Raw genomic sequence first — 72,089 nt, forward strand, 5'->3', positions numbered from 1 at the left:
CCAAGCTTTCCCTAGAAAATGAATCTCAGTATTTAAATCTATTTTCTTTCAATTTATATGTATTTCTTTAATTTTAATTGACACATGTGTATCACTGCAGAATGCAATTTTAATACACATTTCCACTACACAATTATCAGATTATGGTATTGTGTATTTATTGCCAACGACTGATACAATTCTTTGTGTGTGTGTGTGTGTGTGTGTGTGTGTGTGTGTGTGTGTGTGTGGTCTAACAGCAAACATTCTATTATTTTGAAATAATTAACATAGTCACCATAGTACTAGAATGTATTTCTCCTATACAATCAAACTCTTGGCTTATTAACCACCTGCTCTCTATCATCCAGCAAATCCAAGTAACAGAAAATGACAGATTTCTTTCATTTACCTAGTTGGAAACATTCTACGATGCATGCGTCAAACATTATAAGATTGCATAAACACGAGCCCAAATGGCTTGGACATTTTCTATTCATTTCCTTGGGAGGTGTTATTACTAATTCTGGTGGCAGTTTTGTTCACCATTTTGAAAGCTTTTTTTCCCATATTGTTTGCACTAATTTGTTCTCCCACCAACAGCATGCACAGATTGCCTCTTCTCCACTTGCTTACCAACTGGTATTTATCATCATTTGTTTGAAATTTAGTCATAGTTTGTTTGCATCCTCTCTGGATACTACTGTGCTGTGGTAGGGAGTCTACATCGTGTCTTAATGATTCTCGCTTGTTATGCAGACCTGTGCAGTCTCCTTCCCCACATTGAATCAGGGTGATATGGGTGATATCTTATGTCAAATATCTTAACCAAGAAATCACAGAATCAATATGTAAATTTTGAGGCTAGATGAAGACTCCTCTTCACCCTGAACCTAGACTTAGGAATCCCCTTACCTAAGATTTCTGGAAAGATCTCTTTGGAAACTCTATCTTCCCGGTTATTGGCTTTGCGATTGGATCTTTGTAATTGGATCTGTGAATTTTAGTTATGTGTTCATGTCCCTGAAACTTCTTAAATCAAGTCAGATTCTCTAACTGATTTTCCAAAATTCTAAAACGATCAGGTGTGGGGAGAGGACTGGAAGTGAGAATGGAAATTGGTGGCAGGAGACATGTGGAGTCACGATAGTGGGCATTTATCTCTCTCTGGTGACTAGCTGAGAGTTCCTAGCTGATATTTCTTTCCACCAGCGGGAGATGTAGAAACTGAACTGGGCACCTCCTGTAGACAGACAAGACTTCCAGAGAAGGAGGAGGACAGCAATCCACAGACAAAACCTTTAACCAAGATGTGCAGGGATAAAGATGGACCAGAGGCTGAAGGACAACCAATGACTGCCCCATTTCATGTGAGAGATGCAATCACTAATGCTATTAATGATTTTCTACTATGCTTACAGCAAGAAACTGGCATAACTGTCTCCTGAAAGGCTTCATCCAACAGTGGATGAGCAGATGCAGAGACCCACAGTCAAACATCAGGCGGAGCCCAGGGACTCTTGTGGAAGAATTGGGAATAGAAGTGAGTGCGCTGGAGGGGTCAGGGACACCACAAGAAGACACACAGAGTCAACTAACGTGGGAACATAGGGGCTCACAGAGCCTGGGACACCATCTGGGAGCATGCAGGAGCTGGACCCAGACCCTCTACACATCTGTAGCAAATGTGCAGCTTGGTCTTCATGTGACTCCCCTAACAAGCATGGGGGAGGAGGCTGTCTCCGTCTCTCGGCACCCTGCCTTTGGCTCCCTTTGCCCCTTCCTGGACTGCCTTGCCTGGTTGGGCCTCAGTGGGAGAGGATGTGCCTACTACTGCTGGGAGTAGAGTCCCAGGGTGAGGTAATACCCAAGAGGGGCTCCTCTAGGAGAGGAGGAGCAATCGGGGGAGGGGTGCGTTTAAGGGTGGGATGGAGAAGAGGGGAAGGAGAGGCTGTGGTCAGGATGTAAAGCTACTAAGAAAAAATGTGTGAGAGGGGCTATGGTAATGACTCTGCAGTTAGGATTCCTGCTACTCATGCAAAAGACTGTGGCTTAGTTCAAAGCTACCACAAGGCAGCTCAGAGCTACCTACAGCTGCAGTCGCTATGGACCCTCTGCCTTCATGTGGGCTCTGGGTGCACCAGGTGTTTACACGGTGTGTATCTGTGCATACATGAAGATTTTGACACGTCAAGTGAAGATATATAAATTATCCTTAAACCTCAGTAGAAAGTATTCAATTCACTTGAACTATAATACTTTTGTTTGCTAATTTTAATTTTGTATAGCGGTATTTTCAAATAAAATTAGTGATAATATTCCGTGTATATATTCTCAGGCTAATTTTTTTTTTTGGTCTTAGGTCATCTTTGTTTTCTTCTTTTTAAAGATACCAACACTGGACAATGAATTTGAGTTTAATTTTTTTGTTTGTTTGTGTCTGAATTTAGGGAAACTCTGAAGACGAAATGCAGCAGGATTTCTGGAAAATTCATGTAGGTCAGAGAGAAAGCTTTTCTGAGGGTAAAAAAATGAAATTAAATTGCATGTATGGAAGTCATATTTCAAATGGCCAAATTTAGGTAGATGATAAGGCAGGTCTGTATTATTCAGGGTTTTCTAGAGAAATACACACACACACACACACACACACACACATACATTCTATTATTTTCATATATACACCTCCCCACATCAAGTTGCTGCAGGACTAGACTCAACCTCTCCCACTGAGGCTAGACAAGGCAGACCATTTAGGGGAATGGGATCCACCACAGGCAGGTAGGCAACAAACTCAGGAATAGCCTCTGCTCTACATGTTGGGAGACCTACATGAAGACCAAGCTGCTTATATGCTACAGATGTGAAGAGGTCCCAGGTCTAGCCCATACTCACTCTTTGGTTGGTGATTCAGGCTCTGGGAACCATCAAGGGTCCAGGTTAGTTGACTCTGTTGGTCTTTCTGTGTAGAACCTGTCCTCTTCAGATTCCTCAGTCTTCTCCAAACTCTTCAGTAAGACTCCCTGAACTCTATCTAATGTTTGGCTATGGGTCTCTTTATCTGTTGTGGTTAACTATTGTCTCAGAAGACAGTTATGCCAGGATTCTGTCTGCAAGCATAACAGAATATCACTAATAGGGTCAGGGATTGGTTCTTGCCCTTGGGATCGGCCTCAGTTTGGGGTAGTCATTGGTTGGTCATTCCCTCTGTCTCTGCTCTTTGTCCTAGCCACTGGGTTGGACTTGGTATAATTTGAATTGGCACATTTTTCTTCTTCTTTTGCCTGACTGTCTTCCTTCCTTCCTTCCTTCCTTCCTTCCTTCCTTCCTTCCTTCCTTCCTTCCTCCCTTCCTTCCTCTCTCTCTCTCTCTCTCTCTCTCTCTCTCTCTCTTTCTTTCTTTCTTTCTTTCTTTCTTTCTGACCTAGGCAGACTGGGAAGTAAATGTGATCAGGATGCATTATGTGAAAACCCCAAATAATTAGCAACAATATTATGTTGGAAAAATAAATGAATAAATAAATAAATAAATAAATAAATAAAATGAAAACATTTCTTTTCCAAAGTAAAATTTTGATTTATTTTTGTACATTGTTTCACATGTGTATCAAATAGGCCAAAATTAAAGTAAAATAAGTATCAAGAGGAGCTTCCTAGAGAAAACAAGCAAACATACAAAGAAACAACTCTTATCTCTGGTCCTTTAATCCCTCTCACATGAACTAACTACTTATAGTGTAGCTAGGTACATACACAATAAAGCTATTCGAATGCTTGGAATAAGACCCTTAATTTTGGAAGTCTTGTTTTCCCTTTAGGCTCTGAGCTCATGAACAATGCCATACCACAAGTAAATTCAGAAGGGAGGGCAGAGAACACCTCAAAGGCTGGTTTGGTCACCTAACGATATGTACAAACACATAAAATGTAAATAAAACCCACAAGCAAATTGTCCTTTTAAGTACTTTTACAAATGAAAACCCAGTATCTCGGAAGTTTTTTGTGGTTGTTTTGCTTGTTGCCAGTTCACTCGTGGTCTCGGTGCAGTGGTGGGAAGCACAAGTTGGCTGAGTGAACCACTGCCCTCTGTCAGCAGAAGGCCCCCTTCTCTATTCAAAGTGACCATCGTGATTAAACTCCGAGACCTTGGGAGTGGTCTCAGGTTGGGTCAGTTATTGGCTGGCCACTTCATCAGTCTCTGCTCCATTCCTCATGCCTGTATCTTGTAGACAGGATAATTTTGGGTTGAAAGTTGTGTGGTTGGTGTCTATTGCTCCACTGAGATTCCTGCCTCGCTACAGGACATGGCCTCTTCTGGTTCCATAACCCCAAAGTTGTGAGTCACAGTTAAGTTCAACTCACCATTCAGAGGAGAAGGGGAGGGGTTGAGGGAAGGATGGATGGGTGACCTGGAGGGTGGCATGAGTTAGATGTAAAGTGAATAAGTTAAAAAAAAAGTTTGAGACCAGAAATGGGGGATGAACAACTCACTACGGCCTTCAACTGAACTTTTCCGTGTTTGTGTTTTTTTCTGTGTAGTCATCTCATTGCTCTTCCTGGCGTCAGCATCCTCATCGTCATCGTCTCAGCTGCTCACCGTAGCTGTCTGTTTCCTCTTCTTCAGTTTTCTCATGGTCAGCCTCTTTCTCCCCATTTTCCCCATTAGCGCTTCCATCGACAGGTGGGTTTTCCTCCATTTCATGTTTCCCCCACAGTTAATTTCTTCTCTTTCAAGTCCTTGGTGGTGACTCCAGAGCTCGTGTCTACGGCACTGTGGGACGTGATGGAGCAGGGCTGTGAGCCCATGCAGCAGGTGAGAAAGAAATGAATTGGAAGCATCTGACAAGAGAGCCATCAGTTGGGGCTTAAGAGGAGGGGGTGGGTCAGGTGGCTACAGTGACCAATGAGAGGGACACCGGAAGAATTCTTATGTCATTTAGATTAGCTCTGTTCTTGCCAGTTATGCTCTGGTTTTGTGATGTGATTTATCCATCTGCTGACTGAAGACTGAATTTGTGTATTCGGCTGTTGAAAACTATGAGTGAGACTTAAATAACTCGCGTGCGTTTCAGCACGGACCTCAGTTTTAGGATTTGTTCTTAAGTACCTGGTAATTTCAGTCCTGAGAATTCTGCGTCTGATTGTAAGATTCAGCTTTGCTTCACAGGAAACTTCTCAAGCGTGATCCGAAGCATAACTTCCCACTTCGCTCTACAGTCAGGCAAGAGAACACTAGCCGATTCTACTTACAGCCATACTTCGAATTAACAAACTATTCTGTTGTGATTTTAAAAGTTCAAACGGTTGTGCACTGCTATCTGTTTGTATTGTTCAATTTCCAGTTTGCTTGCAGTAAATGGCACTTAAGCCTTTTTTATGGGGTCAGTGGCCTTTGAATGTTTTCTTCAGTGACATGTCTTGTCAGTCTCTTTACAGGAATAAACTTGAATTTTCGCATTTTTCTTTCATAAATAAAACATTGGTTTTATATTGATAAACTCATCAGTATATCTGTGAGCACGTAGATTTTTCTCCTACAAAGCTTATACTTAAATAATTTATATTTAAGATAAATTCACTTTGAAGTTTTAAAAACTTGCTACATTTATTTATTGAGTTTTTCCTTTGGTTTTCTTTCTTTTTTGGTTCCTTTCTTTGCTGATTGGGCGGGGGGCATGTCACAATGTTTGGTTTGAAGGTAATGAGACCAGTTTGCAGGGACCAGTTCTCCAATCCCCTGTGTGATACTGTTATTAGACTCTGGTCATCAGATTTTCATCCACCGAGCCATTCCAATCAATCATTTTTTAATTAACATTTATTTCTTAACAGATATTGGCGTTACGTCTGCATGTGTGCCTATATGCTGCAGGCATGGATGCAATGACCACCGGCTCACAAGAGGGCATCAGATTACCTACATCTGGATTTCCAGATGTTGGTCCGTTACTGTATGAGTGATGGGCTTTGAACCCTCTGGAAGAGCAGCCAGTGCTTTTAACCACTGAGCCGTCTCTCCAGCTTCCCTTACTGACTTTCCATTTATTGTTATGAGAAGCATAAGAGTGGTTAAGCAATTCAAAGCCAATTCCTTCTTCAATAAGGTACCTTCACTCATTTGTGAAACTTAGATCTCCTTTCTGGTGATAGAATTTTTAAGTTATGTCGCAAAGTTGAATTAAATATTTTTTCCTTAATGTATCCCTTCTAAGGATAAGTATTTGGTCCTTGATATTAGCCTCCTTAATACAGAAGAAACCATATCAGAATCCTATAGTTGCCACACTCACAGAGTTGAGGCGAGAGGGTTGCAATTCTGAGACTAACCTGGGCAATTTACTGAGCGACAGGACAAAAGAATGAAAAAGAGACCTTATCATAATCATTTTGTGACCGAATAAAATATTGTGCCTGATAACAGACTTTTAAAAATAACATTAGTTATTAATTTATGATGACTTGGCTTGCAGTATGGTGCATATGCATAATATAAATTATCCTAGGATTCTTTAATTGGAAGTCAGGTATGTTTCTTCTTGATATTTGATCTACTTCAGAGAAGACATGGTTCTAAGGGTAGTGTGGAAAAGAGAGGGTTAAGAAGTTCTTAAGTTACTATGTAAAATCTTTAATGGTCTATTGTTTCATTTGTAATTTTAGAACAATTAAGCAAGCCAGTAATAATCCATCAGTAGAAAAATTAGCTTCGCAGAACACAAAGTGCATATTTATATGTTACTTTGGAATAGCTTGAATTAATTTAGAATAAAAGCCACTAAGGCATCTTCCTTGTCACTATTTCCAAAAATCATAGCCTTGTTTTGAAACAAAGGTGGGAAATGGTATTCTTCTTAGCCCTCTGATTTTTATTGCAAAATATTTCTGCTATGCTTTTTCAGATATTTTTCATCTATTTTAATTAGCACACTCTGTGAAATATATCCAATTCTGGCATCCGTTTGTACCTTTGTTAGTAAATGGTGGCACATTTCAGAAAGATAGTAACATGACAGCATGTGAACCAAAGGAATGGATATAAGAAACAGATTTTTATTTATGGGCAGTTGTAGGTGAGCACTGGATCTATTTCAGGACCCATGGATTATAAAACTTGTCTGTGAAAATACAAATCTTGATGGCCACAGAGGGACATTTGCTGTTGTCCTGCAGGACATGCTAAGGACACTGAAACCATTGTTATTTTTATTTGAGGCTTTGTTTGCTTGGAGCACTGTTCTATGCCCTCGCTAATATATTAGAGACTTTACTTTAAAGATAATTGTATTTTATTCTCCTTTGTATGTAAGTGCTTGAAAACACTGAATGTAATTACCTCCTACAGGTTCGATCCACAGGGACAAGCAAACTGAATTAGTTTTGACGACATTATTAATTAAGTGTTTAGAACCTTCTTTTAATAGAGGCTCCCAAGCTGGTTTCTGTATTTAATCTAAAGATTGCTTAATGCACTCTCTATTTTAACCAGACATCTGTCTTTCACAATACATTGGATACTTCCATGGCCACAAAGTTCTATAAGAACAAAGTATGACCCATATAATGACACCCTCAATGAATGTTTAATAATTAAATTACTAACCATCAAAAAGGTCTATGCAGGGGCTGGGGATTTAGCTCAGCGGTAGAGCGCTTGCCTAGTGAGCGCAAGGCCCTGGGTTAGGTCCCCAGCTCCGGAAAAAAGAACCAAAAAGAAAAAAAAAAGGTCTATGCTTAGGAACCTTTGTTTCACAGACTCAAGCTTCCAATGCAATTCTTTCAATGGCAAGACAGAAGTGATTTCAGCATTCAGCATGCCTGTGCTCAGGGTCATTCATTATCTTAAGATATATCCAGACTTTTTCATTCTCAAGGAATTTTCTCTACATTGTATTCTTAGAAGTACATTGTATTCTTGAGAAGAGTTATATTGGTTGTACTGTAAACTTTTAAAAGATAAAACTCATGGAAAGAAAATAGTTTTAGAACTGAAACACTGGGAATAAACTCAGAGGGTGGTGTGCTAACATATTCTTTGTACATGTCCATGATATTCCTCTATGGGTCTCTGTATTATTGTCCGAGACAAAGTCTCTCACTAAATCCTGGATCTAACTGCTTTGGCTAGATTGCTGACTGTGGGTGTCCCAACTCTGTCTGTCTCTACCTCCCGGTGCTGGGATTCCAGGCACAGTCTGCCGTGCTAGGTTTTTGTATGCTCACTGGTCATCTAACCTCAGGTCCATTTATTAAAGTAGCAAGCAAGCCCTTTGAATGCAAACAAGCAAAATCCCAGGCAATCTATGTTGTTCATAGATCACAGTACATAGTAGATATGACACTTAGAAAAAAATTAGAGCATAGAGTAGAAAATATTCTATTCATGAGTTTCTAGCCACAGTTGAACATACATGACATTCTAGCCATTTTGCATTAAAATAGCACAGGGATGTTTGAATTGTTTAGTATACATGCTTAGCACTACATCAAACTAAAAAAACCATCCAAATTTGAGAAGACAAAATATTTGATTTAGTGTTACGTTATAGATTATTGCAGAGTTCTCCCACTTTAGAATTATACTCAATCTTTCGATAGAAAGTGCTCTTGGGGACAGGAAAGGAGGTGGAGCAGGTTAATAACGCTTGAGGTTTTTTCATAGGACCTGTGTTCCATTCCCAGGATCCATACTACATATCACAACTCCTTTTAAATATAGTTTCATGGGATCCAATGCCCTCTTCTAGCCTTAGAAGACAGCAGGCCCAAACATGGTGCAGACACACTTTCAACCTCAAGCAAAACACTTACACACTAAATTAAAATTAAAACCTTAAAACCTCTTAATTTCCACACCCCATTTTGAAATCTAGTTTCATATATATATATATATATATATATATGAGACACTTTTCATCTTACAAGCAAATTCCCAATGCATTATTAAAACTTATCCACCATATAATTAAAACTTATTATTTGTGATCTGTATGGCTTCTCTTGCAGTTGCTATTTTCTTTCAGCTTGAGCCACATTGACCTGCCCAGTTACACCGGTTGGTTCCTATAACAGAAATACAACTTCTCTGTATGGAACGTACACATGTGTTTCTGCGCTCTAATAATGCTATCACACAAAACGTGGTAGGTGGTTGAGAGTGAGGGCATAAAGATAGAATGTTTATCTTCTAGTTCTGGTTCTAGCAAACCATAAGACAGGAAGTCAAAGAACTCAAAGAAGATACAATGAAAGGAGATGTCAGAAAGATGGGATCATCCATTTGCATATGAAGGCAAAAGACATAATCTAAGAAATCAAGTGACTCCAATAAACTAAGGAAAAGCTAAGGAACAGTCCTCCCCACCCCCAGGGACCCCAGAAGTCATAGAATATCATTAACATCTTGTTATTAGCACACTGAAGCCAGTTTGGTCTTCTGACCTCTATAATTAATTACAGTAAATTCTTTCTTATATTGCAGTAAGCCAGTAAATGGGTAGCAACATCATAGAAGCATAAAAATATATGATGAGTAAAATCAGTGCTACAGTTAGCTCCCAGGTAAAATATTATTTCTGTTAGAAAGTTTCTTTCATTTCAGCCAGATTCTATATCATTTCTTCATCCCTTGTTCACTAGAAACACTGTTGATGGTACATGACACCACTTATTGACACAATGAACCTAGGGCAAAGAACCTATCTCATGACATATAACATACATGAGGATAGACATGTGATAAACATGCTTGGATGAATAAATCAAAATAATTATGTAATACAAGTGTGGTCAGTACAGTATCAGTGACTCACCTATATGCATGTATATACATATCTATATATACAACTTTTATAACCCTCCTTATCTTCATCGCAGCTGATATCTGAATAGTATTAAACAATGAAAACAATTCATAAATAATATAATTTCCTAAATATAAAGGAGGTTATAATACACTGCTGGTGCTCCTGAATGTTTCCAAGTATGTAACATTCTGCCCCCAACACCATTCTCTCCCTCCTCTCTCTTTGTATGTATGTTAGAGAAGGAATCCACCCCATCATCAGCATTAAACATATTCTAATGTGACATGATAGCATGAAAATGACCGTGGTCCAATACCAGAAACAATTTAATATAAATAATAATGATAATCATAAGTGATAAATAATCTGTTTCCTTATTAATTCTGAAATATATATACACATATATATGTATATATATGTATGTATGCATATATATGTATATATATGTGTGTGTGTATGTATGTGTATGATGTGATGTATGTATGTGTGTGGTGTGTGCATATATTTATGTGTGTGTGTATGATGTGATGTGTGTGTGGTGTGTGCACATATTTGTGTGTGTGTGTATGATGTGATGTGTGTGTGGTGTGTGCACATATTTGTGTGTGTGTGTATGATGTGATGTGTGTGTGTGTGTGTGTGTGTGTGTGGTGTGGGCACATATTTGTGTGTGTGTATGATGTAAGAGTGTGAACATATTTGTGTGTGTGTGTATGATGTGATGTGTGTGTGTGGTGTGTGCACATATTTGTGTGTTTGTGTGTGTGTGTATGATGTGATGTGTGTGTGTATGATGTGATGTGTGTGTGTGTATGATGTGATGTGTGTGTATGTGTGTGTGTATGATGTGATGTGTGTGTGTGTGTGTGTGTGTGGTGTGCACATAGTTGTGTGTTTGTTCCCAGGTTTCAAATATTTTAGCAATATATTGTTTAGTTTGGTTTTGTTTTTAATAAAAGAAGACGGGCAAAATTGAAAGCAAATAGAATGGTTCCATTTATACGAAGAGCCCAGAACAGACAAGTAGGAGTGATCTAACCCTAGAATAGATGTGCTTCCGTCTAGTGGGCGGGGAAGGAAGGAGTGGCTACTGTGGAGTTCCTGGCTCTTAGGCTCACTGATGAAAACATTTCAAATGAGGAGTCGGAGATGACTGCACAGCCTGCTGACTACACTAAGAGCACTGGAATTTAAAGAGAATTTTATGATGAGTGAATTAACTCTCAATTTGACAATACATTTTACAATTTTAAAAGCTCCATCAAAGTCCATTTCCTCTTTTTTTATTATTTTATTTTTCTAGAGGATGTCCCCACCCCACCCCCACCCTATCAGACATCCCCACTCCCTGGGGTCTCAAGTCTGTTTAGGGTTAGGTGCATCTTCTCTGACTGAACCCGACCTGACAGTTCTCTCCTGTATATGTGCTGGGGCCCTCACATCAGCTGCTGTGAGCTGCCTGGGTTGTGGCTCAGTGTCTGAGAGGCCCAGGGTCTCCAGATTAGTTGAGGCTGTTAGTCTTCTACGGAATCACCCTCCTCCTCATTAAAATCCAAAAGCCTTCCAGCTTTTTTAAAGTTTCTATGAAAAAATCTCTTTGTATGTTTTCTAAGTGATTTTGCAAAGTACAGTGACATGTCAATTTTATAACAGTAACTGTTTATTTTTATGCTATTCACTATATTGTCATAAAATTATTAGAAAAGATTAAAATAATGGAAAATAAGCATTATAAAAATTAATACTCTTAGTCTTTCTAAAATTAAAAAGTGAAATAATTATGTGTTTACATTGTAATCTTAGTAAGGACGTAATGTTTGTAGAGGATTGATTTAACAAAATTCTCTGTTTAATATAGATATATGCTTATTCACTGTAATTTGAGTGTCAGAGTTTGGAAAGAGCAGCCAGGGACAATATGCCTGCAGCCATTAATAGTGTATCATTGTTTGCTCTTGGAGAAGAAAAAGAGCAAGCACATTAAAAATCTGTGAGCAGGATTTTAACAAAGAAATTCAAGCTTATGTAATTATGTAAATGCAATGATGTGCTTAAGGGCAAATAGTCTGCAGATGTTAGAGGATCAGAGAATGTCCCCCACCATGACTGGCTAGGTCATTTCTATAAGATGCCTGGCTAGAACGAGAAAGAGAATTCTAGATATTTGGCTATTGGATTAGTTGCTCTTCTGTTACTCTGATGAGGCGCCCTGATGAAAGGCACGTTAGGGAAGAAAGGGTGTATTTAGGCTTACAGTTCCAGAAGAAACCCAGTCCCTTAGGCCAGGGAAAGCATGGTAGCGGAAGTGTGTGGTTGAATGCTCCCTCTCAGACCGACATACTTAATCAGACAAAAACCTACCTCCTAGAGGTTCCAAAATTTTCCAAAACTGTGCTACACACTGGGTGTGAAGTAGTCAAGCACCAAGGCAGACAATTCACATTCAGATCAACAACTTAAGGAAAAGAATGTATGGAGAAGCTTGTGGGACTCTCCTCCCTCTAAGAATGTAACTGTGAAGTGCTTCCGATTAGCTGAGGTATACCCTTTATCAGTGTGACCAGTCACGGGTCCTCTTGAAAGATGTAAGTTCTGCTTGCCATATTCAGATTTGTCTGTCATCTGATTGGCTACTAGAGATTCTGAGGTAGGCTTCTTTTGTACAACATTTTTATCTAACCAAGTTTGAACAGACCTTGAAATGCTTTCATGGAAATTATTAGTCTTACAATTATTAGTCTTAAAATTCTAGTTCTCTCTCTCCTTCTCTCTGTCTGCCATTCTTTCTCTCTAAACACACACACACAATATATATATATATATATATATATATATATATTGTGTGTGTGCTTATATAGATATATAGTGTTAATGAAATATTTAAACATATACTAGATATTTTTACAAGTATATTTCTATAAATAAGTGTTGAATAAAATATTTGTGTGTAAAATATACTATATACTACAGCATCAAAGGCATCAAAGTACTTCTTATTGATTATGCTAAGAAAGGTTTAAATTGAGGCTGTAATATCAAGTCTCCTAAGAAAATCTATCATAAACATATATCAGAATGCTAAATTTACCACTTATCAAGTGTGGACATGGATACTGACAATGTTGTTGTTTTAAGCTTTTCCTTTCGCTATGCAGTGTTGCTGTAAAATTGTATAAAGTAATACGGTCTTTTACCCTAATTAGATCCGGCACTGCATCGCCCCAAGATATCTGGTAGATATATTGCCAGAAACACACATCCTAACTCCCAGGCGGCCCAGTGTCTGCCGCCATACACTCTCCCAAACTCAGTTCTCCCCAAGAAAGAACACACAACACAATAACCTGTGATCTGATTGATAAAATATAATTGCCCACCAAAACATACAAGGCCCTGTACACATCCATCCCTTAAGAACCTTTGTAACAACCTGTAAATACACAGAGTGGAATTTTTACATCAGTCTCCATGTTCTCTCCACATCTTCTCTGCAGTCGCCTTTCGTTCCAATCTCCTCCTCTTCCCTCAAACTTTTCTCCCCCCATCCTTTCTTCTCTCTCTCTCTCTCTCTCTCTCTCTCTCTCTCTCTCTTAATATTATGGACATAAAGAATGTTTTATTATATAGGGATGTTTCATTAAGTGACTTTAATGAATTCTGTTAACTACAGCGTGTCTGCCAATTCTCTGAGATCAATGAGAGAGCATTATCTAATTTGTCATTAATAAATATTTAAAGTGCCTATTTACAAAAATAGTAAACATTACTTCCAGGTATACATCCAACAATGGGCTAATATAAAAATATACTTGAAAAACTAAAACACTATATACCAAGAAAAATAATTAAAATGGGTTACATATCTAGGTGTTACATTCAAAATAGAAGAAACTCAAATGGCTGAGAAATTCATAAGAAATATTCATCATCCTTGTACATCACAGAACTGCAAATCAAAATTACTCTGAGATCGCTTTTCACACTTGTCAGTATGATTAAGGCTAATAACACATTCCTTTTGATCCAATGACAGGCCTCCTTCTATCTTGTACCTGCCTTCACCTGTATGACGATCCTACAATGCAGAATGCATTAATTAGGTAATTTACAATCAATAGAAATGTATTTCCCCAAATAATGGAGACTGGATATCCAAATGCCACATTTTCAACAGATCTAGTTCCTGAAAGGTCTCACTCCCCGCTGGAAAGATCGGATGTTGGCACTGCTCCTTGAGTAGAACAGACTTCAAACCCTCCCTGATGGCAGGGCAGAGAAAAGTCTCACTCACAGATCTCTCTGCTATAGGGGTATTATTACTATTAACAAAGGCAGTCTGAAAGGCCCAACAAACAGCTGAGACACATGCAGATATTTACACCCAACCCATGGACAGGTACTGATGACCCCTGTGCTTGAATCTGGGAAAAGCTGGAGGAAACTGAGGAGGAGGAAGACCCTGTAGGAAGACCAGCAGTCTCAACTATCCTGGATCCCCGGGATATCTCAGACACTGAGCCACCAACCTGGTAGCACACACCAGCTGCTATGAGGCCCCCAACACATATAGCAGAGGGCTGTCCGGTCTGGACTCAGTCAGAGAAGCACCTAACCCTCCAGTGACTTAGGGCCCCAGGGAATGGGGAGGTCTAGTGGGGTGGTGGTGATGTAGGGACATCCTCTTAGAGATGGAGGGGGAGGGGTGGGATGTGGAACAGTCTGAGGGTGGACCGGGAGGGAGATAAAGTCAGGACCATAAAAGATTAAGGACCTCGACATCAAGCCAGATACACTCAAACTAATAGAAGAAAAACTAGGGAAGCATCTGGAACACATGGGCACTGGAAAAAATTTCCTGAACAAAACACCAATGGCTTATGCTCTAAGATCAAGAATCGACAAATGGGATCTCATAAAACTGCAAAGCTTCTGTAAGGCAAAGGACACTGTGGTTAGGACAAAACGGCAACCAACAGATTGGGAAAAGATCTTTACCAATCCTACAACGGATAGAGGCCTTATATACAAAATATACAAAGAACTCAAGAAGTTAGACCGCAGGGAGACAAATAACCCTAGTAAAAAATGGGGTTCAGAGCTAAACAAAGAATTCACAGCTGAGGAATGCCGAATGGCTGAGAAACACCTAAAGAAATGTTCAACATCTTTAGTCATAAGAGAAATGCAAATCAAAACAACCCTGAGATTTCACCTCACACCAGTGAGAATGGCTAAGATCAAAAACTCAGGTGACAGCAAATGCTGACGAGGATGTGGAGAAAGAGGAACATTCCTCCATTGTTGGTGGGATTGCAGACTGGTACAACCATTCTGGAAATCACTCTGGAGGTTCCTCAGAAAATTGGACATTGAACTGCCTGAGGATCCAGCTATACCTCTCTTGGGCATATACCCAAAAGATGCCCCAACATATAAAAAAGACACGTGCTCCACTATGTTCATCGCAGCCTTATTTATAATAGCCAGAAGCTGGAAAGAACCCAGATGCCCTTCAACAGAGGAATGGATATAGAAAATGTGGTACATCTACACAATGGAATATTACTCAGCTATCAAAAACAATGACTTTATGAATATCATAGGCAAATAGTTGGAACTGGAAAATATCATCCTGAGTGAGGTAACCCAATCACAGAAAAACACACATGGTATGCACTCATTGATAAGTGGCTATTAGCCCAAATGCTTGAATTACCCTAGATGCCTAGAACAAATTAAACTCAAGACGGATGATCAAAATGTGAATGCTTCACTCCTTCTTTAATAGGGGAACAAGAATACCCTTGGCAGGGAATAGAGAGGAAAAGATTGAAACAGATACAGAAGGAACACCCATTCAGAGCCTGCCCCACATGTGGCCCATACATATACAGCCACCCAATTAGACAAGATGGATGAAGCAAAGAAGTGCAGGCCGACAGGAGCCGGATGTAGATCTCTCCTGAGAGACACAGCCAGAATACAGCAAATACAGAGGCGAATGCCAGCAGCAAACCACTGAACTGAGAACAGGACCCCCGTTGAAGGAATCAGAGAAAGAACTGGAAGAGCTTGAAGGGGCTCAAGACCCCATATGAACAACAACGCCAAGCAACCAGAGCTTCCAGGGACTAAGCCACTACTTAAAGACTATATATGGACTGACCCTGGACTTTGACCTCATAGGTAGAAATGAATAGCCTAGTAAGAGCACCAGTGTAAGGGGAAGCCCTGGGTCCTGCTAAGACTGAACCCCCAGTGAACAGAATTGTTGGGGGGAGGTCGGCAATGGGGGGAGGATGGGGAGGGGAACACCCATAAAGAAGGGGAGGGGGAGGGGTTAGGGGGATGTTGGCCCGGAAACCGGGAAAGGGAATAACACTCGAAATGTAAATAAGAAATACTCAAGTTAATAAAGAAAAAAAAGTTCATTTTAAAAACATTAAAAAAAGATTAAAGAATAAATAAAAAGCAAACGAAACAAGCAAACCGAGAAACAAAGGCAGTCTATCAAGCACTGTTAGCAAGGAAAATTCTAGGAAGAATTAGTGCTATGGTTTTAATGATTGGAATCCTCCAAGTTTGTGCTAGAACTGCACCCCTGTTGCCTGGTATTCAGTGGGGCCTTTTGGAAAGTGAATGAATCGTGCAGGTATGGTCCTTCTCAAGTGCCGAGTTGCTTTCTGAACCCAGGATGGATCGCCTCTGGATTTTTATATTTTCCCATAATTTCTCTACATTATTTCTCTATTTGGAGAGTGATACTTAACCATTTTTAGTACCTATAATGCCTATGGCTTTGATTCAGTGTAATAAATACTATTCGTTAATTTAAAACTTTTAGAAACTATAGAATGTATATAAGCACAAGATGCCTGCCAGGGAAAAGGAGCAATCTCTGACTGAAACTTGAGTAAGTTCATCAACACTAGAGTGACTCCGGCCATCAAGACATGTAGTTTCTTCCTGTTATGCAGAGTCATCTCTCCCCCATCCACTTCAGAACTGAAGACCAAGGAAATTAACCTCCCCCAAACTATTCTTCTCCATCTTTGCCTCTAAATTCGTGTTACACTCACAGAAGATGACAATGGCAATCTTAAGCTCCCCTCTTTGGGGGTGGAAAGACAGCTCAGAGTTTAATAACAGTAGCACCTCAACCAAAAGACCCACATTTTGTTCCCTGCAATCGCCTGGCAGCTCACAACCATCTGTAACTCCAGCTCTGATTCTTTCCTGGTGTGCGAGGGTGTCAGTTTATAGCTGCTGCACAGACATTCACACAGGAAAAACACCCATACAAATCAAATAATAAAAGTTACTTTAAAGTCATCGTTTTGCTCCTAACCTACCTTGAAACTCTTCTTTCCTGTTTCCTGTGCTTCTGAAACTCCAACTCTAAAGAGCAGCAACCTCGGATGTCTCAGGACAGCCCGTTTCCTGAACAACATCCCTTCCAGCGAGTAAGTCCTTAGGTTCTTTTGTCCTGAATTCAGTAGCCCTATCTGTTTCCCAATTTTCTTTAATGGGTTTCAGTTTGGGCTTCATTTTACGTTTCATTTGTGTATCTTTCAAAGAAATGTTACAGATAAAGTTTATACATGTATATAATGAATATAGACATATATACATGCCAGAGCATAAACAGTGAAGGCATACAATAAAAACAAGTTTCAGAGAGCATAATAGACCTGCCCTTCTAGGTCACAGCTTAAGGAAATTTTGGTCTGTCTGAGAGAGACAAACACAGACATAGACAGACAGACAGACAGAAAGACAGACACATAGATAGTTGTACACATGGATATGTGCCTTATAGTTTGTAATGTAAATTCTCTTCCATCTTTAGAAATTACACATATGTTTCTCTATGTCCCAATTGGGGTGGTTTTCTTGTTCATTATCTGCCTCTCATTGGAAAGAAGATGAGCATAAATTGATGATACCTACATTTTAGAGAAATGTGTCTGAGAGCTCTGAGTAGTTACCTTCGATATGGTCAATCCCTTCATAATCTGTGTTGTGTCAAAACTTCATGGACTTTCAGAATCTTAGGTTACATCCATTTACATGTTTAATTTTAAAAGATTCATTACCAACCAATTTTATAAATTTAGATGTCCTGGAAAATATGAATGAGTGGGTGCTCTCTTTAATGAGATATTTTAAACATATACTACAGTATTTAGACATTAGTCTATTTGGTATTTAGTATTTAGTCAGTAGTATTTAGTTGTTGTGGTTTGCCCTGGAGTTATCTGTATTTTGATGCTAATTCTGCTGCCTCAAGGACAGCTACCTAGTCAAGACTCCGGTGACTTCACCAGAACCTTCTCCCCACTGAATTTGTAAAATACAGGTGAAGGGTAGGTACAGGATAGAAGGAGGCCTGTCATTGGAGAAGAAGGAAGGATGGGCGGGAGAGAAGTTTGAAGGAAGAGGAGACTGGAACAGAACGGAGGAAGAGACAGGAGGGAGAGGGAGAGAAGCCATGGCAGGTGACGTTAAGATTCAGCTCTGGGTATTTACAGGTTGTTACAAATGTTCTCAAGGGATGGATGGTACTGGGCTTTGTATGTTTAGGTGGCCAATTATGCCTTACCAGTTGGGTCAAAGGTTATTGTGTTGTGTGTTTTATGTGACAGCTTGAGTGTAGGAAAGTGTGCGGTGGCTGGAGACAAAGGGCTGCCACTGAGGAGTTGGGATGTGTTGCCGCCAAGCTATCCAGCAGATATCTTGGGGCATCAAGGTGCTGAACCTAGGGAGACAAAGACAACCTCACTTTCTTATTTTTTATATTTTTATATTTTTACAGCAACATTTAGTAGTCAGTTCTAATGTATGACTATTGAACCAAAGGGTAGAAGAACTGAAGAAAATAACCCTACCACTGAATGTCCTGGGAGAAAGAGTAATACAAAATGTCAACCCAAGGTCGGATTAAGATGACTCAGAAGACAGGGGCACTTCCTCTAAGCCTGAAGACCACAGTTCAGTTCCTCAGAACCACATGGGAGATGGAGAGAATTCATTCCTGAAAGTTGTCCTTTGATCCATACACAAGTCGTGGCATATGCACATACATATGTGCATAAACACATACGAATAAATTAATGTAGTAACACATTTTTAAATGATAAACTGTTTAAACACTTCTAATACTGCTTTGGCAACTATACTAACACTTTAAATGACCCTATTAATCATTTTTACTTTCAAAGAAATTAATGCTTTTAAAATCATGATCAATGATTTTAAAAATAAAATGATCAATAATTTTATTAATTACTTAGTACAGCTATAACTAAATGAACATTAGTCTCTTTCAGCCTATGTTTTGATGTACAGATTCAAAGGCAGAATGCAAGCAGACTTGAAAACATTCTTCCAATATGTATGCCAATAAGAAAGTTAAATAGAAACATATATATATATATATATATATATATATATATATATATATATATATATATATATGGAGGTCTCATCTCAGCTGGTGAATGCTGCCTAGTTGGTGACCCAGTGTCTGAGGGATCTTGGGGGTCCAGGTTAATTGAGGCTGCTGGTCCTTCTACAGGGTTGCCCTCCTCCTCAGCCTCCTCCAGCCCTTCCCCAATTCAACCACATTGGTTGGGTGTAAATATCTGCATCTGATTCTTTCAGTTGCTTGTTGGGTCTTTCAGAGGGCAGTCATGGTAGGTCCCTTTTTGTGAGTACTCCACAGCCTCAGTAATAATGACAGGCCTTGGAGCCTCCCCTTGAGCTCGATCCTACCCTGGACCTGTTGCTGGACCTCCCCCTCCCCAGATCTCCTCCACTCTTGTCCCTGAAACCAGGGGTCAGAGTCCCTGACTGGGGAAAGGCAACCCCTTCTCTTACCTGATGTCCTGTCCTGCTGGATGTGGACTCTACAACCCCCCCCCCCCCCACTGCAGGGGATTTCATCTAAGGTCCTTCCCTTTGAGTCCTGAGAGTTCTGAGAGACTCTCCGGCAAAGCAATTCTTCAACTGTGAAACAGAAGGGCATGTTCTCTGCATGCCTGCAGCTCCGTTGTATTGTATGTGCTCACTGTTCACACTCTGGTTATTCTGGCCTCTACTCTGCTCATGGGATATTCCTTGTTCTTTTTCTCAGTGCTTCCCCATAGGACTTCACAGCTCTATCTCTGTGTTTACTGAAACAGCATCTGCATTTAGAGTCCCCTGCCCACTCTATCCGAAACGTTCACTCTCATTCACGTTTCGCCCTCTTAGTAACTGTTTTGCCTCAAATTTTTAAGTAGCCGTTAGCAAGCGCATGGATCTTCGTTTCTGCTATTTAATTCTCTACTGCGACTGACAATACGCATTATTTTCCATAATTGATATCTGAAAGCAAACATTACTAAATGTGGATATAATTTTATCAGTTTCTGTATTTTGGTGGTAAAGAGATTCTATTAACCTCGTCTATGAATTTGAATAGACAGCAGTTCATAATATCTACTCAGTAAGTTATTAATAAATACACAGACAATTAGACACTCTATAATCGGTGACTACTACATGCATTTTTCTTATTCTATTAAATATTCAGCCATATTTGTTTTCCACACACTTATGTTTAATGCATCTAGTCAGTTACAAAAGCACCTTGGCCTTAATAAATATCTTTTCAATTGAATTTTCAAAGCGTTTGAAAGGCTGCAAAACCCCAGAGACTTTGTTTCCTGCCCAAGCTAAATTACATCGCCTTTGCTAAATGTACAATCCTCCGCTTGCTAATTATAGGCCTTGATTTAATGGGGTCTGGGGTGGATGTTTCCTGTTACTTCTTTATCTACAGATACTGCTTCATTCAAACGATACAGAAGTTCAGAATTCATGTTGAATTCACTTACTTGTTAATTTAAGTTACTAATTGGTTGATATTGTAGGGATATAAATTTATATCTACCGTGAGATATGTAATATTTAAAGGTGAGATAAATTCTACATTACATAGTCCACATTATTTTTACCATTTACCTAAAATCAGATCATTTTTCTGCCTCTTAGGTTACTTAAGACATGAAACCTTTAAAGTTACACTGTAACTGAGCTGTTAACACAATAACATAGATTTGGTAAGCACAGGCATCCTTAAATAACCCCATAGCGTAACTAATAGAAAGCATGAACTATTGGGAATGGTTTGAAAATATAGATTGTAAGTCACAAAGGAACATTCAGTAGAGTGTCTAAACATCTAATGTTCCTTATAAGGAAACCAAGAACACATTTGTAACATGTCTTTCCCACCACTTGGCAAATGTCTATGCAATGTGGTTAGAAGCTGGCTCCTCAGCTCCTCCCCTGTCAATCTTGGGTATTAGTTCCACAGCTTGTAAATGCCGACTGTTGTGCAACAGAGACAAGGATTTGCATTAATACATTCATGAATTTTAATTTCTGGTGGCCAAAACAGCAAACAAATGAGAACAAATAAATTTATAATCTTCGATGCCTCTTTCAGAAATAAAATGTTATGCCCCAGGGATGAATACTAGGTTCAAGTTCAAGGTCTGCACATTACCAAGACTGACCTCATCCTCATCACTTTTATTGGCCACTGGCTACTGTATGCTCCCCAGTGGCTTACCATAAATGGGGGAATGTAGTGTATCTTTCCATAAGATGTATGAAAACAAAAGCCTTATTTCCTTCATTTATAAAATCTTGAAAATTAAAGTTAGTTTAGCAAAGAAACAGATGTGAAGAGATTCGTTTGCACCTGCATGTAATTCAGATTAACAAGTTCTTATTTTATGGGACTTTTTTTTTAAATGTGAGAGAACTGTTAATTTATGAGAGGAAACAAGGTTTGTTCTCAATGGAAAGGAGATGGAACTTTACAATCGAGCTACAACTAGTACACATCTGAATCAAAGGTACCGTCCCTGATGTCCACCTTCCCCTTTAACACATCTTGGTTTTAGGGAATAGCTTGCATGTTCAAACGGTAGATATGATTATGAAGGACCATAGTGTTTCTGTCTTGTTCCCCACACAGCTTTTACTTGAAGATCTGAGCATCTGTGTCAGGCTGATGTTGATTACATACCAAGAGGACTTATGCAGACATCCTGATGGACCATCCAGACAGGCTATGTTTCAGGCTTCTATACTGATGCTAGTCGACACGGACTTCACATTTTGAAGAATTATGTTTTTCTGGCAAGAAGCTAAAAACCTTATAGTGCGTGCTAAGCAAAGAAGCAGCTGCCTCTTCTTCAGAAAGTATAGAGTGAAGAAGAAAAAAAAAGTCGAGGTTTCCAATTTTAACATCGAAAAATAATTTAAAACTAACTTGCTAATGCTTTTCTTTCTCTAACGATAAAGGTATATCATTATATAAATACCTGTTCTGTTCACTTGGATATCTAGTGTTTATTTTGAGTTCAAATTAGATCTTGGTGGCACAATGGGGCATAGAAAACTCTTCAAAGGGGTTGGGGATTTAGCTCAGTGATAGAGCGCTTGCCTAGCAAGTGCAAGGCCCTGGGTTCAGTCCCCATCTCGAAAAAAATAAAAGAAAAAAAAACTCTTCAAAAATAATTCCAAATGTATAAAAAGGGTTTGACTGGGAGTCACACATGTGCTTTTATGTGTATTATGCATGCTACACGTACAGATTGTTACATATGCCATTATAAACATAGTTTTTATATAGAAAATTATTAGTCCAACACAGATGCTTGGGCTCTTTCTTGAATATTTCCTGGCAAGCACGACTCTTCAGAGAATCCCATGCAGAATGTTATTGACAATTTGATATATTTCATTTCTTTGAATCCTACCCTTTGTATGTGTATTTTTTCTTATTTATTCTTATCTCATAGATCCCCACTTCAGCCTCTCTTTCCTACACTCCTCACTTGCCTCCTCCAGATCCCCTGTTCCTCTGTTTCCCTTCAGAAAAGAGCAGGCTCCTGGAATAGCTTAAGATATGCCTAAGAAGATCCAGTAAGACTAGGCTAGGCACAAACCCTCATACCAAGGCTGGAGGAATCAACCCAGTAGGAGGAGGAAAAGGGCCAGAGAATCAGTCATCCTAAGAGTCAATGACACCCCTACTCCCATTGTTAGGAGTCCAGTGAAAGCCCCACCCTAAATCTCCATAGCAACAATGTGGAGGCCCTGATGCAGACCCATGCATTCCCTGTGGCTTTCAGTCCCTGTGAGTCCTTACAAGCCCAGCTCAGTCGTGTGTTTATTTCTAATTCCTTGGCCATTAAATCTTAAATTGCTCTCACTGTGGAATTTTCAAATTCAATTATTGAGCATGGATAAACAAAGAAAAGTCAGAATGGTGATCTGTAAAAAAAAAAAAAAAAAAAAAAGGAATTATCCAATGAAGAATCACTTGGAAAATAGAGAATTCTTATTACAAAAAAATGTATTTTTTTTTAATTCAAGAACACTTCCTGGTTGGGGATTTAGCTCAGTGGTAGAGCACTTGCCTAGCAAGCACAAGGCCCTGGGTCCAGAAAAAAAAGAAAAAGAAAAAAACAAAAAACAAAAAACAAAAAAACAAGAACATTTCCCGTAACAAACTATTTTCCTCTGGAAAATGCAAGATGCCTTCCATTAGAGGAATATATGGCTCAAAATCTTCAAGCTACATAAACAAGTGTCTATTTACACTCAGTTATTCCATGCAGAGAACCGAAGAATCATGATGAAGCTCAGCTCTAATAGTAAATGTGTTATAAAAAGTCCTGTAGTGTCTTCTGAAGTGCATATTTTATACTTTCGATCATCATTCCTATCCGTAAGGATCTTACACTCATATGACAGATGAAGGACAAGAAATTTACTCCCCATTAGAAGTGATATTTGAAAAGTATCATAAAACTTCTGTTAACAAAGCTAGTAGCATTGCTTTTCTTTAAAGTGAATTTGAACATAAGCTACAAACATTACACAGAGACAGATGAACCCTGAGTTTCCTATCTGTCCGAGTGAAGTCTTGTTTTGTAGCCAAAGGACCCAAGACCTGCTAGATCTCTGCTTCCCACTGCCTTGCAGATTTTTAAAATAATTACCTAGCACCTCCACAGCCATTTTTTTTCCTAATAGAATAATTTTCGAAACTGCTTCTTTGCACCGATGTGTTGCCAGGTTTGACTGATTTAACAGAGACAGCACAACACAGTGCTGAAAATACTCTGGTTCCACGCAGGATTTAAATCATGGGTACTGGCATTTACTAAACATGTGATAATGACAGGCTGGGTCACAAAGAGGTGGGGGCGGGGGGGAGCGGTTGAAGAGGACGGAGGGAGGCGCGCGTGCACACACACACACACACACACACACAGGAGAGAGAGAGAGAGAGAGAGAGAGAGAGAGAGAGAGAGAGAGAGAGAGAGAGAGAGAGAGAGAGAAATTTGATTTCCACAGCATCAGCTCCTTAAGGGAAGGTGAGATTCCTAAGAGATCAGTAGAGAGCACCAGGGAGCTCGCTGCTGTGTTGCTATGGTGATGATGGCAATGGTAATGACAGTGGCACCAGATTTCCCTGTTCCTGGGAAGCCCCTCCGGCTCCCGCGGGTGGGCGGCGGCGGCGATCGGTGCGGCAAATCCGCGCTCGCACCCGGGCCTGCGGGGCAGGGGCGCGGCGCTCGATTTCCTTCCCTGCCTCTGCAGCCCCTGTGCGCATGCTCGGCCTACGCGGCCCCAGCCTTTGATTGATCGGTCGGCAGCGGCTGCGACCCTGGGCGGCAGACGGGCGGGGATGGGGAGCCCGGCGCTGGGAGCGGCGCAGTGATCAGCGGTGGCGGCCGGTGAGTACCGGTGAGTACCGCGGCATGGGGCTCCGCAAGAAGAACGCCAGGAACCCCCCGGTGCTGAGCCACGAATTCATGGTGCAGAACCACGCGGATATGGTCTCCTGCGTGGGCATGTTCTTCGTGCTGGGACTTATGTTCGAGGGCACGGCCGAGATGTCGATCGTGTTCCTCACCCTGCAGCATGGAGTCGTTGTCCCAGCGGAAGGGCTACCCTCGGGGTCCAGGACCCTTTACCATTATGGGGTCAAAGATCTGGCCACAGTGTTCTTCTACATGCTGGTGGCCATCATCATTCACGCCACCATTCAGGAGTACGTGCTAGATAAGCTCAGCCGGAGACTGCAGCTCACCAAAGGCAAACAAAACAAATTGAATGAGGCCGGGCAGCTGAGTGTGTTCTACATAGTGTCTGGTATCTGGGGTATGATCATTCTGGCCTCTGAGAACTGCCTGTCAGACCCCACTCTATTGTGGAAGTCTCAGCCCCACAACATGATGACATTTCAGATGAAATTTTTCTACATCTCACAGTTGGCTTACTGGTTTCATAGTTTCCCGGAGCTCTACTTCCAGAAAGTCAGGAAACAAGATATCCCGGGTCAACTCATCTACATTGGCCTCCACCTCTTCCACATTGGAGGGGCCTATCTCTTGTACTTGAACCACCTGGGCCTGCTGCTTCTGATGCTGCACTATGCTGTCGAGCTCCTCTCCAGCGTGTGCAGCCTGCTTTACTTTGGCGATGAGCGGTACCAGAAAGGGTTGTCTTTGTGGCCTATCGTGTTTATATCCGGGAGACTCGTGACACTGATTGTCTCAGTGGTTACAGTAGGGCTTCACTTGGCCGGGACAAATCGGAATGGAAATGCTCTCTCTGGTAATGTCAATGTGTTGGCAGCTAAAATCGCTGTTCTGTCCTCGAGTTGCAGTATCCAGGTGTACATAACATGGACCTTGACGACCGTCTGGCTTCAGAGATGGTTAGAAGATGCGAATCTTCATGTCTGTGGGAGGAAGAGACGGTCCAGGTCGAGAAAAGGCACAGAAAATGGAGTGGAGAATCCAAATAGAATAGATTCTCCACCAAAGAAGAAAGAGAAAGCTCCTTAGCAGTTGCAAGCGAATTGATTCTTACCTCCAAGGGAATCCACTTCTTCTTATGTGGTGTCTCTGTGCTAGAGATTTTCTGTTCTTCAGAACGGGTCGTGCTTTTTGAATATTGCTAATGTATTGTCTAATGTGTTTTTAAGGTTTTGCAGACGTATGAGTGGGGGATGGGGGTTAAGACTAAACCACTCAGCCTCTAAATACTGTCAGAATAGTTAACGGACCAACATCTTATTTAGTTAGGTTCTTACCTCAACGATTTTCCAAACGTTTTGTGGTGATGACTGCAGAATTGTGTACATAAATAATAGTTTCCTGCTTCCAATGTTCTTTATCGAATTAACAAGTCTGCTAGCAAAGTGGTTTGTTTTCTCAATGTTCTCCTGCAGGATAAAGTGGAAAATCTGATAAAGGTTAAACTCAAATCAGTATTATGTAACCGTTGGGATTTTTTTAAAGTGTTTTAAATTTACAATGGAAAGCATTTGTCAAACCACCAAAAATATGTGTTTAATTTTATGAGTAGTAATTGTTAGTGCTTACGCCCCCATTAAAGCATCAAAATATGAATAGATGACATGTGTGGTGATATTGACATTTAGCGAATCAAGATACCTTTAATAAATATGGTGGGTTACTAAAGAAGTAAACGACTTCTTCCTGTTTATTTTAAACACTTGTACAGGAAAACTCGCAAAATTAAATATTACTGAAAAAAATCGTAGCTACTCTTAATATTTATTAAGAATGTTTTTTGCAGATTCATAAATCTGGTGAAAACAGTATATCAGAAGAATATTACTTAATATATAAACAATTTTAAAATTAACAGTATGGATAAACATGTATGTATATATATACACACATATATATACACTGTTTAAATAATATATATTATAAATACATATTTGTGTGTGTATAGCTAATTATATCTGGGAAATATCTGACATATTAAACCCCATTTGAAGATGAAGTGGCCAAATAAATTTATGAATGAATTTTAGAATGGTGTTGTTACTGCAGCTTCCACCCTTTATTGGGAGACATTGTTATAGGGTGATCTTGTTCATTATACATATGTATATAGTTTGTATTCTTTACAGAAGCCAATACAAACAATGGGCTGTGAGATAAATATTTATATCTGGCTCAGTCCTGATGTTGATTTGATTTCCGCAGTGCTGGTATTCTTGCCTTTCACTGATATGGTAAAGTATAGCACCCGCAGTGAAGCCTGTATGTTTCCTGCATTTCCTGGTTGTCTACAGTTTCTTTTCATGCTTCTCATCTCTCCTTGTGATAGTCTCTTAGGTGTGTTAATGATTCAGGTTTCCCCAAAAGTGAGATTCCTAAAACTTTATGTTTACCTAGCAGAGTACAGACTGAAAAGCCAAGGGGTTTGGGGGGGAGGAACTTTTCTACTCTGGCTTCTTTCAAAGGTAAGTAACCAAGTTTTCTTTCTTTCTGGATATGGAAGCGGTTTTCCCCCACCTCCTTTTTCTCATTTGCAGGATATTGATAGTCTATGCTCTGAGTTGTAGAATCATGAGCATTTCACCACGTGCTATAAGTTGTAAAGCCAAATTTCAACTTTTCATATGACTTAGAACTCTCTCACATATTCCTTACTTCTAAGAGTCTGAATTGTTCTTTGTAATCAAACACATGATAACAAATTTCTTATCAGGCACTTAATTTGCAGATAATCTTTTCAAATCTAACTGAACTCCGTGTACGATCACAGGACAGTGTCGATTTCATTTCACAAGTGTTAGCTTGAACTTAGCAATATGTTAGCAATATGTTTGATTAGAATCTGAGTTGATGTCTCTGAGATTCTTATAGCTCTCTACTCCTCAAATTAACTTCCAGCATAGCATCCACTTGATTCCGTTCCTGGTTTGATTTCTTCAGTGTTCTGGCAAGAAGAAAAAAAGCAAACCTAAAACTCAAAGCTTCTTGGTAACTCATTGGATGATATGATACTCACAGGGTGCTTGGTTTCAGCTCTGTTGTTTGCTTCACTGGTGGAAAAGGGAAATTCCTTTTTTTTAATATATAAAATATAACTCCACAAGAAATAAGTTTGGTGACAAGTTGGAAAGATCCTAGCTCTATCTCTCAGGGAGTTCAGGAGATAATGTCACGAAATACGTGTGTGCCAATAAGTTTTGGAAGAAATGCTGCAGATTTAATTCAGCTTGGTATGAATTGTTACATCTCTTTAAAATCTTCTCACGGAATTTAAGAGGCACAGGACTAAGGACAACATTGGCATTAGCTAACCACATTTTACATTAATCATTAGAGGCTAGAGAAGCCTTAAGTTGTGTCTGATAATAAAATCCAGAGGTTCTCCTCTGAGGCATAAGCTTTAATGATTTTTCGAACTTTGTTGCTTAAATAAGACGACAAGATAGAGATATCCTGGGATGAATTCCAAACATACTTTATGTTTAAAATATGACTCTACTAGCATTTAAATGGAACTGGTACCATCTTGTTTAGCAAATGGTAAGAATGGGTCATTGCCTTGTAAGGGATAAACAAGCTCTGGGTGTCATTATTCCCTCGTGTTCAGTATAATTCCATTTCAACTCCATAAGGGAAGTGTAATCTTTAATAACATCACTTGATCCATCTCCCCATGTGTGTTTAACAGTATGAGAATGATGCATGCCACCACCACTTATCTTTGAACTACATTCAAGAAGATTGCAATTATCACATTAATAATTAATACCCTTTTTAATTGTCAAATATTCTGATAGCCTTTTAATTTGGAGAACAGGAGTACAGTTTCTACTTCTTGTTCAACTGGACTAAAAGTCATTTTCAGCAGGTAAAAGAATTTTGCCAGTGCTTTGTGTAGGAAAGACTATATTGGCATAGGGGTGTGTGTGTGTGTGTGTGTGTGTGTGTGTGTGTGTGTGTGTGTTGAATACACTTGTATATGTTCATTATATCTGTGTCTTCATTCGTGTGTGCTGAAATATTCCTATAGGTCAAAGGGGACGCTGGGTTCTCACCTTCTGCCTTGTTTGATACAGGGTCTAGACATTGTGTGCTGCTGATGGCCTTTGAGTTTCTAGAGCTTCTCCTGGCTCCACCCCCTGTCTCAGGATCACTGGGAATTGCAGACATGCACTGTTGCACCTGGATTTACCTGTGACTTAAGGATTTGAATTCAGATTCTCACACTTGTGGGACAAATGCTTTACCCACTGAGACATCTCTCCAATCCTTAAAACAGTTATAGAGGAAATTGTTCAGAGGAAGTATGTTTGAGAAGCATGTCAGTTATATGAATTAAATAGTGCCTTGGACTTGGGTCCTTGCTTTATGTCAGAGATTTCCTTCTATTTGAGAGATAAGACATCTCTCAGGGGCAGCATGGAGATGGAAAGGGAGAGGGAAAAGGAGAGGAGTAGAAGGGGGAGGGAGAGGTAAAGATATGACTTGCCCAGCTGCCTAGAGTGGACAACTTTCAGTGAGAAGATGGAGGTGCTAGTGGGTTTCCATCAGACCAGGTAACCAGCAATTTCATAGTCTCAGCTCCTGAATTCTCTGGACTTAAATATTTTTTTTTTCATTTCAGTCTTCATTCCAGTTTACCATCTCTGAAGTACTACCCCCACAATAGAACAATTTCGCTTAATTATATGCAAAGATTGTCGTAAATCCTTCCTACAAATTCTGAAAGACATTTCTAAATTATGAAATTGGAATCAGTCAATTTCCAGTCTAGGTTTTTCCATTTAAATCTTTAGAAGAAAGTCAGTTTTAGCAACTGCTACATCTTTGATACTTTTCAGACTTAATTGGTATGCAATATGCCAAACATTGGGAAGTCTGAAGTTTTCACTATAGTGTTCTGTCTGCTGTCAGCAGTTACCATTGTCTTTTACGCTATAACTTTGTGTCACTAACGTATTCAAGTTCCAAATCTCAAAAATATGTGGAAATATAACTTGTGAATGTTTTCAGGGATATTTAATGATTTAAGGATAAATCAGTGGAATGCAGTAATATTAAATAATGGTTAAATAAGTTTAAAATGAAGAGTACTGACCTGACACCCATGATGTTTGAGCAAGTCTAAGAGACACTTGTGTCACTGATATGGGATGTAACCACTGAGTAATCCAGGCTCAGTATAGATTTTAAGTTAAGGACAAACTGATATTCTCAGTTCTACCATTAGCAGATCATATCAGAGATGAGAACAAGGTAACTGAGAAAACACCATTTCTTAAGATATATTCTTTTAATCTTTATGCCTAAATTAACACAAAATCAGTTCCCTCTGATTTCACCCTTAAAACAATAAAGTATTAATACATATAATGAAGTTTAATCTGTAAACTTTGAATTGCTTTTCAAAGATATTTCCAACTTCCTTGACCTCATTACAGCAGGAGACACTAACAAGTCATTGTAAAATGGTAATAAATGACTCCAATCTTCATTTCTATCTGTGACTCCCAACGGTGTAAGAACTTTGAAAAGGATTTAGAGTCTAGGTAATCAAAAGTCTTTAAGTGACAGGAATGATCAATCTCACAATAACACAATGAGTGGCAACACAGGCAGTGTCAGTTTGTGTGTGTGTGTGTGTGTGTGTGTGTGTGTGTGTACATAAACTTGTTTATATTCAAATATATGTATGAATGTGTCTTGTCCCATTCAGTAATCCATTGAATATGTGTTAAGCAGGTAAGCCTTTGATCACATTTACATATATGTATAGTGCACATATTTATAGACTATGAATTTCTGTTATTACCTTATTGGGCTTTTAATTCAAGGTAATTTCATCATCACAGTTAAAATTGAAGTGGTTGTAAATGACTTACAAAGCTTCCCACTGCTAAGATTGACACAGCCTTCTCAACTATTCTTAAGTGGCACCAAAAGATATACTGATCTTTTAAAGATCAATATAACTACATTGAACCATTTTTATCCTCCAACCTCCATAATTTATGTTAAGTTTCATCCAGAACTTTGAACATTCTGTGAAATTTGACAAAATCATGAAAGTAATCTACTGTTCTAATATTACAGACTTTTATGTCTTAACTTTTCATGTTAAGACACTATTCCTGTGCCCATCACTATTATCAGATTATAACATTAACTATTTTTATCTTCTGTTAAGGTAAAAGGCAATAATACTTCAAACATAATTATTCACTATTAAAATATGTGCATTTTGTAGAATAAAATACCCATATAAATATATATATATAATTAAAATGTGTAGGAATTTGTTAGCAACTACATCCTAAAATGGGTTATAGCTTATTATACAATTTAGTGAAAATATATTCAGTGTAATCCAATGTATATGTTAAGAATTAACTAAGCCATCCAATGAACACTTTTGCAAGGATGAGAAAGAAAGTCAGCTCTTAACAGTGGAGACTCCTCACAAATGGAGATCAAATAATTAAAACTCACTAAGGAGTAAGGCACAAATAAATTATTTTTATTCACAAAATGTATACCTCAGTGTGTGTAGAATTGGCAGGCAACAAGGGAAAACACAGTATCTCAGAGCCAAAGGCAACAGTGTTAAGAGGAGAACAATGTTACTGCTTCTTAATTATATCAACAGCTCCTTAGCACTGGATGGTTTAGAATGGTAGACAGGTCTGTAGATTGCAGTGTGAGGACAGTGCCGGTGAAAGGACAGGGAGGACTGGCCTGTTGGCACAGATGAAGGAGACTAGGTTAGGGTGTGGTCTGTGATGATACAAAGTCTGTGCTTAACTTGTATCTCTGTAAAGTAGAACAGAGAAATGGTTAAAAAGAAAGAATTCCAATACTTCTTTACCTGTATAGTATACTAAGAAGAATATGTGGCCAAAAACTGTTTTCTTTTTTCTTTTCTTTTCAACAACTGTTTTCTTTGTTGTACTTGTCTTAGGGTTGGAAGATTAGATGCTATCCGTGCACTTGGGTGGAAGCAACACTGCATGAGCCCAGTGAAGAATGCGTGACAAAGCTCTGGGTGGATGGGGCTGATTCGTGTGTACCTGTTTGCCTATAAGTGTGTATTCTTATTGCATATGCATGAGTTTGTGTGTGCTCATGTATGTTGGATCCACACATGTGAATCATGTGAGCATTTGCATGTGGGGATCAGGAGTTGAGATCAGATGTATTTCTCTATTGCTCTCCCTTTATTTTATTATTTTTTTATCATTCTTTTATTGAACCTTGAGTTTACTGATTGGTCAAGATGAACTGACAATAGGTCCTTCTGTCTCTGCCTCCTTGGCACTAGCATTCCAGATATAGTCTAATAAACCAGGCCTTTTACCTGGTTGCTGGGGATCTGATCACAGGTCGTCATATATATGGAGGGAGCAACTCACTGACTGATATTCTTGCCAGCTCTGAAAAGAACATTTTTAAATTATTTGGAATACTGAGTTTAGATATCTATTTTAAGCTTTTAGAAAATCTATGCAAAACAGATTTTTAAAAAATATCTATCTTCTATCTCTATCTTCATCTTATATTGCTTTGCATTTTATTTAATGTCAGTTGTATTACTATTAAAATCAATCAAAATTATTGATTCTTTCCCCCTTTGCCCATTACTTTATATTTCTGCAAAATGAAAGAGATCCATTTAAACAAGGAGTGAGATTTTTGGTCCTACAATTGAAAAGATTCATCTCTGGGTAAGATTAAGAGGATGTCTATTGATGAAGAATGTGTCTTTTCCAGAACTGACTAGTTACCCTAAAGAACAAACAGTTGCCATGCAAAGTGGGGCAAAAATGAGAGTAAAATATAGTTAACTAAGCAAAGCAAAGCAACAGTCATAATCTGTAATGCATAATTCTGGTAGAAATGTATGGATGTATAGAAGTATTTGTAGATTTCAATAATATAGCATGTGAGCATTTTAATAACATAAAATATGATTCACATAAGAACTTAGTGTATTTGTTTAAAACATAATCATAGGATTTCACAAATTCTGTTAAATTTTTTATACCACCAGGCAATTTGTTTAGAACAGTTCCTACACAACTATCAAATGTGCATTAGTGACAGTAGCTCAACTTAAATAATTATAAACTTAAATATTATACAAATATTTTAATCTCAAAAGAGTTCTGAATTTGTCGGCAAATTTTCAAAATGGAATTGAAATATACTCTAGCTTCACTAGACACTCTGTAAAATGTGATGTCTTCAATTCTATTAGAAACCTATGCTTGTAAAAGAGGTTATTTTTGCAAACTGGTTTTGCAAATATACTTTGTAAAATATTGAAGCTATGAGACATTTATGTTTACTTCCTGAAAGTTTTCAGATATGTAACAGGGATTGGAGAGGAGGCTCAATGGCCAATAACAGTGGCTGCTCTTACAAAGGACCTAGGTTGGTTACCAGTACCGACAATGACAGGTCACAACCATCCATCACCCTAGTTCCAGGGAATCTACTGTCCTCTTCTTGCTCCCATAACTATCAGGCACACATGTACACACACACACACACACACACACACACACACACACACACACACACACATACAATTAAAATATTCACACAAGAAAAATCAACTAAATGGCTGGAAACATGGTTCAGTGGGAAAGAGTGGTTACTAATCTTCCAGTGGACCCTGATATGATTTCCAGCTCCCATTCAGGGGCTCGCCAACCCCTGTGACTCCAATTCTAGGGCATCTGACACTTTCCTCTGATGTCTACAAGCAACAAGCATGCACGTGGGGTACAGACATATATGCAGGCAAAACATGCATATGTGTAAAATAAATAATGAAATATCCCACCTTTTACTAAATTTACCATTGCTGGAATGAGAGAGTGCATAGATTATCACTAAGATGTTAAATTTAGCAAATATCACATGGACCATGTAGCTACCAGATGCTTGGAACCATAATAAAAATGATATACTCTATAGACTGGTATGGCAGCCCAGCAGGTATCAGCATTTTCCTTGGAAGCCTGATCACCTGAATTTAATCCCTAGGATTGAAATGAAGGTAGAAAGAGACAACTCCATGGAATTTCCCCTCTGAGGTTCACATGTGCCATGAAATGCACAATACAATAATAACTTAAAATGACATATCTAGTAGTGTATAGAAATTCTGCTTTATATTGTCTTTGCATTAATTTTATTTTGTCTCTATTTTTAAAAGCTTTGCCATAATTATGTCAAAGCTAGCATTTGCTCATTATCTTTTATGTCACACAGAGGCTGTATTTTTCTTATATTTTCTTTTCTTTATATGTATTATGTCACGTGTGTGTTTCTCTCTCTCTCTCTCTCTCTCTCTCTCTCTGTGTGTGTGTGTGTGTGTGTGTGTGTGTGTGTGTGTCTGTGTGTCTGTGTGTGCGTATAAAGGGGGCCGATGGCATGTGTGGGCACAAATGTCAGTTCAAATGTTATGTGCATGTACGTACCTGTATGTTGAGACCCAAGATTAACAATAGGGCTTGTCATTGTTCTTCCAAGGTAATTTAAAAGGAAAATCTCTCTTTAAAACCCAGAGGTCACTGAAACCTAATCTCAATACTTGGAATTTCCTTTCTCTGTCTTTTAAAGCAGAATCATAGGCAGGCTATTGCATACCCAGCATTTACATGTCTAGGGATCTGAAATTTGGTACTCTTGTCTACCCAGCCAACACTTTAACATCTGAGCCATCTCCCAAACCTCTGGGCTTTTATTTTTAATTGAGGTTCCAAATATAATTACTATGGGAAATAAAAGAAACTATAAAAAGTAATGGAACTTGTTGATTTTGGTTAATTTTATTTATTCATGTCAACAATATTAGTCAATGGTCATACTTCCCCAATTGAAAACAAAGTGACTTAAAATTTAAGATTAAGTACTATATATATACATATATATATGTATATATATGTTAGTCATATATCTGTGTTAATTATATATGTGTATTATTTATATATGTGTGTATATGTGTATGTTTATATAGTATATACATATATATTTACTAATTGGTGAATTCTATACATGCATGCAATATATTTTGATAATTTTCTCCTCTCATTCTTCCTTCTGACTCTTTCCGAATCAACCATCTTCTTTCTTACATCCTCTCAACTTCATGAGGAAAAGGGAGGGGAGATGGTGATGAGGGAGGGAGTGCCAGGAGAGACAGGGGAAATTAACAGGCATTTGAGGTGTATTATAAAAGCATAATACAGTAGAAACTTCTTAGGCATATCTACATGTATTAAGGCAATCTAAATGAAATCACGAAGGCAGACGGAACACCAAATGGAGAGCTCTTGTCACCAAGTGAAGCCTTCAGTACCATGACTGAGTTACATCTAATTGAGTTGTTGGTCAAAAAAAGGGCCCCACAGGAATCACCAAGCAATTCAGGCTATTGCCAAGACTATAGGTTAATCTCCACAAACGGATGGCAAGGCTCCATTGCTGAAGACGACAAGTGCCCACCTCACTGAACTTTGAGCTGTCCAGCTGACACCTGAAGAGAGCTCCCATCCCTTCTTTCTAGTACCTTTGGTACAGGAATGCACTCTACCAAAGGAAAAATGTAGCTAGCCCAGCAACAAACCCTTTGCTATGTACTGGTGTCTTGCCTGTGAGACAAGCTAGGGCAATGGTAGCAAAATTTGTGGGGAAGGGGTAACCAAATGATATCTGATTTGACTTAAGGCCCACTCTATGAGATGGAATCGACCCTAAATGGTAAATCTCCATCAAATCCCTCCCCTCAGGGCTCAGAGAACTCTTGGAAGAGGAGAGAGAAAAAAGTGCATGTGCCAGATGGAATGGAGGACACACTTCTCTCTGTCAACATGGCAGATGCACATAAGAGGGTCTAGACTGAGGCAGAATGCACAAGATCTGCATGGCTCTGCAGAAGAAGAGGATCCAGAACTGAAGGAAGTAGACACATGTCCCACTGGAGCACAAAGGAAAATGCCAATGGATAAATCCTTGCAGGTGAAAATTTAGTGAGACTCCTTCACGGAGTCTCACTGAAGAAACAAACTACACTTAAGATAGACTCAACTCAGAGATTTTATTCCTCAAACTTTATTTTATTATTTTTAGTTTCAATCAGCCCCCCCCCTCTGTCCTTCAGGTCTATTCTTTATATATCCTAACTGTGATTACCATCTTTTTATGTGATTCCTGAACGTGTTCATGAATGGATCTCTGTGTCATGTGTCTACCCCTGAGCATTTTTCTTGTTTCATTTATTCAATTCAAATATATTAGAATTTTAATAATATAATAATTTATATATTATACACTTACATATTATATTATATTGCATTATTTTATATTATATTATATTATATTATATTAAATTATAATCCCTTAAAAGCCTATTTATTTCCTAATGGAAGACAGAAAGGGGGATCTGTATGGGATGGAGGAGGAGAACCTGGGATAAGAAATTGGGGAAGAAACTGTATTCGGGATATATAGTGGGAAAAATCGATTAAATAAAAGATAAAAAATAAAATAAACAATAGTCATGCTATTGATAGTGTATAGGTATTTATGACAAAACCTTAGCATGAGAAAAGCAAGAATACAGAAACAAAGTCATTGTGTCTTTAATAGTAGGTTACTGTATTTTTATTGTAACATATGGGATATCACATATACATACACCTGTATTTAAAAGTTAAAGATATATTTTTGCTCAGAGAAAATTACATATTTTATAAATTTTATGATTGCTATGATCTTATTTGTGTAGAATATCAATCTCTATTTACATAATTAAATTCAAGCTTTATATTTCACTTTTTTCCAGTAACTTCCTTATTCTGCTATGATAGAAAGAAGTCCCCTACAGCCGTGTTTGGCGGCATCTCTCCTGATGATGTTGGCGTTTGAAAACGGCAAGTGGGCGTGGAGCATCTTCCATAGGCTGCTGTGTGGGAGAACATGGGAGCAAAGGGAAACTGAAGCAGAAGAGAAAGGCCAGGGTAACACCATGTAGGGCATCAGCTGACAAATTAAGAAACTGGTATGCGCGAAGGCTCCTTTAGACATTCAGAAATAAATGTGTCCTGTGACACGGACGGCTCTGCTCATACCTTCAAACAGATCAGGGCTAATAAACCACAAGGCTGAGCGTAAGGAACAACAAGCAATTGAAGGGTCCAGCTGAAATTGCAAACTATAAATCTGTCCCACATGGCAGAATTATGCAATTTTCTCCAGCAAAGCTCAGCAGTCCAGAGATGGGAAATGTCTGTGATTAGATAGGAGCAGGTTGGAAAGCACAGATAGGTCTAAGAAGATAAAAGGCAGAACGGCAAGCCCAGTTAGATGAGCAGATGAAAAACGGAAAAGGATGGATTTCATCAGGAAAGGAAACCGGGAAGACTGGTCTGAACAGTTTCTTCCAGGTCATGGTAAGTCCCAATTCGATTCTCAGGAGTGTTTTTGCATAAGCAGTATGATGAGAACTAATCAGCCAAGAAATCCTGAATGCAGAAAAGATGCCCAAATAACATATGTTGCACAAATAGAGAAAACAGGAGCATGTTTTCAGACTTCTTGGAATGTCAATTTGCAATAGAATATTTAAATGATGTTTTAAATAACGAACTTAATCATTTTTCTTAAAGTGCTCAAATCATCTTCATCGAAGTGTTTTTTCTTTGTCTGTTTGTTCGTTTTTCCATGCATACAGCAGCCCAGATGAATGTACCTCTGTGGTATGAAAGGTGATTTGGCCACTAGGACCTGCCCATGCCCTTGGCCTCTTTGAAAGGTTTGCTCCATCTGGCTAACCTGAAGAAAAGAGCAGTTATCAAATATTTACTCTGGCATTTTAAAATTGGAACATGTGCAATTTAGGTTTTCTTATTCCTCATTAGCTGGAAATTAACCCAGTCACAGCTAAAAATCAGCTCAGAAAATTACTTGTGTGTTGAAAATGATTAGTACTGCTTTGGGTATATACTGTTATTCTTGGCCATCGTAGAACACCATGAAACACTGTGGGACGGTGGGAATAAATTGAAAAATATTTTCAATGAAACACACCATGCATAGACACACACAAACACACACACACACAAAACACACACAGACACACACACACAGACACACAAACACACACACAGACACACACACACATAGACACACACACCCACACACTTGAAATTTCTCCCCATTTGATTATATACTTATAATAACATATAGTCCCATAATATTATATTCCTACAAACTATCATTTTTAAACACTTGGATTTCCTGTATATGAAACACCAACAATGAGGATGAAACTTGCCTGTCTCCCCGGCTCATTGTGGGAGAGCTGAATGGTAAGTTCAGTCTATGCAAGTTCATAGAAAACAACCTGATTTTCAACCTCAGGCATCACACAGTGTGCTCACTCCTTTCTGATCGCTCTGTTCTGTAACAAGGTGTCCTGCTTTCCACTACCTTGTCTTAGCTTTGACCTTTCTTGATAAAATTCAGCTTCTGAATTCTGTAATAAAATTCAGCCTACAGATTGCAAACCACTGAATGCAGCCACCTGCTCATTTCTTTTATCTGATGCAATGTTAGCTTTGAGAATAGCCCAGCAAACCCATCAGTCTTCACTGATCAACCTCATTCTTCAGTTGTCTTTCTTATTCAAAAGCACCAAGAAACTTCACAGTTGAATATGAGATGACCACAACCAGATGTCTATCATGGGAAAAATTGATCTTATTCCCTTTTATCTATTGTTTACCTAACCTTTGGAAGAAAACAAAACTGCTTATCAATGGGTGCCAAGTAGAGAAATAAATCCTCTTCTGAGAATCATTTTCAGCCAGCTGAGTAACCCACACAATATGTCTAACCACAGACTCATATCCATCATTCTAGTCCAAGACCCTTTTGCATTTGCCAGTGAATATACAAAAGGTTCTTGTTTATGAGGTGTGGGTTCAGAGTAGTTTTCTTGTAACTTGTGAGCAAGTAATGTAATAACTTTCCTATCATTGACAATATTTAGTAACATTATCACCACTATGATTGTAAGCTGCTTAAAGTAAAATTTTAACCTAAAAGTTTCTCGCATTTTAAATAGATGTTGTACCTTATTCATGCCTCATATAAAGTACCATTTGCTTATAAATTATTATTTATACCATCCCATAATATATTACAAGTTCAAATGAGCTTTAAAGATTGAGCTAGAGGAGAAATAATTGCATCCTACTTCTCTAGGAGACACTTGGTCAGTGAAAGGGATTTTAGTGATTTTCTTGAATTGGGGAACGTTGGCAAATGGTATATGGTGGAAGGAGACTGGGTGTGAAATTACCATGGCAATCTCTGTAATGAAGTATGTGCTTATAAAACTCATGAATAGTTCTGCAGTTTAGAAATTCTAATCAAGAAAGTAAGTAGAGTTTAGTGTTTATCAAACCAACACATCTGAATCAATCTTAGGGCTGTTAGCCACTTTAAAGGCATATTAGCTCTGAAATCATTGCGATATGTGATGCTCTTCAAAGGATTTGCAGACTGCTGAGAAAGTTCAAAATCAGCACTACATAAGTAGACTGAAATGTGTATGGAGGACTAGTTTTAGACATGCTGTCACATGGGCTGTGAAGTTGTTTTTGTAGACATCCTATGTCATTAAAAGAAATCATTTTGTCTTTCTTCATATGCATTTATGCATGAAAATTGGGAAGTTTATGCATTAAGGTTTGAGCTGTGTCACTTGCAAACATTCAAGGGTGCGAACATCACACAGAAATAATTTTTAAAAATTTTTATTTATTTTTACACTCCAGATTTTATTCCCCTCCCAGTCCACTCTCTGATGGTTCCACATGCCATACCACCTCCCTGCTCCCTGGTCCCCGTCTCCACAAGGATATCCCCACCCCACCCACCTCTGCAGACCTCTAAAGTTCTAGGGGCCTCCAGTCTCTTGAGGGTTAGGTGCATCTTCTCTGACTGAACCCAGACTTGGGAGTCCTCTGCTGCATATGTGTTGGCAGTCTCATCTTAGCCGGTGTATGCTGCCTGGTTGGTGATACAGTGTCTGAGAGATCTTGGGCGCCGAGGTTAATTGAGACTGCCGGTCCTCCTACATGTTTGCCCTCCTCAATTTCTTCCAGTTTTCCCCTAATTCAACAGAGGGGTCAGCAGCTTCTGTTCTTTGCTTGGGTGCACATATCTGCATCTGACTCTTTCAGCTGCTTGTTGGGTCTTTTGGAGGGCAGTCATGGTAGGTCCCTTTTTGTGAATGCCCCATAGCCTCAGTAATGGTCCGGTCTTGGAGCTCCCCTTGAGCTGGATTCCACTGTGGGCCTGTCACTGGACCTTCTTTTCCTCAGTCTCTTCTCCATTTCCAATCCTGCATTTCTTTCAGACAGGAAGAAATTTGGGTCAGAGCTTTGACTGTGGGATAGCAAGGCCATCCCTCACTTGAAGCCCTGTCTTTCTACTGGAGGTGGGCTCCACAAGTTCTCTCTCCTCACTGTAAGACATTTCATCTAGGGTCTCCCCTCCTTTGAGTCCTGAGAGTCTCTTACTTCACAGGTTTCTGGTACATTCTCTAGGGTCCTCCCAATCTTCTTTGTCCCGGGATCGCCTGTTTCCATCCTGTCTGCTGGCCCTCAGGGCTTTAGTCCTTTTCCCCCACCCAATACCAGATCATGTTCCCCTCTTTCCCACCCTCATCCTCTTTCCTTCCCGTCACTCACTCCCTCCCATCTTGTGGTTGCTTTCTTCTCCCTCCTAAGGGGGAATGAGGCATCATCACTTGGGCCCTTCAGCTTGTTGACCTTCCTGAGCTCTGTGGACTGTATCTTGGGTATTCGGTACTTTTTTTTGGCTAATATCCACTTATTAGAGAGAACATACAATTCATGTCCTTTTGGGTCTGAATTACATCACTCAGGATGATATTTTCTAGTTCCGTTGGCTTGCAAAACTCAGGGTGTCCTTGTTCTTAATAGCTGAGTAATATTCCATTGTGTAAATGAACCACATTTTCTGTATCCATTCTTCTGTTGTGAGACATCTGGGTTATTTCCAGCTTCTGGCTATCACAAATAAGGCCACTATGAACATAGTAGAACATAGTGCCCCTGTGTCATTGTGGGGCAAATTTTGGGTATATTCCCAAGAGTGGAATTTCTAGGTCTTTAGGTAGGTCTATTTCCAGTTTTCTGAAAAACCTCCAAATTGATTTCCAGAGCGGTTGTACCAGTTTGCAATCCCACCAGCAATGGAGGAGTGTTCCTCTTTTCTCCATATCCTCTCCAACATGTGTTTTCACGTGAGGTTTTGATCTTAGCCATCTGAGTGTGTACCATGGAATCTCAGGGTCATTTTGATTTGCATTTCTCTGATACTAAGGACTTCGAACATTTCTTTAGATGCTTCTTACCCATTCAAGATTCCTATGTTGTGAATTCTTGGTTTAGATGTATACCCCATTTTTTTTTGTTTGAGTTCTTTGGTTTTTTGGTGGTTACCTTCTTGAGTTTCTTTTATACATTTTGGATATTAGTCCTCTATTGGATGAGGGGTTAGTGAAGTTTATTTTTCCCCCAATCTATAGGTTGCCAGTTTGTCTTATTCACTGAAGGTTGCCCTAGTGCTGTTTGTATTTTGATGCTAATTATGCTTCCCCAAAAGGGGCTGCCTAGCATGAGGAGTGAAACAGGTACTCAGGTGACTTCATGCGGACCTTCTCCCCATTTTACCTTGTAACATAAAGGCTAGAGCCAGTGATTGATCAGGGGAAGGGAAGGTGGAGCTGAAAAGTTGAATGGAGACAATGGAGGGAGAGGAGAAGGAGGAGGGGGAAGGAAGACTGAGCTGAAGCATGTGGCCTGGAGAAACCGCAAGTGATAAAGGATCTCATAGCTGGGGAATAGAGTAGTGTGGCAGATCTGTCCAATCTAGACGTGCAGCTTGTATTCATATTAATCGAGTTGTGTTTTCTTTGCATGGGTTTATTTAAGTTGGAGAATTTACCGCAACAAATTGGCGCCCATCGTATCGACTAGAACTCAACTAACCCGAGAAAAAAGTTCACTAACCACCCCTCTCCCCCATAGAGCCAATTTGTCTTACTATGTCCTTTGCCTTACAGAACCTTTCCAGTTTCATGAGGTCCCATTTATCAATTCTTGATCTTAGAGTGTGAGCCATTGGAGGTCTGTTTAGGAACTGTCCCCCTGTGCCAATGTGTTCGAGGCTCTTTCCCACTTTCTCTTCTATTAGATTTAGTGTATCTGATTTTATGTTCAGTTCCTTGATCCACTTGGACTTGAGCTTTGTGCATAGTGACAAATATGGTCTATTTTCATTTCTCTACTTACAGACTTCCAGTTAGACCACCACCATTTATTGAAGATGCTTTCTTATTTCCATTGTGTATTTTTGGCTTGTTTGTCAAAGATCAAATGTGCTTAAGTGTGGGGTTTTATTTCTGGGTCTTCAGTTCTATTCCATTGATCAACATGTCTGTCTCTGTATCAATACCATGCAGTTTTTATCACTATTGCTCTGTAATACTGCTTGACGTCAGGGATGGTGATTCATCCAGCCATTCTTTTATTGTTAAGAATTGTTTTTGCTATTCTGTTTTTTTTTTTTTTTTGCCTTTCCAGATGAATTTGGGAAGTGCTCTTTCCATGTCTTTGAAGAATTGTGTTGGGATTTTGGTGGGGATTGCATTGAATCTATAGATTGCCTTTGGTAGAATGACCATTTTTTACTATGTTAATTCTGCCAATCCATGAGTATGGGAGATCTCTCCATTTTCTGAGATCTTCTTCAATTTCTTTCTTAAGAAACTTGAAGTTCTTATCATACAGATCTTTTACGTCTTTGGTTAGTGGTAGCCCAAGATATTTTATATTATCTGTGGCTAGTGTTATGAGAGTTGTTTCCCTAATCACAGGCATCTGAGATGTTTCTATGAACTTATTGAAATGTGAAGAAATGTAGACAAGTGACTAAAGTATTTTTAGTCACTAACTGGGTTCAAATGTTTGAATGTATGCATTTTAATGATTGTTTTATTATTTCATTTTTTCTACTAAGCTTTTAGTTGACTCAAAAAAATTCACTCACTGAAATTCATCCCACCTTTAGTGAAAAATCTGAATACAAAATGGGCATCAATATTTTTAAATTATTTCAGGTTTTGTCCCTTTTAATTTGAGATAACCACACACCAGAAAATATGAGGATGGCTGTTTGCATTTCTTTAAGTATTTTTCTTTTGAAACATCATTCCTGTTAATGTCCATTCTTCTACTTCATGTGTGCACTATTTCTGTTATATATGTTCATTCTCTTATTCATGACAAACAGATTCCAGGTGCATTTTGAATATGATATCCGTAACTCATTCTAGATTTATTGTGAAACCAAGAACAGTCAAGGCCTTTATTACTGAATGAAGCTTTAGACAAAACCGTGTTTAATGCTGAGAATATAGCTCAGTTGATGTGTTTGCTATGTACACTTATGTACAAAATAGCCAGGCCTGGATGTAAGCACTTGCTTTACCATCCCTGGGAAGGAGGAAATAGATTCTAAGAACTCAGTGGCAATCCTACTTAAAACAATCATTGAGCTGCTGTCCAATGAGAAGCCTGTCTCCTAAAATCAATATTGACCAGTACCCAGGCAACAACACCTGAGGTTTTCCTCTGGCCTCTATTTTATATGCATACTTTCATATATATATATATATATATATGTTTGCATACAAAAAAATACAACTGTGCCTTCACAAAACACTCATGCGTGCGCACGCGCACACACACACACACACACACACACACACGAACTATGTGAAATCACAAATAATTATGAATTTAATAGTAGGAAATTGAAGTAAAATGCCAAGAATATAAAAGTTTGTAAATAGTCTCAGTGTTTGCATTTTTTCAAATATAATTGGAAGAATTCATAAAATTTAGAGAGGAAAGGTAAAAAAAAATATTACGTGTAATTTTAAATTCTACCTGACCAAGAGTTATCTCATTAGACTAAACACCATAATCTTATATTTTCCTGCCCTCCTTATAATCTTTAATTTCCTAATTTTTCTGCTTCTTATCACCAGGGTTTGATATATCCATTGTATTTTTCTTGCCACTCATCAGTATAACAGTAATTCACTGAAGGCAGAGACTGTCTTAGCTGTTAATGTGTTTGTTTCATTACTACTACTCCTACCTTTCCCCAATTCATGCTCAAAGTCTAGAGCCAAGTATGGTTCATGACAGCTTCTCAAAGAATGTTGTTGAGAAGAGGTATGAATAAGATCTGCAGTACTAGTACATGAAGGAGTAACACAACATCTAAAGTTGTACAGATAAGATCCTTTTAGTTTAAATAGATCACAAAAGAACACATAACTTATTCTGGTTATACATATCCCAGAGCAAGGAATCATCAGACTAATAGAGGGGAGTTAGAGTTTTGTGGAATTAAATAAAATAAGATATAGCAAGCAAAATAGATTAACAAATGACTGAGACTTTAGATCAAGATGTCTAACATAAATTAAAGAAAATCTTAAGATAGTAAATAAATATATATGAAAGTAAGTTACATTCTTAAAGAGATTAGCAAAATATAATAAAATCACTAATTTTTACACATTCCTTTTACAATAGAGATAATTTAGTAAATTTAGAACGATGTACCACAATAGCAAACTTAATATAAATATATATTTGAATATCTAAGAATATCATAATAAAAGACCAAAGAAAATACCATTTTATGTCACATAACAAATATTTTGCAGTAGATGGTGAATAACAGTGAGACTCACAACTGGTCAAGGTAAAGATAATGAGAGACAATGGAGTGCTGCAATCCTAAGTGGGACATCTTTCCACCTTTGCAAGGCACAAGGCTCAATGTTAAAGAGGAGGCAGAAAGATTCTAAGAGGTAGAGGTAGTAAACGGTTAAAAGGAAGTTGTCCAGGCACAGCATAGCTACTGTATATATAAGCTCACAGTAACAACTCATGTGACACCATGCACAAAACCTACCTAAATTCAAGCCACACAAAACCCAAGTATGGGAAGGGCACATGGGCACCAAGTCCCAACGAAACCGAGGAGCTATTGGCAATGGGAAAGTCTGATATCTTTAAGGGCGTGGCCACTGACTGTTAAGTAAACCAAGCTCCAGAGAGTAACTACACATCCAACAGTACACAGGTAGTTCAAGGTGGATTTTATAGATTTAAATCAACAGCAACAACAAAAGGGCAAAAAGTCAGTGAGTGGGACGGGTGGGAGTGGATCTGGGAGGATTTGTGGCAGTCAAAATATATTGTATGAAAATTTCAAAGCAGTATAAAAACTTTGCAAAGCATAACTAGAATCATGAGAACTCTCTGTTGAGGTTTGGTCCTTTGCTTGTATTGAAATGGTAAACACTGCTCATCCAAGGCCTGATTGTCCTCAGGAATAAGAGAGTCTGCAAATACTCAAGTGATATACCAAGGTGACAAGTTATCCCTGATTAGTGAATAAAGATGTCTCCAGCCAATAGCTGGGCAGAAGAGAGATAAGTTGGATTCTCTGGTTCCTGGACTTGGGGTCATGAGGGAGAGAGGAGGAGGAACAAGGAGAAAGCCACCATGGGGTAAGTGAGTTATGAATACATGGCCATGGGGCTGGGCAATTGCAGTTAAGAGCAGCCCAAATGGAACATAGCAAGTTATAATTCAGGGCTATTGGTCAGGAAATGGATTCTAATAGCATAGAGAGTAGATATCTGGCCAGCACTAGGGCAGATTAAGGTTATTATAAAAATAAATGTTGTGTGTCTTTGTCTGAGAACTGAATTATCAAAGTTAGGGTAGAAACCTGGATTTGAGATTAAATAATTACTACAACTACTAACATGTGACACAAAAATTAAAGTGACTAATGAGCAAAGCTGAAGAAGTTATTAAGATAGAAATTACAAATACGCAGAACATTACTTGATAAAGTTGTCAATGGAATCAGAGATTGCCTATCTGTAATGATCGATTAATAGAAAAATGCCCTGCCCATGTTATAAAATCGTCTTATGCTGAAGCTAAACTTACCATGAATGAAATTATAAATTCATGAATGGATTTTATGATAACCAATCTGAATCTCTGTTTATACTCAATATGAAAGCCCTTTGGTTATCAGATTCAGGGGTTGGGGGTCTGAATAATGAATGTCCATGTCTACACCTCAATGCCTGATTGCACTGGTGTTTATATCTGTAGGTAGAAAAAGGAAGTCCTTATAAAAGTCAGGATTGAAGATTATAGTGCAGAGAAACCTGGGATGTCTAGGAAAGGGGAAACGATGCACACAATGCATAAGAATGCATCTATTCAGAAGACCTAGAATGCACTTCTTGATTTCTGTTACTACCAGGGATCAAAGGAATTGCCAGAAGCATGTCTGTCTCATGTAACTGGATACAGTGGTTGGTCCTTCGATAGTCCAAAGTCAATAACTACCACTGTGAGTAAAAGTATTATTTACAACAAGGACTGGGTCATACTGTATATAATTCTGAAAACAGTGCCACCCAGAAAAAAAAGTGCATTGGTATTTTACTCTATAAAGTCAAACATACCCGTATAGGAAATATTTATTCATACCTTTTCTAATCATTCTCAGTACAAGATTGTACCTATATTTTTTTAAAAAATATGATGGACAGATAGTTCTGAATGGAAAGGTAGGAGACACCCTGGAGACTCCCCAAAATACAGCTTATTGCTGTTGCCCAGAGGTGAAATGTAAGTCCTATTATTGAAGATTCCATGCATCTCAAAACCAGGACAGAGACCCCTGAAAAGTAACTGGCCTGACTGTCCCCTTCTCAAGACTCTGTGTCCTATCATTTTGGTCCTTGATGTGGTTCATAGCTATGTAGCCAAGTAGGAATTTAGGTTGCTTCCCTCCGTTGGAAGTTTTCATGGTACCCAACCCAGGACTACCAAGGATTGAGGATTTAGTATTGTAAGAATCAGAATTTTCTCTAGGTCACTTAAAATGAGTTAGTTTGTGTGACTAGAATGTTTTGGCTAGTATTTTATGAGTAGTATGTAATTTTTTCCTGAAGCAAAAAAGTAAAAAAGAACAATCTTAAAAACATTATCAATCATTTAAAGAAGTCAAATTTCCTTGTATGTACTACTCCAAGTAAAATGATAGGTGATTATCCAGAAAATCACCCGGTTAGTGTCTAATGTGATTGATAATATGGGAGAAAAAGATCCACCAGCTAAGGTATCATTTAGCTGACTGTACCAAACCTCTCCCCCCAAGGTAGAAAACCGTGTTTGTAGGCAGTCATTAGGGTGTAGTTAGTCTAGGTAGTGCCCAGGCGCTGTAAAGTTAAGAAGACAGCTAGAAACCAGGCCTGCAGACTATTATCCTTTCCTGAGTCTGCCTGAGTATTTTATTAGCTACAAATATGGAAGCTACTTTTCAGCACTGAGATAACTTCACTGGCTAAGTATCAAGGCCAACTATACTCATGGCAGCTTGCAAAATGTAGCTGTACCATTTACTGATGAAAATAATCCTTCTCTATATCTTTATACATGTCAGCAAATGGTCTCAAGAAATGAATTAGACAGGGCCTATAAACACTGAATTGACAAAATCATACAAAAGGAATTATTTTAAACTGAGGAAAAAAGCAGAAAACAAAAATATTTACTTTCATTCTTTTAAATTTTAATGTTTTTTCAGAAAACACATTTTGGCTGTTTTCCCTTCCTCCCATGCCTGCCAAACCTACCCATCAGACTTTATATTATTTATCTCTTTCTTAAACACAGACACAGACACAGACACACACACACACACACACACACACACACACACACACAGACACACACACAGAGACCCACACAGACATTCACACACACATACACACACATAAACACACACACACACACACACACACACACACCACAAAAATGAAAATCAAAACAAGCAAACAAAAAACAATGAGACAAAAAACTATTTAAAACAAAACATCCATCCAAAACAAAATCATGGAGTTTGATTTTTGTTGGAAAATACTCCTGGGCATGATGTCTGCCCAGAGTGTGGTTTATATTCCAATTATATGCTAGTGCACAAAAGTGATTTTCGCTTTTCTAGCTGGTATTAATTGCAGATAGCTTTTTGGTTAGGGGTGTGACCCCCATGTCCACTTGTCCCTCTCTAGGCTGGGACACTGTCTGTCTTGAACCTGTGCAAGTGCTGGGCACACTGCCCCAGGCTGTGCGTTCTAATGTGCTTTAGTCCTGTTGAAGATAGAAGGCATTGCTTCTTTGGAGTTTTCATTACCTCTACCCCTGTCATATTTATTCCTAGTTGTCAACTTGATTCTATCTGGAAATGACTCAAACCTAAAACTGGTACACTTGTGAGGGAATTTAGATCATTTTAAGTGGGAAGATGCACTTCTGATCCAGATGTTGGCGATATGAAGGCATACCTTTAGTCCCAGCCACACCTTCTTTGAGGTAGGAAAACACACCTTTAATACATAGATCTTTTGAGGAAAAAGACCCTTCTCTAATTGGGGTCATAATTAGCATTAACATTTTTATAATTTAAGGTTTTCTTTATACATTTCAGTTCCCCAGCCTAAAAAGGAGAGTGATCTATTTCATTCAAAGGTAATTTGTGATTGTACATATTCTACTTCAATTTGTGATAAATAAAGTAGAATTTCTCCTAGCCAACACCCTATTCTTTTTACCATTTTTCCTTAGTTCTTTTTTTAGTATTTTGAGTTCCCTAAAGGGTTTTCATTGTATTTGCCTTTCCTGACTCTCCCCAGAGCCACCTCTCTCCCTATCTACGCAATACTTTTTTATTCACAAAATATTTTCTGACCATGTCATAAATAATATATATAACAAATCCTATTCACATTCCACACACAAAATAATATCCTAAGAAAAAAAATAATGGAAGCATTAAAACCTCAAAAACAAAAGAAATAAAAATAAAACCAAAGAAGCAAAAGATCAATATGACAAAATGCCAAGAAAATATTTTGCTGAGTTTGCCAACTTGCAATTTTAAATTTTAGATATTATATCCTTTATTGATATGAAAGTAAGCAACTAGCCAATTTATTGCATCTTTCCCTTTGTTTGTATTGACTAGGTAAATTTATCAAACTAAGGACAAGAGCATGGAAGAGTAATCACGTGAGATAATCACAGAGGACATCCCAAGCTGGAATACTCTATAGGCACATAATACAAATAATGTATTGCAAGACACTAGCTGAGACACAGAAAAGGGAAAGGAGAGAAAACAAAAAACACCTAATCTCTCGTGAGAGACACAGCCAGAATATGGCAAATACATAAGCGAATGCCAGCAACAAACCACTGAACTGAGAATGGGACCCCCATTGAAGGAATCAGAGAAAGGTCTGAAAGAGCTGAAGGGGCCTGAGACCCCATGTGAACAACAATGCCAAGCAACCAGAGCTTCCAGGGACTAAGCCACTACCCAAAGACTATACATGGACTGACCCTGGGCTCCAACTGCATAGCCTAGTAAGGGCACCAGTGGAAGGGGAAGACCTTGGTCCTGCCAAGTCTGGAACCCCAGTGAATGGGATTCTTGGGGGTAGGGCGGTAATGGGGGGAGGATGGAGAGGGGAACACCCATATAGAAGGGGACAGGGAGGGGTTAGGGGGATGTTGGCCTAGAAACGGGGAAAGGGAATAACATTTGAAATGTAAATAAGAAATACCCAATTTAATAAAGATGGGGAAAAAAGAAATGTTCAACATCCTTAGTCATCAGGGAAATGCAAATCAAAACAACCCTGAGATTTTACCTCACAACAGTCAAAATGGCTAAGATAAAAAAAACTCAAGTGACAGCAGAGGCTGGCAAGGATGTTGAGAAAGAGGAATACTCCTCCATTGTTGGAGTTGCAAACTGGCACAACCACTCTGGAAATCAGTCTGGAGGTTCCTCAGAAAATTGAACATTCTATTACCTGAGGACCCAGCTTTACCTCTCCTGGGCATATACCCAAATGATGCTCCAACATACAACAAAGACACACGCTCCACTATGTTCATAGCAGCATTATTTATAATAGCCAGAAGCTGGAAAGAAGGCAGATGCCCTTCAACAGAGTAATGAATTCAAAAAATGTGGTACATCTACACAATGGAGTACTACTCAGCTATCGAAAACAATGACTTCATGAAATTCATAGGCAAATGGAATGAATTAGAAAATATCATTCTGAATGAGGTTACTCAATTACAGAAAAACACAATTGGTATGCACTCATTGATAAATGGATATTAGACAAAAGGTTCAAATTACCCAAGATGCAATCCACAGACCACAGGAAGTTCAAGAAGAAGAATAACCAAAATGCACTCCTTCTTATAGGTGGAAAATATGCATAGAAGGGGATATGGAAACAAAGTTTAGAGCGGTGACTCAAGGAATGTCCATTCAGAGCCTGCCCCACATGTGGCCCATATATATACAGCCACCAAAACTAGATAAGATTGAAGCTCAAAAATGCATGCTGAAAGGGAGTGGATATAGATCTCTCCTGAGAGACACATCCAGAGCATGTCCAATACAGAGGTCGATGCTAGCAGCAAACCACCAAACTAAGAATAGGAACCCTTTGGGGGGATTAGAGGAAGTATTGAAAGAGTTGAAGGAGCTTACAACCCCATAAAAACAATGCCAAGCAACCAGAGCTTCCAGGGACTAAACCACTACCTAAAGACTATACATGGACTGACCCTGGGCTCTAACCGCATATGTAGCAGAGAATAGACTTGTTGGGGCACCAGGGGGAGGGAAAGCCCTAGGTCTTGTCAAGGTTGGACCCCCAGTGCAGGGGAATAAGGGAGGGGAAGAAGGAGATGTATAGGGGGAATACCAGTATGGGGGAGGGGAAGGGAAGGGAATTGGGGCTTATGGACAGGAAACCAGGAAGGGGAATAACCTTTGAAATGTAAGTAAAAAATATATCTAATAAAAATTTTTTTTAAAAATTCTAACTATGATAGATAGCAATGTTGCTAAATCACAACATAGGGAAAAGGAGCGAGTATGATAAAAAAAAATACACCATATAAAAATTCTCTAAAAATGGACTCAAATTGCAAATCAATAAATAAAATTCATGAACAGTTAAAAAACACAAGTGGAATTCTGGTGACAAGGATGAGGGAAGGATGGAGAGGAAGAACAACACTGAATATTTATATAGTACTACCTGGAATATGCATTTCCATGTATACAAATATGTCATTGTCAACATAAAAGAATGCTAATCAATATAAGACAGAACTAATCCATGTTAGTTACAGTACAATATGATTACAAATTATGTTGGGGCAGATCGCTGTAACTTGGGAGATAAGGGTGTTGCTATAAAGCACTCTCCCAGGCAATCATTTCTGACCGTTTTTATGTATTTTTTCTCAATTGCCATTGCAGATATAGAGACTCACTATTGGCTCCTACCATCCTTTAAATGACATTGAGCTACTTTAAAACATTTTTCTTTATGTGGTCATAATACAAACATATAAAAGTAGAAAATAATACAAAGAATAATGTATACACTATCATATTCATCGGTTAATACGTGTGCGTGTGTGTGTGTTGGTCTTGTGTGTGGTGTGATCTGTTATGTGTACCATGGCTTTTTATTATTGCATGTTTGTGCATCTCTGAAGGATTAGATAAATTCTTATGTAATTGAAGTTCATCTCTTAGGTTAAAAAATTTACATTGGTGTGTGTGTGGGGTGTGTGTGTGTGTGTGTGTGTATGTGTGTAAATGGAAATAGCCTGAAATATTTGGGGTTGATGGGGTCCCACTGGCAAAGAACTTCAATAAATGTAGTTCATTTTGACATAGGAATTTTATTAGCCTGTGGTATGTAGCCTGATCACTGTCATAAAGTTAATGTAAGATTAATGAGCTATAAAAAAGTTTCCTTTTATGACTTTTTAAATACCGTTTTTATAGATGGGTTATTTCTGCTGTTTTTCTCCTCTAAGTGATACTTTACCAGAGGATACATCTGTTAATGCAGATCCATGTACTATTAAAACACCATCTGCATAGCTCACATTCTTGTCTACTGACTGTCACGTGTAATAGCAATGACCTGGAATTCGGATACCTCAGTGCTATCAGAATCCTATCCGTTCCTTTCAGAGTTTCTTCTGTAGCATATTTTCCTATTCCTTTGGATAGTTTCTCATTATGAAGGAAAGTAACACCTACCATAGTAACCATGAGGTAATGGTGGAAATTTAATAACTAAAGGCTTTATTCTGGATTCATACTTTCATCTAAATAGATTTCAGTGTGTGAGCCAGGCACAGGGAAATCCTCACTGCATAATAGTCTGCCTTATTATATTATGTGAATTGAAAATGTAATACATACATGCATATGTATATACATACGTAAATACATAAATTCTATAAATTTATTGTGGGAAGAAAATTCTATAAATAGATTATAGGAAGAAAAGTAAAGACTTCCTTATCTTTTCCAAGTGACTCCCTTCTCACTGTGAATGCTGACTCAGAGCTGGGAACCAGAGCTTCAGCCTTTGTGAAATATTTCTGCTGTGTGAGCATGCTTGTAAGCATGTGCGTGCATGTGTGTTTATACAGTGTATGCATAGTTCAGAGAAAAATCAGAATTGTTGTTTTCATTCTAGCATCTGTGTCTTGGCCTCTTTTTCGGGCCATCAGGCTCGGGGGAGGCACTTTTACCGTATGTGGATAAGTAAAAATATTTCATTGACTTATTATATTTTTATGTATCCAGATCTTTTAAGAATAGAAACAGAAGGGAGATAGAACATGTAGAGACCATATCTAGTGAATAGGCATGGCCCCCAAGTTGAGGAATGGGGCTACCCATCAACCTCGAAAATGTTAATACAGAATTCCTCCTGTCAAAAGAAAATGCAGGGACAAAGAGTGGAGCAGAGACTGAAGGAAAGGCCATCGAGGGGCTGCCCCACCTGGGGACCCATCCATCTGCTGACACCAAACCCAGACACTGTTGCTGATGCCAACAAGTGCATGCTGACAGGATCCTGGTATAGCTGTCCTCTGAGAGGCTCTGGCAAAGCCTGATCAATACAGATGCAGATGCATGCAGCCAAAGATTACACTGAGCACAGGGACCCTAATGGAGAAGTTAGGACAAGGACTGAAGGTGCTGAAGGGGTTTGCATAGGAAGAACAACAATATCGCCCAACCAGAACCCACAAAACTCCCAGGGACCAAACCACCAACCAAAGAGTACACAGGAGGACCCGTGGCTCCAGTTGGATATGTAGCAGAGGATTTTCTTATCTGTTATCACTGGGAGGGGAGCCCCTTGGTCCTGTGGAGGCTCAGTGAACCAGGGTAGGGGAACACTAGGGTGCTGAGGCAGGAGTGGATGAGTGGATGGGGGAACAGCCTTATAGAGGCAGGGGGAGGGGAGGGGAATAGAGGTGTTGTTGAGGGGAAACTGGGAAGGGGGATAACATTTTAAATGTAAATAAAATTAAATAACCAATAAAAATATATTAAACAAAAAAGAAATACACATTAGGCTCAAATTCTTACTACTGCTCTCAGATTATGTAAAGGAAAAAATCATATTACAATTTGAGCTTTGTGCATACTTTACTTTGCCATTACATAAACTGAACTTGTTTACATGATGTGGATGGATAACATATGGATAAATAAAAATATTATTTCACATTTTAAGTAGATATTTCTTCTCTGCTTTCTATAGTTGTTCATTGTGGCTGCAACACATTTGAACATAGTATATAATATCAAGAAGTTATGATCATTTGCTGGAAATATCATTAATGTATTCACTGAATACATTCCATGTATGTCCTTTCCAGTCTGGGTTACCTCACTCAGGATATGTTCTAGTTCCATCCATTTGCATGCAAAGTTCATGATGTCCTCGTTTTTAATAGCTGGATAGCATTCCATTGTGTAAATGAACCACATTTTCTGTATCCATTCTTCAGGTAGGGACATCTGGGTTGTTTCAAACTTCTATTACAAAAAGGCCACTATGAACATAGTGAAGTCCATTCCCCTGTGGCCAGGTGGGGCATCTTTTGGGTATATTTCCAAGAGTGATATAGCTGGGTCTTTATTTAGGTAGATTCATTTCCAATTTTCTGAGGAACCTCCAGATTGATTTCCAGAAAGGTTATACCAGTTTGTAATCCCACCAGCAATGGAGGAGTGTTCCCCTTTCTCCACATCCTTGCCAGGATGTACTGATGCATTAGTTTTTGATCTTAGCCATTCAGATTGGTGGAAGGCAGGATCTCATTTGCATTTTCCTAAGGATGTTGAACTTTTTTTGTTAGCTGGAGAATCTTTTCATAATATTTTTATTTATTGATTATTTTATTTGTTAACAGTTCAACTGTTATCCCCCTTCCCAGTTAAATCCCCTATTCCCTTCCCTGTCCCCCCTGCTTCTATAAAGGTGTTCCCCCACCCACTTGCCCCTCCAGCCTCTCCTCAGCACCCTAGCCTTCCCCTACATTGCATCATTGAGCCTCCACAGGACCAAGGATCTCCCTTCCCATTGATGCTAGATAAGGTAACCTCTGCTACACATGCATATTTAAAATGGCTGAGAAGCACCTAAAGAAATGTTCGACGTCCTTCATCATCAGGGAAATGCAAATCAAAGCAACCCTGAGATTCCACCTCACACCAGTCAGAATGGCAAAGATCAAAAACTCGGCTGACAGCAGATGCTAGTGAGGATGCAGAGAAAGGAACACTCCTCCATTGTTGATGGGATTACCAGCTGATACAACCACTCTGGAAATCAGTCTGGTGGTTCCTCAGAAAATTGAACATAGTACTACCTGAACATTTCTTCTCAGCCATTGACATTCCTTTCTTGAGAATTCTCTGCTTAGCTCTGTACCCCAGGGTCAAAAATGGAGCGGAGACTGAAAGAAAGGCCATTCAGTGACGGGCCCAACTTGGGATCAACATGTATACACACCAAATCCTGACACCATTACTGAGGACCTATTGTGCATGCAGACAGGAGCCTGGCATGGCTGTTCTCTGAAAGGCTCTACCAGCAACTGACTGAGACAAATGCAGATACTGAGACAAATGCCAACTATTGGATTGAGGTCAGGGACCAATATGGTAGAGTTAGGGGAAGGACTGAAGGAGCTGAAGGGGATTGCAATCTCATAGGGACAACAATAGTGTCAACTAACTCAGACCTCTCAGACTTCCCAGAGACTAAGCCAAAACCCTAGGAGCATACATTGCCCAGGGCACATGTGTAGTCTTGTATGGTCTCAGTGGGGGAGGTTGTGCTTGGTCCTGTGGAAACTTGATGACCCAGGGAAGATGGATGCTGGTGGGCGTGAGATAGGGGTGGGTGGGCAAGTAGGGGAGCACTGACTCAGAGGCAGGGGAATGGGGTGATGGGATCAGGGAGGGAGGATTGTGAAAGCAGGAAACTTTTGGAATGCGAAATAATTTAATAAAACATACTTTAAACAATATGACTGGGCTTTAGTCTGCAAGAGAGAGCTACATTGAACAGACCACAGAACTGTCATCTTTTATCTATCACCGACTCCAAGTCATTTGTCTGCTGCTCCCTAATGCCTTTCCTCATCACCTCTCTGTCAGGTTGGGACGGGACCTTAGCAGTCAGAAATAATGGATACGGAGGAAATCATATTTTAAAATAACTTTGAATTTTGGCCATTTGATCTGTTTATTCACTGTGTGTGTGTGTGTGTGTGTGTGTGTGTGTGTGTGTGTTTGTTCACGCTCCTGTAGCATATGGAAGTTTGCTTACCAGTTATCAAAATATCATAAATAGAAATAGTCTCCAAATCTAAGTCATTGTTTTAATCCAAAATCAAGAGAAATTACTATGAAGCCATGACTCCAATCGATGTGTGTTTCTAAGGCATCTCCTGCAGGGCTAACATAATTCCATAAATGTCGTATACTTTTCAAATGGATCACAGTGCTGTGGGCTTAGATTCTGTTGTGGAATTTTTCTGCATCTGGCCTATTATCTAACTTGGACACCTGTTTATACTCTATGCAGAATGGGGAAATCTCAGAATGAAAATCAGATGCTGTTCTGATTCTCCAAGTGTCCTCCAGGCCTCTCTGACATTTATTTATTTCCTCGGGGTTGCTGAGGTTATGAGGCCTTTAAGTTTCATTTTGCTCAGTCATCATAGACATGGTGAGCATATGACACTGAGGTCTAAGTTATCTGGGTGGAAATATGTTATAGAAAAATGCAACATTCTTCAAAGTCTGTAGAGAGTGGATGACAGAGATCTTGGGAGATATATTTTTCTTTTCTGGGGACAGGGCACTGAAAGATTTCTTATTTTCAGTGTTACAAAAAAAGCAGTAGAAAATATTCTGGATCCACAGATCTGTGCTCTACTACAAAGGAGAAGGCAGGAACCTCCTGTGTCTGAAGATTTCTGGAGGGAGCAGAGGCCACTGAACTCACCACTCACTGTGAATTAACAAAGACAGTTACCTCATAGATACAACAGAACCCCTGACTGCTGCAGTAGTTTTACAGTTTTAAAGCTTTAAAGGAAGTGTACATTCCAAGTGTCCACAGTGAAAGGCTCTCTGTGACTCTTGGTTCTTTTGTTTCTGAGAATGCTGAGAAGTACCAGCTGTGCTTTTCTTCTAAGAAGATGCTCCTTGTCCTCTCTTTGGTGAGTACCAGGGGAATCTAAGGAGGGACTGACTGAGTTCACAGGTCTCATCCTGAATTATCAAAGTTCCCACTGTTTAGTCTTAAGCTTAAATACCCATAAGCACAAATGCCATCTATAATGTTGTCTCGTATATTTAAACAATATTTATTGAGTTATTTAGTTCAAATAAATGATAACATATTTCATAATTTATAGATTGAAAATTTCATGAGTCATGTATTTACATTATTTTTACCCCTCCGAGCCCTCCCCTTCCCCCTCCTCTTCCCAAATTCTTCTTCCCACTCCCCCCAAATTTATGATTTCTTGAATCAATCTAGTTTGTATATCTGTGTGTGTCTGTGTGTATGTGTGTGTATTAGTGTGTATGTGTGCATGTGTGTGCTAGTTTATTTAATGTTAGTCTATTTAGTTCTGTGTTTGACTACCTGCTTCTCTAGAATTCCCTTACCCAGTACTCCTGATTCGTTAGGGTCACCAAACTTTACTTCAGGAGGCAGAGGAGACATGTAACTCATAACAATGTATGAGCATGCTCACAGGAACTTAAGTTTGGTCCCTCTCTTCGCTGTTAGCATCACTCTCATTTATTATTTGCCCAGTATGGGACATGAGAATCCATATGGCATCAACATGAGTGGCCTTCATAACTCTGCATTTATGGCGGTGGGGACAGGTGACTGAACTACTTATCTCAAAATGAGAGAAGTGATCCAGAAACTGCTGCCTCAACACGTGCAGTGATGATTCATGCTAGGGACCCAGAGGCCAGCATGGTGACTCTTTCCAGTCCTTTTAATATTTATTTTTTTATTCTCACCAATAATTCCTCTGTAGCCCAACTGATATTTCTTCATTTAATTAAAACCCGTTATCAATTTGGAAACTGATTTCCAAAGGAAAGAAATCATGCTAAAGATTTTTCGATGTAACTGTTAATGGGTGACAATCAAGCTAATTTTCCCTTTTGCTTGGCCAAGAGTCTACTTGTAAACATTACTGTGTCAATAATCAAATTAACCATAGCGGCCGGGACAGTGCCCCATTCTTAAAGAATTTTCATTAAATTTAAAGACTAGAATATGTTTTGACAATGTTAGGAATAATGAAATCAAGTTAAGAATAGAGATACCAGATTGCATAGAAGAATTCAAATGTCTAACTCAAGGTCTATTTATCAAACATTTGTATCTATAGATTTGTAGAAAAGATATGTGTGGTTTCCTTTTCCTCTCCTTTTAAGGTGATAGCATTTGAATCACAGTTGGAGGGCAGCATGGATTCTGGACTATATATCTGCTAGATGGCTGCAAATTTGCCTAAAATCATCTAAGTTTAATATTTTATGAATGTTTCTTTGACCACTCCTTGACCTGTGTAGTGCATTATGCCACTCATGAATATCGAGTGTTATTCATAATGAACCCGATTAAATCTAAGTATAGGAAGATTTTATTAATCTTCGACAATTCCATATAACATATTTTTTTTTTGGTTCTTTTTTTCGGAGCTGGGGACCGAACCCAGGGCCTTGCGCTTCCTAGGTAAGCGCTCTACCACTGAGCTAAATCCCCAGCCCCCATATAACATATTTTTAAAATCATTCTACTCCCTATCTGCAAGCTCCTCCAAGATCAATGCACATCTGGCCACATTCGCTCTAAATACTGGTCACCTATTTGGAAAGTTCCGTAGGGATATTTGTGAGGATAACGATCTGCCTGCTCCAATTCTGGTAAACACCATTATTTTCTTCTGGGGCCATATAGGAATATCACTGCTTTCAATCAATCCTTTCTAAAATTGGAAGAATCACTAGACAAGTCATTATTAGGACTAAGAAAGCTGTTAAAAGATCATTTCTAAATAAAAATTATCCCAGAGTGAAAACATTGTCTTTTCCCACTGGCTTAAGTGAAGACTGTCCCCTCTGAGTGACAGCAGGGGGCTCTGTGGCTTTGTCTCTCAGCCACCTCTGCGTCACATTCCCTTTCCAGCTTCTTTCTGGAAGCCCACACTAGTCTGAGACCTAGTGTCCTGGTCTTGCATTTGAAAAATGCTCACTTTGATTCACATTTCAAATGACTAACCATGAAAAAAAATTCCCCGAAGCAAGTATTAATCCTTTATTCATAACAAAACATGTCCAAAGATGACCAAAGCTTGTTACATTCCAAATAAGTTACTAAATTATTATTGGGAATATTTATGCAATGCCTAATATTCCTCCAAGAACTTTACTTAGTGTAGGGAATTTACGCTACATTAGAACAAATTCATCATATTATAGTGGTAGAAGACTGTACTTGACATTATAAACCTTAAATATTTTGTAGAATCTATCATTAAAGATATTTTACTCCCATAATTTTAACCCTTGAAAATTAAATAAACACATTAGTGAGGTTTCCTGTGTTACCTGACCTTACATAGTGAATCAGTGTCAGGATACAAGGTAGTTCTTGTGAATTTGTTACTCTAACAGCATCTTTCTGCACTGAAAACTACAAATACTGAGAGAGAGTGAGAGAGAGAGAGAGAGAGAGAGAGAGAAAGGCAATGATAGCTGATTCGAAGGAAGTGTTATCAACACAACCTTCTTGAGAATATATAAATCTCATAAGAATTCAGACATATAGAAAGTGTAAATGGGATTGTAGTCACTCAAAGAAGTAGAAACCAAAGGGAACTAAGAACAGCATCCTGGAGAAGGGCATACATGCGGGGATTGGGGGGAGAAGTACTCTAAGAAAGAAATGTTCCAGAAACCTACAGGCAGAGAAGTTTGACTTAAGCCCATCAGCTCATTGAAGAGCAAATTTGGATCCAAGCATGTTCCCTGTTTCCGGGTAGAAAAATCAGAGTAGAATGAGGAGAAGATACATTGATTCTAACACACTAGCTGTAGTCGGAGTACCCCAGTGTGTTAATGTCTCATAAATGAAAACAATTAAAGCACTTCTCCTAAGAAGAGTTTAACCAAGAATGAACCCACATTTGAACTCTTTATTTTGTTCCCTGTGTCTTCTATCTGTCTGTCTGTCCATCTGTCTGTCTGTCATATGAATCTGAACCAAGTACCTGCTTGAGTTCTCTCTTGCATTGTCTGTCCCTGTGGAAGTGTTCCTAACAAAAGGCACCACATGGAAATGAAATGCAGGATATTTTATAGAAATATTTAGCAGTGTCTTAGGACAGAGGAACTTCACTGACTAATTGACTCCACTGATTCAGACACAAAACAAGCTCTATCAAGAAATATCCATATGTTGCTTCCAGCTGCTATCAGATATATTTGTCTTACATGGTTTCTTTTAATCTGTTTCCTTGTTTAACTGATCATATATGATTAGGGGCATTGAAGAATACATAATTTAAGATCAAAACTATGTTTTTGCTTACATTTTGAAAGTTGATTACGTGAGAAGCACAAGCAAATAAGGCTGTTGGTTACATTGTTCTCCTCGAGACAGGATAAGCAAACTGGTTGACTCTGCACATCGATATTGATTTAAAGTCTTAAGTGATTATTAGGTTGGCTGTGAAGTCAAACAAAAATTCCAGTCTCTTAGAACAGCAGAGATATTCTCACAGTATTGTGTCACTACAAAGGAGTCAATATGTGTAGAGGCATCAAGTGCAATTAAAGAACCCCTCCTCTCCTCCGTTTCTGGCTCTGCTCTCTTGTGTCATTGCTCTGGTTCTGGAGAAGGCTCACGCTGGCGCTCTACAAGTGTAAATCTGCAACGGCAGGTGCTTGTCTTTCTCTGACACAGGATATGCTCTCTATTAGCAACGGAAAAGAACAAGAGATGACGTGGATCTTCAGGATGTCAACCTATACAACATCGTGCCGGGTTCCGAAAGAGAAGCTAGATTCTGGAGAAGTGAATTTGAATGGGTGTTCTGTGCTTGTTGTGTTATCTGTGTTAGGGGTAGGGAAAGTTCTGATATGAGTACTTCCTTCATTAGGAAGTATTAGTTACTGTCTGGTTGCTCAGATAAAATTACCATGGCCCAGGCCTCTTATAGAAGACAGAACTTATTCTTTCTTATGGATCTACCAAGATCACAGTCCATCACGGCAGGAAGGCATGGTTGAGAATGGGAGTAATAAGCCAAGAGATTGTATCTTCAATTTCAAACACAGATTAAAGAGAGGGAACTGAAAGTGAAGAAAGCCTATGAAATCTCAAAGCTGAGTAGTTTTTTTTTTTTGTTTTGTTTTAAGAATTCTGAACAACCTCACCAAGCATTGTCACTACCTGGGGAGAGTCTGTGTATATAAAATATTTGAAAATCTGGAGGACTGACCACAAGGTCACAAAGTAGGGAATTTCTACTTCCTCTTATGGATTCATATGAATACATGTACCTATTAGATCTTATTTGCTTTGCAATCTCATAAAGCCCTGAAAAATTGTACCCCTGAAAAAAATGCAGGCATAATAACAACAAAGATTAATAATAATAAAATATTCTTTAAATGACAAACTTGTGCAGAACACTTACCCAACCAAACACCTTACATTTGATTTCACCACTGTCTTTCTCACAAAGACAAAACTTTAAAACTGGGAATTTTTAATTTGTAAAACACTTATAGAAATTTGACATGGTAGGCAATCATTTGCTTTACAATCAGTCAAAACTCTATTCCTGGGGACACTTAAGATGTTTGTTCATTTCATAAGCATTCCTATGTCCATCTCCCACACCCTTTATTTTGAAAGTGACCTCTCCTGTTTGAAGTACTTCCCCTCTTTCACCATTAGCAACTTGAGATTATTTGTTAGCATCTGTCATGCAGAACACACTGTCCACAGTCTCATTACTACACAGGAAGTAGATTTACATAATTAGACTCTCCTTATATTACTACTGATAACGAGCACCAAATAGGCAAATCGAGCTTTTCTTTTATTTATTTTATTTTTTCAAATGATATATGGTTTTAAATTTTAAGAAAAACTGACAGCTATGTAAAGTTAAAGAAGGGCAAAAGTCAGACCAGAAAAAATGTATCCATATTGATGTTTGCTAACAGTTCCAAATATGTGACACTGTGACTACAAAGAGGTCTCTGGTACCAAGAATCTCCATAACCTTCTGTCTGGCTACATATAGAGTGAGAGTTTTAAAGTCCTAACAGCGGACCAAACGACTTAGGTTGGGCACCAAGATAAGAGGAATGATGCACTCTGAGGAGCACACAGGAAATTGGTTTGATTATCTACAAGAGTTGCTTATCATGTTACTGGACTAGGTTTTCATAAGGCCATGTCGGATGGTAAAGAATTACCTGATTCACAGACACATTTGCTGTCAACGGCACATCTTTTGCCATAAAGCTTCATACAAGAGCGAATCATCAGCAACTTTCCTTGATTTTTTTGGTCCAGTTTTAAATTCACTTTCTGCCTCATCAGTGGACTGTTAAACCCTAGGCCCAAGAGTGCATTGTTCAGACTGTGCTCTGGGAGTATTTAGGTCCAGTTACAGGAAATGTACAACCGATGCCCCTAAGACTCTCAGGGGTAGCAATGCCCAGATTGTTCTCTGTCTCCAAACACTGGTACAATTCCATGAATAGCATACATGAACAATTCAAACTTCTGAGGTGGAAGTTATGTCCCAAAATTATAATAATTGCTTAGGTGGAGTATGGCTGTTTATTTTCTTCATTATTCTACCCATAAAAATACTGTCTGGTATTAAAAGTATAGAATGAGTGAACAACTAATAAATCATATTCCTAATAACAAACTGAAGACATTTCTTGAACTCAATAATACTAAGCAGTATTGGACAGTTTAGAGAAACCAGTATAGAAGTGGCCTTTGTCTGAAGGGAAAAAGGATAGCTTCTAGGACATCTTGCTTTTGAAGAAATAAAGCAATATTAAGAGCTTTTTATTCTTTTTTCCCCTGAATAGTTCAGGCTGGCTTCTAGCTTTGGGCTTCCCCTATTTCTGCTTCTGATATTTCCTTCTAGGTTTACAAAGTCACACCACAGAGTTTGCCCAAGCTTCACAAATTGTATAAAGCAGAGTTTGGTGGATTTAGGATTTATTCATCACCTTTGCCAAGTGACATATTCCCTACATACTATTTAAGGGGCCATCATTTTACAGTATTAGATCAGATATTCACAGGTTCAATTTATACATAGGTCTAAAATGAAAAGAAAACAGTGTGTGTGTGTGTGTGTGTGTGTGTGTGTGTGTGTGTGTGTGTGTGTGTGTATGATCTATTTTGAGTGGAGGAGAATGCAGTCACTCACTGGTGTTTGACTCTATATCTAACAAGATACAGTTTACAAGTTTTAAGGCTGGACTTCTGCACAGAAAGAATTGAAGCATAAAATTCCTATCAGCATTTTCTCCTGGAATAATCACACAGCACAGGGAAGCCCAGCACTCACTCAATACTCAATATATGTTCAAGATGGATCCGTACATTTAGATCTCTTGCTTTTCCTTGCTAGGATTTATAAGCTGTAACACAAAAGAACCTGTTTACCTGTTTCTTTTAAAAATTAAAAGCAATCCCACTAAAATCAGGGACTAGACAAGGCTGGCCACTCTCTCCCTACCTATTCAATATAGTACTCGAAGTCCTAATCAGAGCAATCAGACAACAAAAGGAGGTCAAAGGTACACAAACTGGAAATGAAGAAGTCAAATATCACTATTTGCAGATCATATGATAGTATAGTTAAATGACCCCAAAAATTCCACCAGAGAACTCCTACAGCTGACAAACAACTTAAGCAAAGTGGCTGGATACAAAACTAAAACAAATCAGTAGCCTTCCTCTACTCAAAGGATAAAAAGGCTGAGAAAGAAATTAGGGAAATGACAACCTTCACAGTACTCACAAATAATATAAAATACTTTGGTGTGACTCTAATCAAGCAAGTGAAAGATCTATATGACAAGAACTCAAGTCTCTGAAGAAAGAAATCAAAGAAGATCTCAGAAGATGGAAAGACCTCCCATGCTCATGAGTTGGCTGGATTAATATAGTGAAAATGGCCATTTTGCCAAAAGTAATGTACAGATTCAATGCAATCTCCATCAAAATTCCAACTCAATTCTTCAAAGAGTTGGAAAGAGCAATTTTCAAATTCATTTGGAATAACAAAAAAAAACCCCAGAATATTGAAAACTATTCTCAACAAGCAGTAATACAGAGCAATCATGATAAAAACTACATGGTATTGGCACAGAGACAGGCAGGTAGATCAATGGAATACAATTAAGACCCAGAAATGAACCCTCACACCTATGGTCACTCGGTCTTTGACAAAGGAGCTAAAACCATCCAGTGGAAAAATGACAGCATTTTCAACAAATGGTGCTAGTTCAACTGGAGGTCAGCATGTAGAAGAATAAAAATCGATCCATTCTTTTGCCCTATACAAAACTTAAGTCCAAGTGGATCAAGAACCTCCACATAAAACCAGACACACTCAAACTAATAGAAGAGAAAGGGGGTAAGAGCCTCAAATACGTAGGCACAGGGGAAATTTTCCGGAACAGAGCACTGATGGCTTACGCTGTAAGGTCAAGAATGGACAAATGGGACCTCATAAAACTGCAAAGCTTCTGTACAGCAAAGCACATTGTCAATAGGACAAAATGGCAACCAATATATTGGGAAAAGATCTTTATCAACCCTACATCCAATAAAGGACCAATATCCAATATATACAAAGAACTCAAGAATTTAGAATCCAGAGAATCAAATAACCCTATTTTTAAAAAGTGGGGGGAGACAGAGCTAAACAATGAATTCTCAACCGGAGAATATTGAAAGGCTAAGGAGCACCTAAAGAAGTATTCAGCATCCTTAGACATCAGAGAACTGCAAATCAAACCCTGAGATTCTTCCTCACACCTGTAGGAGGACTTGAAGTCTCAATTAACCTGGACCTCTGAGATTTCTCAGACACTGAGTCACCAGCCAGGCAGCATACACCAGCTGATCTGAGACCCCCAACACATATACAATCGTGGACTGCTGTGTTTGGGCTTAGTCAGGGATGATTCACTTAATCCTCAAGATTCTGGAGGCCCCAAAGAGTGAAGAGGTCTGGTGGAATGTGGTTGGAGGTGTGGAGGTGGGGACATCCTTGTGAAGATTTTGCAGTGGGGAGGTATGGGATGTGACACAGACAGAGGTTGGACTGGAGAGGTATAAAATCTGGAGTGTAAAAAATAAAATAAAATAAAATAATCAACACAGCCAGTATAATATAGGGCAAGCATCTGAGTTAATGCCTCCCTTCAATTGTTCCTAATTGAGAATTTTTTTCCAAATACCTACTCTGTATTTTCAATATTATATATTTTGAATTCCATTTTGTTTAGTATATGCATTTAATATATAGACACTAAATTTCATTGCATATTTTCTTTATTGTAATAATAAATATTCCAAAACATTTTAGAAAATTTTATTTTTTTGTTCATGACTCACTTAGCTCTTCATAGGCTGCTCACCTGGTCATTTTATCTGGTCTTAGCTGTGTAACTTCTAAATCTGCAGTAACCTAGCAGTTCACTTGTGGTTCGCTTACATCTCTTGTCATTTGGACTGGCTAGCAAACTGTTTCATCACAAGTTAGTTCATCTTTTTTGAAGCTGAAAAAAAATTTCTAAAAGGTAGACTTGTCATTTCTTTCAAAACTTTGTTCCCTGACATTTTTATAATTGGTCAAAGACTATTATGCTATGATTCAGTTCAAAGTAAGAGGTCACTATGAAATGCACTATAAGAACAACTACAAGGAAAAAGAAAATGCATTTATTATTTTTGGAAGGCTGTTATTTGTTCTGTGTGTGACCATCAAAAGAAAATTGAAAGTAACATCTCTAACACGCATCGTTTTCTTCAACTTTAGGCATTCTCTGAATGCACCGAGAACATACTCTAAAATAATTGAGCCATATACAAATTTGGAAGACTAATTTATTTCAAATGTTCAACAATGCAAAAGTTTAGGCAAATATTATGTGCTGTATTCTCTTGTATTATACAAGTAAAAGACTCAGAATTCTGAGAATTGTGTGATTTACAGAAACAGCAGCTCTGGTAAAAATTGGCAAAAATAAATCTAAAACATCTCTTGTCAAGGAATATTTGTTACAAACATATGTTAAATGTAAACGAAGAAAGCAGCATATTCTCACCTGTGCATCCAGGCCTTCGAGATTCCTCTTTATACAATTTGATGTAAATTCCCTGAATATAATTTTGAAAAACGATGATTGAGGGTAATTTTTTCCTAAGAATGAGCAATATAATGCACCTGAAATTCCAAATTTATAAAAGCCTATAAACTTACACATTGTAGCACTCAAAAATAATAAAACACTTAAAGATAATGGTTTAAAGAAACTCATATTATGTCCTCACATTATTAGCAAAGTTCTCTTCAATCTTTTCTATAAGGCAATGCTGTTAACTGGATATACCTGGGGTCTCATGACATTGGCAAAAATGATGGTAGATGGTAGCCACACATACAGCTCAGAGAATTGAAAATAGATGCAGCAGTGTTAAAGTTTGCCTTGACAGATAAAAGGCCATGTCATCGTTGAGTAGAACTGTTCCTTAGCCTTTTAGTACAAGGCTCACTCAGGTTAGGCCAGTAGGCTCAACCTACAGCATGGAGCTGCCTCTTCAGCCACTCTCATTGCTAACACTGAAGATGGGAGGGGAACCTCTCTCTGGGCAACAAGATATTTGAAATGAGTCTCAGGGATGGTGGGAAAAATGGCTGAATATAGCAGTGTGGGACAGCTAAATTTGGGGATGCAACTATGGTAGACGAAGGAGTATGTCATTTCTAAGAAGGGCTGGCAGAGTGTGACACACTAGCCAGGATCTCAGCCAGGCTCTGCCCCTGAATGCACTGCCCAGTTGCAGAATTACTATGGCACTAAATAACAGTAAGATATCCAAAATGAAGAAAGGTTCATTTTCTGGATTAACAGAGATCTCCATGGTCTGTGTTGCCACTGGAGGCTGTGTTGCTGTTCCTGGTTCATGATGTGCCAGGGGCTCAAGCTTGTGTTATGGTTAATGCTATCACTAGAGGTCATGTTGATGTTCATAGTTTGTGCTCTAGCTTCCATAGGACAATGTTAAAATGTTTATTGTCTGAGCTGCTGGCTGCCTGAAACTGTGTGGATGTTCATGGTCTGTGTTATCATATAGCTGACTTGACACTGAAAATTCTGTTTCTTTCACAGTAATGATGCATTTGAATACTAAACCTCATTCAAATCATAAAACAATCTCACATCTTCACATTTGTCTTAATAGGTTTCTGCTAGAGGGCCAGCCCTAGCAGGTTCTTCTCCCTGTTCTTGGTTCCCCTTGAGGCAGTGAAAGGGGAAAAGCATCTGCAAAGACTTTGTCTCAGGAGATGTGGGAATAGTACCTTGCAAGGTATTTAGGGTTGCTGTATAATAATAAAAAGTTTACTTATCTAAGTCTAAGATACCTTGCTATTATAGCTGACCCACTTTATGTGTTTCTCTGAGACCAGAAATTGCAGTCTCATTAAGTAATGTAGCCTTTGTTCTTTCTCCACAGGAATTGTGCCACTCTAACTTTCAGCCTGCTTATTGAAGTTGTGGGAAGAAAAAGGGAAATTGCTCTTTCTAACTCTATGAAGAATTGAGTTGGAATTTTGGTGGGGATTGAATTGAATTTGTAGGTTGCTTTTGGCAATATGACCATTTTTACTTTATTAATCCTGACAATCCATGAGCATGGAAGGGCTTTCCATCTTCTGAGATCTTTGATTTCTTTCTTCAGAGCCTTGAAGTTCTTGTCATACAGATTTTACACTTGCTGGGTTAGAGTCACAACAAAGTATTTTATATTGTGACTATTGTGAAAGGTGTCATTTTCTTAATTTCTTTCTTGGCCTGTTTATCCTTTGAGTATAGGAAGGGTACTGATTTGGTTGAGTTAATTTTATATCTGACCACTATGCTGAAGTTGCTTATTAGATTTAGGACTTCTCTGGTAAAATTTTGGGGTACCTTGAATCATTGGCAAATAGTGATATTTTTACTTCATCCTTTCCAGTTTGTATACCTTTGACCTCCTTTGTTGTCTGATTGCTCTAGGTAGGAGTTCGAGTCTTATATTAAATAAGTAGGGAGATAGTGGGCAGCCTTGTCTAATCCCTGATTTTAGTGGGATTGTTTCAAATTTCTCTCCATTTAGTTTAATATTAGTTACTGATTTGCTGTTTATTACTTTTACTATGCTTAGGTATGGGCCTTGAATTCCTGATCTTTCCAAGACTTTTACCATGAAGAGGTGTTAAATTTTGTCAAATATTTTCTCAGTATCTAATGAGATGATCATGAGTTTTTTCTTTGATTTTATTTATATAGTGGTTTACGTTGATGGATTTGTGTATTGAACCATCCCTGCATCCTTGGGATGAAGCCTACTTTATCATGAGCAATGATCTTTTTGATGTATTCTTGAAATGGATTTGTGAGAATTTTATTGACTATTTTTGCATCGATATTCATGAGGGAAATTAGTCTGAAGTTCTCTCTCTTTGTTGGGTCTTTATGTGGTTTAGGTATAAGCATAATTGTGGTTTCAAAGAATGAATTGTGTAGTATTCATTCTGTTTCTACTTTGTGGAATAGTTTGAAGGTATTGGTATTAGGTTTTCTTTGAAATTCTGATAAAATTCTGCACTGAACCAATCTGGTCCTGAGTTTGTTTTTGTTTTTGTTTTTTTTTTTTGATTGGGAGACTTTTAATAACTGCTTCTATTTCTTTAAGGGTTATGGACTGTTTAGATGGTTTATGATTTAATTTGCTACCTGGTTTTCATCCACATACAGTCACCAAACCCAGACAACTATTGTGCATGCCAAGAAGTACATGCTGATAGGAGCCTGATATAGGTGTCTGCTGAGAGGCTCTGCCAGAACCTGACAAATGGTTCGATGCTCTCAGACAAACACTGAATTGGGAATGGGGTCCCCAGTGGAGGAGTTAGGGTGAGGACTGAAGGAGCTGGAGGGGTTTGTAACCCCATAGGAAGAACAATGATACCAACCAACCAGACACTCCAGAGTCCCAGGGACTAAACCACCAACCAAAGAGTACACATGGAGCAAGCCATAGCTCAAGCCACATATGTAGCAGAGAATGGCATTGTTGGGCATCAATGGGAGGAGAGGCTCTTGGTCCAGTGAAGGCTTGATGCCCAAGTATAAGGGAATACCAGGATGGGGAGGTGGGAAGGAGTGGGTGGGTGGGTAGGTGAGCATCCTCAGAGAAGCAGGGGGAGCGAGGATAGGATAGGGTGTTTCCAGAGGGGAAAATGGGAAAGGGGATAGCATTCTAAATGTAAAGAAAATATACAATAAAAAAAGAAGAAAATGGATACTTTGAAAATGAATTTAGAGTTTATTTCTATGTTGTAAATGTTACCTATTAGAGTTCTCTAAGAAAAACAAGAAAAGTGGGATGATCTTTTTTCTTTGCCTAAAAAGGTGTTCTGTCCAAAATGTTTTCCTCAGCTCAGTTCTGACACTTCTCTTTTTTTCTCAGCATTTACACAGCTTTCAGAATACATGATGACATAGTAAAATGGTCAACACAAATTTACATATAAATTCAAATCATAAATCAAAAAAATTTTCAACAGAGAATATTTACATGCATATTCATTAGGAGTAATTATCTGGGTAAACATTCATCACCTGTCACAGTGCTACCAGTTCATAGAGTGTTAAAAAAACATAACTAGCTTATTAGTGAAGTATTGTATTGATAAACTCAATCAATATTTTATCTACTGCCCTAACGTCTATAATAAATTTATTACCTTTTTATTACCTTTGTTTAATGGTTTTATAACCTTTTGGAATATACTCTGAGTAATAAAATGTCTGTTTCCTATCAGAAGTGACAGAAAAACTGGCAAAGTTCTCATTTTAGTTTTGACTATCAGAAAAGATTTAATAGGGTGAGTTAATACCTAGTGATTGTTATATATGTTTAATAATAACAGGAAAAGCATATTAATAGCAGGAATCTTCCCTAAAATGCTTTTCACCTGGGCCTTGTCTACAGGAGCAAATCTGTTGTGATTTATTTATTAATCCAAAGCAGACTCATCTCAGAAAGATTACCTGCTAGTTATTAGCTTGTCCTTTGGCTCCTGACAGGGTTTTATTTTGATAAAACACTTACGGCCAAAAACTACTTGGGAATTAAGGGCTGAAGGGCTAATATTAAAATTTCTGTTTATTCCTGCAGACTTTAATGAAAGGAAGTCAAAGCAAAAGCTGAAAGGCAGAATCCTGGAGGTAGGAACTGAAATAGAGACTATGGAACAATGCACTGTAGTGGAGTGGTCCTGATAGCTTGGTCAGCCTGCATGTTTTTTTATAAATCATAAAAATCAATGTTTACAATTGGCACCCTGATAGTGATTTGGGTTTCCATATCAATCATATCAAAATAAATGCCCTCCAGACTTTCCTAGAGGCCAACATAATGGAAGTATTTTTTCCAGTTGAAATTCCCTCTTAGCAGACATGTCTAAGTTTGTGTCAAGTTGACAAGATAAAATAGAAAAAAAAACCCGAGTTTTTTGAGGAACCATTTTTTTCATTGCATTTGTTCTGTTTTGTTTTTGTCATTTTTCTTAATTTCTAGGTCGTTGATTATTTTTAGCCCTCACTTCATTGTTTCTTCCTATCGAGCCATTTTGGATAATGTTTTTGTTCATTCATTTCTTTTAGAGATTTCTAGTGTATTGTGACGTTATTAATATGAGAACACTGCAATAATTTTATACAAGCATTTAATCCTTGAACTTGTTTCTTAGAACTGTTTTCATTGGGTCCCACATTTTTGAATATGTTGTGTTTTAATGTTTGTTCAATTCTAACTGGTTTGTAATTCCTTGTTGGCTCTTGTTTTGACTCAGTCTTCATTTAGTAGTGAGTTATTCAGTTTTATGAGTTTGTATATTTCATATTTGTATTGTTATTGATATTCAGGGTTAATTCATGGTGCTGGGACAGTTTACAGGGTGATATTTTAATTTTCTTATACTTATGGATTATTTGCTTTGTTACCCTATTCCTGGTCAATTTTGATAGGCATTCCATGAATTGTTGAAAAAATGATATTCTTAGTATTTTGTTGGATTTTCTGCATATGACTGTTGTTTCCATTTGATTTATATTATTTAACTCCAGTATTTCTCCATTTATTTATTTTCTGGCTGACCGACCTATTTGTCAGATTGGGGAATTAAATAACCCACTATCACTGTGTTAAGGTCAATGTGTGTTTACACAGTTAGAGTTTATTTTTTAAACTTTGATGAATGAGAGTTTGTATCATAAGTATGTAAAATTGTACTACAAATTCTTGGTGTGTTTTTCTTTAATTAGTAAGTAGTGATTTTCCCTACCTCTTCTGATTAGTTACAGTGTGAAATGTATTTTGTCATATATACAAATGTCTATGCCTGCTTGCATTTTAAGCCCTCTTCCTTGAAATAGTTCATTTTTGTTGTTTTACATTGTGATACCCTTCATGGTGAGGTGTGTTTCTTGGATGCAGCAGAAAGATATATTCTGTTTTCCAATTCAATCTGTTATACTGTATAGTTTCATTGGGGAAAGTGAGACTGTTAATGTTAATGTTAGTGTTAATTGAGAATCTTACTGAGCAGTTTTTGTTGTGGCATTGTATTTTTCTTCTCTTTTGATGAATTTTTAAACGACCATTTATTCCAATGAGATTACTTTGATTCCAAGAAACCACAGAAAAAATAGGACAACCTCCACCTGCTTAGTTTCTGGTCTCCACTCATGCAATATGACATGCAAAAGTATGCATGTATGCCCTCCACCACGTGCATAGATACAAATTAACAGATGTAAAATGTAAATTATATATAAAATGTAATTATATATTGAGTCATTTGGCAAATATTTATAAAGTGCCAAAAATGTTAAAACTATCATACAGATTAAGTAATTTTTTTTTACTTATTAAAAAAAGATGTTGGAGTTTTCCTAACTTAAATGGTGGGGAATTTTCTATTCATTTCATATTAATTTACTTTATACTATGGCCATCTCATTAAGATAACTGGAGTGAATAATAAAGGAATAGGGAAGATGGGGACTGGGTATAAAGATCCTGTAGACATATTTATTTAATATTTATTTATTATTTATTTTTATTTATGTGCATATATATGTGTCTCCATGCAAGAGTTTGTCACATGAGTTCAGTTTCCCTAGAACCTATAGTCTAGGAAGTGAAAAGTAGATATCAGATCCTGTGGAGCTGGAATTACAGGAAATGATGATTTGTTTGATAAGGGTGGTGGAAATGGAACTTAAGTCTCTTCGAAGACCACCAATCATTCTTAGCTTCTAAGCTAACTCCTCGGCCTCTTATTAGTTAATTTCTGAGCTACCTTTTTTTGTAAATTCTTTTGTATTGGAAGCAT

The 72,089-nt window shown here is 38.4% G+C and overlaps 1 protein-coding gene and 1 long non-coding RNA gene across 2 annotated transcripts; both read left to right on the forward strand.

Moving 5' to 3' along the window:
- The first annotated feature begins 24,096 nt into the window (after positions 1-24,096).
- On the forward strand, positions 24,097-49,378 carry LOC103691690 (uncharacterized). The gene is made up of 5 exons (XR_005501295.2): positions 24,097-24,225; positions 36,527-37,133; positions 48,115-48,266; positions 48,382-48,422; positions 48,919-49,378. It is a non-coding gene; the product is annotated as an uncharacterized LOC103691690 (long non-coding RNA).
- Tram1l1 (translocation associated membrane protein 1-like 1) lies at positions 24,488-26,669 on the forward strand. The gene has a single exon (NM_001107724.1). The coding sequence runs from the start codon at positions 24,613-24,615 to the stop codon at positions 25,702-25,704; it is 1,092 nt and encodes a 363-aa protein (NP_001101194.1). The 5' UTR covers positions 24,488-24,612; the 3' UTR covers positions 25,705-26,669.
- Positions 49,379-72,089: the final 22,711 nt, after the last annotated feature.

Source organism: Rattus norvegicus, chromosome 2 (genome assembly GCF_036323735.1).
Source record: "Rattus norvegicus strain BN/NHsdMcwi chromosome 2, GRCr8, whole genome shotgun sequence".
NCBI lineage: Eukaryota > Metazoa > Chordata > Mammalia > Rodentia > Muridae > Rattus > Rattus norvegicus.

Coding starts and splice junctions, on each gene's coding strand:
- Tram1l1 (NM_001107724.1), top strand. CDS start 24,613: ATGGGGCTCCGCAAGAAGAACGCCAGGAACCCCCCGGTGCTGAGCCAC.